The 72089-nt window shown below is 46.9% G+C and overlaps 1 protein-coding gene across 1 annotated transcript; it reads right to left on the bottom strand.

The window, feature by feature from the left end:
- Positions 1-30529: 30529 nt before the first annotated feature.
- On the bottom strand, positions 30530-40231 carry TMEM98 (transmembrane protein 98; the record flags this gene model as incomplete). Its single annotated transcript, XM_080712491.1, has 6 exons — positions 30530-30737; positions 31961-32020; positions 35542-35657; positions 37559-37592; positions 38435-38566; positions 40101-40231. 6 exons carry the CDS (start codon positions 40229-40231, stop codon positions 30530-30532), a joined length of 681 nt encoding a protein of 226 aa, XP_080568617.1.
- Positions 40232-72089: the final 31858 nt, after the last annotated feature.

Here is a 72089-nt window from a genome sequence, read left to right as displayed (position 1 = left end):
GAAAAGCTGGTAATGCTAAAATGTGAGACTGAGAATCTGACACCTTCAGAAGCTGAAGGCCTCTACAGACTCAGAGCCTCTAAAGCTCCTGAGATTCCTACCAACCAGGATAGGCTAAACACCTACAGCCTTCGGCTCTGCAACCTTAAGAACCCGAGGCCCCTAAAAACTGACGTCTCTAACAACCAGGGGCCTTTGAGAAACATGAAGCCTTTCTTAAACTGAAAATTTGAATAACCTAGGGCTTCTAACAACCCAAGACCTAAATTAAACTGCAACTCTTAGCAACTCAGGTTGCCTAGCAACCTGGGGACTCTAATTATCAGAAATTCCTAGCAACCAGGGAGCTTGCACAACCTGGAGGCCCAGTGCACATCCAAGCCCAGGCCGGGCTGCCTCTCCTTCTGGCAGAAGCTGCACACTGGATCTTGAAAGACAGTATGATCCAAGAGATACAGCCAGAATTAGAAACCACAGGCTCATGGCTAATGTTCTGCTTTTGCCACTCACTGGCTCTCTGTGGCTTAGCCCCACTGGCCATCACTTTCCTTACAGATAAAATGATAATAGCCTTTGTAATATCTATCTCATACCATGATTGTGAGCATCAAGGCAGGTTTATGGGAAAGCATTTTATCCATGTTACAAATACACGCTGCCATTCTCGACTGCATCCTCTCCTCTCGCATCTCAGGACACACCACACCATCAATTCTCCTCCTAAAGTACCTTCCCTATCTGTCCCAGTTCCATGGCTACCACCAGAGTCTCATGTCCCTTCACTTCATTGTCTGCATTGCCGTCTGTGATCTTTACAACTCAAGCTCTTGGGTCACTTTGCCTAAAGGCTTCCCCTGGCTCCTCCATTACTGCCAGGTCAAGTTCAGACTCCTTGGCATGGTACATAAATGCCTCGTTTGCAGACCCTATCTTTCCAGTCTCATCTTCCATCACTCCCCCCATCCCCATTTCCTCCTGTTACCTCTAAAGCAAATCTGGGAGGTGGACTTCTTCTGGGTATGGAAGAGGAATCCTACTTGGCTCATGGTGTTTTCAATCCTCCAAACTCCTGTATCTCCAACTGTGGAATGAGAATAATGACACATACCACTCAGAAAATCTGGTTTCTATACCATTTTCCCTGTGGCACCTTCCCCACCCCTCTCTGAGACCTGTTCTCTCCAGGCTGAGATTAGAGTCCTCATCTCAGCTCTCCTAAGGTGCTTAGGGGAGGAAAGAGGTTCCCCACCTAGCACCTGAAAGCATTTTCCCTGCAAACTTCAAGAGAAGAGCTGTGCTCCAGGTTCGTGCTTTTCAGTGGGCCTGAAAGGGCGTGGCATGCAGCAGTGGTTCCTAACTGGGGGGGTTTGGCCTCTCCACCAGATGCTTAGAGATGTCTGAGGATATTTGAGGTTATCGTGACTGGGGAGGGAGAAAGCGACTGGCATTTGGTGAGCAGGAGTCAGGAATGCTGAGTCTTAAAATGCACAGAACAGCTGCCCTCTCTAACAATTCTTTGACCAAAAGGTCAATAGAGTCGAGGTTGAGACATATAGCATAGAGCAGTCTACATCCAGTCCCCTCTCTGTTCCTACCTTCCGTGTGATGTCGGCCTGGCCGTCATGTTTCTCTAGGCCATGCTTAGAGTCTTGACCGTAAATAAGATGATTTGATTTGATGCTCCAGATGTACAACCAAATGCTATCATTTTCCCTTTGTTTCCTAGTCACCCACCTATTGATTTTATTTACAGTAGTTCAAGTCTCCATAATAAAAATATATCCCCCACCTTCATTTCCTCAATTATAAGATAGGAATGATTATTCATTCATTATTTCTACATTGGTATGAGGAGAAAGGGAAGGCTGTGTGGACCCACATGGTTTTGTCTTTAATGGGAAAGCCATAGTAATGGATCTAGCTAGAAAAAAGGTACAAGGAAACTGACTTACTGAAAAGTTTCCCCACTCAACAGCATCCCATGGCAGAGGAGCCATCGAGCCAATAGAATCACATTTTTCCAGAGCCTTCCAAAAGGCAGAAATGGATCTTGGACTTTGCAGGCAGCCTAGTGAGGTGGAAAAAACTTGGGCATGGAAATACGCATGGGTCTGCTGTTTTTTCTGATCCATACTTAGGAATATATTTCTGTAATACAGGGAAAATAACCCATTGGAAGAATCATATCAATAGCTGTAATCCCAAGCCAGGCGTGGTGGTGCACACTTGTAATTCCAGTACTTGGGAGGCTAAGACAGGAGGATCACAGGCTCAAAGCCAGCCTCGGCAATTTGTGAGACTCTCAGCAACTTAGTGAGACTCTGTTTCAAAATAAAGAATAAAATAGGGCTGGAGGTATAGCTCGGAGGTAGAATAGCCCTGGGTTCAACCTCCAGTACCCCTACACACACACACACACACACACACACACACACGAATAACTGTGGTCTCTACAGAATCAAGGTGATGGAGCTCTATGCCAAGTCTGACCTAAGGTCAAATCTTTTCTCTGACATTAGTGACCTTGTTGTCCATATGGATGGTAATATAAATCAGATAAAGCATTTAGTTAGTATTTCAGAAATGTTAGCTATTATTGTTTTTTTGTTCCAAGAGCCATATATGGGTCCCAATGTACTGCCTGCCTAGGCTCAACAGCATTCTTACTTAAGATTTCCAGGAAAATGAAATATTGTCAAACTCCATTACAGAGCCAGGTGTAGTATTGTATGCTTGTAATCCTAGTACCTGGGAGGCTTAGACAGGAGGATCACAAGTTCAAGGACAGCCTCAGCAAGTAGTGAGCATCTCATCAATCTAGTGAGACCCTGTTTCAAAATAAAAATTAAAAATAGGAGCCGGGCGTGGTGGCGCACGCTTGTAATCCCCGCGCTTGGGAGGCGGAGACAAGAGGATCGCGCAGGTTCGAAGCCAGCCACGCTGGCGTAAGAGACCCTGTTTCAAAAATATAAAATAGGTCTGGGAGTGTAGCCCGGAGGAAGAAGGGCTTCCAGGAACCCCAGTACCACCAAAAAAAAAAAAAATTAAAAATAGGGCTCAGAGAGGGTGTGGTGGCACACACTTGTAATCCCAGCATTTGGGAGATTAAGACAGGAGGATCGTGGTTCCTGGTCAGTCTCAGCTGCTTAGTGAGGCCCTTTGCAGCTCAGTGAGACCCTATTTCAAAATAAAGAATGAAGAATTAGGGCTGGCGGTGGTACTGGAGATAGAACCCATGTAGAATGCCCCTGGGTTCTATCTCCAGTACCAAAAAAAAAAAAAAAATAGGGCTGGGGGTGTATCTTGGAATTAGAATGCCCCATATTTAATCCCTAGTACCACACACACAAAAAAAATAATAATAATAATAATTACAGTTCCATGAACAATGTTTGGTAGCCTCTGCTACCTCCGACCTCTATATCATACACTCTCACACACACACACACACACACACACACACACACACACACACTTTACATATTGGACATCTGATCAAGACAGAATGTTATGATGTAAAGAGTGAGAATATGAACATGTTTTTCCAGTGCCTTCTCCTCCCTCCACCACACCCCCAAGAACACATCCATCGAGCAAGATTAAAATGAAGGCTCCTAGCCGGGCGTGGTGGCGCACGCTTGTAATCCCCGCGCTTGGGAGGCAGAGACAGGAGGATCGCGCAGGTTCGAAGCCAGCCGCGTGCGCTGGCTTAGGAGACCCTGTTTCCAAATAAAAATGTAAAAAACAGGTCTGGGAGTGTAGCCCGGAGGTAGAAGGGCTTCCAGGAACCCCAGTACCACCAAAAAAAAAAAAAAATGAAGGCTCCTGGCCATAAGTGGGAAAGGCATCACCCTACTCTTCAGCCTCCCTAAAGAAGAGATTCTTGTAAAACAGAATTTGTTCCTAAGTTAAGCAGGGACAATCTTTTATTGACTAAAGGTCAACAAGATTGTAGATAAGTTAAGCTATGCAGAGACCTAACATTCTGAAATGCCAAGTCCTGCAGCTAAAACTCTAAAATCCATCATTCAAAATACCAAGAGATGCACCCCTACGGGAATAATCAGAACCTAAGCCACTCCACTGGATAAAAATCCAAGATTGCCAGCATCCCACAAGGCACTCCCTTCCACCCAGAGGGCTGAGACTGAACTCTATTAAAAATAGCATCCATACCAGGCATGCTGGTACATACCTATAATCCTTTTGCTTGGGTGGCTGAAACTGGAAGATTCCAGGTTGGAGGCCAGCTTCAGCAATTTAGTGAGATCCTATCTCAAAGTAAAAAATAAAGAGAGCTAAGGGTGTAGCCCAGACTTAGAAATCCCCTGGGTTCAATCCCCAGTAGTGACACACTGATAAACATCTATCATACCAGAGGCTAAGGCAGAAGGATCACAAGTTCAAGGTCAGCCTGGGAAAATTAGACCCTGTCTCAAAAGTTTAAAAAATGAAAAGGGCTTAGGCTATAGCTCAGTGGTAGAGCACTCACCTAGCATGAGCGAGTCCCTGGATTTACACCCCAGTCCTACAAAACAAAACAACAATAAAACAATATACTGCAAATAGTACCAGAGTTAATGGGACTATAAGTAAGGCAGACCCATGAACTCTGGTGTGTATTCCAGCTTGTGGGAGAAGTGAGAGAGACTGGCTTGGCCAGAGGCAAATCCACCCACATGAGGAGGAGAGGCAAGCAGCAGCCATCCAGGTCTGGTCCTTACACATTCCAAACCACACATGGAAACGTGCTCTTCTCCTGGTTAATCCTAAATTCCTCTGGAGAAGGTGGCTTTAGTGCTTACCCAATTTTCTCATCAGCAAGAAGCCAATTTATACAAAGGCAAAGAAGTCATGTCAGAAGCTTTCACCTGATTATCCTATCAGAAGGATTCAATGCTTGGCCTTAAAAATGCTCCGCTTCCTCTGAGTCTAGGGCAAGGGGGTGAGAATGAGCCAGGCTAGAGCTCAGGCTGGGGTTAAGCATGGGGGGGATTCCAGCTCCGGCCTGGGTCTCCAGAGAAAGCATCCCTAAAGAGTCAAGGTGCTTAGTTCAAAAGGTGAAGCAAGCCCAGGGGTGAAAATGGCAAATGTCAGCAAAGCTGCTCTGGCTGGGATGAGGCCCAGCACAGAATATCTAAGCAGCCAGCTGCATGGAAGCCAATCCTGGGAAATCTGCCTGTATAGCAAGTGAGTAGAGAAGGAAACAGGAATCGGTCCTCATTCCTAATTCGTTACTGTCTTCTCAGCACCCAAACCAGAGACTGGTACCAAATAGGTGCTTAGGAGAGATTAGCAGAATTGAAGAAACACACGGAAAAGCCCCTGCAGACACCAAGTCCCCTGTCGTCCTCCACATCTCCTCCACCCTGGGCTCTAGGAATAAAAGAGAATGCCCCTGTCTTTCTCCTGACTTCCCAAGGTGGTTTTTATTGAATAGCTCATTTTAATTAGATCCAAAGAACAAAAGTTCAGACACTTACAAGTTGAAAAGGATGAAAACATTGTAGGAGAATGCTAATGGGGAAAACGAAAACACAGAGGTGGGGAGTGAGCTCTAGGAGCAGAGCCAGTGTGCTGGTTTGGATTTATAGTATCCTCCGAGACTTCACATAGAGTAGGCAGCCATGTTGGAGGCAGGGCTGATTGCTGAGGAGGAGTCCCTGGAGGGGCAGCCTTGGGGATTATACAAGGTTCTTCCTCCCCTTATTCTCACTCTTGCTTCTAGTTTAGGATGTGTGGAGCATAGCCCTTGCTCTCTCCCTCCCTCTGCTTCCCACCACCATTCCCTGATTTCCACAGACCCAGCCTGACATGGATGGAACCCTGAAATCTCTAGAACTGTGAGCAAATAAGTCTTCCTTCCTCTAAGCTGTGTGAAGTCAGTTGTTTTGATCACAGCAGGGAGAATGTTGACTGAAGCAGCCATGGAGGGGTAAAACTGGCTGTTGCCAGAGCAAATGGGGCTGATAGCAGGGGAGGGGCCTCTGGGGGCTTGTCTCCACCTCTGCTTCCTGGTCCCTAGCCAGACACAGGAAACTCAGACCTATCAACACAACCCTGTGACCCCACAGCAGGGGTGTCTAGGCTGTCTCCTGAGCATCGTACCTTCCTGCATGGGCTTCTCAGAGAGCCACAGGGACGATAGGCACATAAAGAGGCCACATGGGTTGGGAATCACTTGTGGCTCAGCTCTGCACAGCAAGAAAGCTGCCTGCTCTAAAGATACTGCTAAGATCATAGTGCAGTTAATAATGATAGAAAGCTGTCACCCCCCTGATGGGAGATTGATGACTGGAATGTAAGATGTTCCATAGGACATGGATCTCCCTGACTCCGGCCCCAGGCAGACAAGGAGCTGGGGGTGCAACAGTCCAGTTGGTCTGGGGGTAAACCATGGAATAACCCAACTTTGTTTTTTATCTTGTGCTCTGACTTTGCCTTCAGTCAGATGTGACCTCAGGCATGAACCTGCATCTGCCCACTTGTTGAGACCTGACCATCAGAGAAGGTTGCTCCTGGTGAAGTGTGGCTTCTGATCTCTGAATCCTGCCAAAGGGAGAACATTCTGCTCTCTCCCAGAAGAGCAAACAACATAGAGGACAGGTTATCAAACTGCATTCCATGAAGTCTGGGCCACTCTGTGGATGTCCCAGGAAAATGTGAAAGGGTAGATGGAAGCTGAGCAGGCAGGGCTCTGCCCATCACCACCCCCACTACAATCAGAGCAGTTTCACTTTCCTCCATGTTACATATTAAAATCTCGTATTAGATTTTGTTTAAAAAAAAAAAGGGTCTTGAGCTTAACAAGATCAGTGCCTGTGATAGAATTATTGGCCCCGGCTCTTCACTGCCTAGTGTTAGTTATATATCCATTCGCTTATCATGGCTTCATGGTGGACAGTGTATTTCCTGAGCCCTTGGCTTAGGGCTCATCTATGCATTGGCCAAAGGGATGTTTGCATAGCATTAACAAAATTTTGAAGTGTTTTTTGTGTCTTTGAACCTACCTACCCTCATCAGCTCCTACCTTTTACAATGAGAAAAATTTGTCGGTTAGCTACAAGTTCAAAGAAAATAAGAGGCATATGGACCCATCCCACCACTTAGAGTCAAGCTCAGTTGAGCCTGGTACAGAGATCAGCCAAACCCCAGACAACCTAAAGGTCTGTGAGCCCAAAATAAACGTGTGCTGTAAGCCATCGGAATTTCAAAGTTAATGCACATACTTTACCACGCAACAACTATTCCACCTCTATGTAATTACATAACATGGAACAGTTGGCAAACTTTTTCTGTAAAGGGCCAGATAGTAAATATTTTAGGCTTTGTGAGCTGTATGTTCTCTGTGGCAACCACTTAATTAACTCTGCTATTTTAGCATGAAAGCATAAACAACACCTAAATGATTGCCAATGGCTGTGTTTCAATAAAACTTTTTAATGGACATTGAGTTTCATGTAATTTTCACATGTCACAAAAAAGTCTTCTTATTTCTTAATCATTAATATGTAAAAATGATTCATCAGTGGATGAATGAAAAAACAAAATATGGCATACACACACACGGAGGAATATTATTCAATCTTAAAAGGAAAGAAATTTTTGACACATGTCTTAACTGGAATGAACTTTGAAAACATTATGCTAAGTGAAATAGGACAGTCACAAAAGAACAAATGCTGTGTGATTCCACTCACATGAGGTACCAGAGAAATCAAGTTCATGGAGACAGAAAATAGAATGGTGGTTGCCAGGAGCTGAGAGTAGGAGCGGGGTGTTATTGTTTAATCACTGCAGAGTTTCAGTATGGGGTGAGATGGGTGTTTGTGAAGGGTGCATAAAGTACTTAGTTCCACTAAATGACTGTACTCAATATGAATATACTCAATTCTACTAAACTGTACACTGAAAGGGGGATGAAAATAGTAAGCCTTGTGTTGTGCGTATTTTACAGCAATTTTAAAATTAGAATTCAAATTCTAAAAAAGAAAAAGTGTAAACACCATTCTTTTTTTCTTTATTCTTTTTGGTTTTTGTTTAATTTTTAATTCTTTTTTCTTTTCTTTTCTTTCTGTGTGTGTGGTACTGGAGATTGAACCCATGGGTATTCCATCTCTGAGCTTCAGCCCCAACCCTATTTTATTTTATTTTTATTTCAAAGCAGGATCTCACTAACTTGCTAAGGACCTCTCTACACTGCTGAAGCTGGCCATGAACCTGTGATCCTCCTGTCTCAGCCTCCCAAATACTGGGATTGTAGGTGTGCGCCACCATACCCAGCTTATAAAAGTGATTCTTATTTCATTACCCCTTAGGAAAACGTGCAATGTGGCCAAATTGTACTTCTGGGTAGTCATCTGTTAACAACTGCCCCAAAGAAACTCTCACGCCTGTGCCTCCAGAGGTGACCATAAGAACTCATCACAGCAGGGTCTAGATTATACAAAAGAAAAGAAGCAGTAGAAACATTCATCAACTGGAAAATGGAGAAATACATTGTGCAATATTTATACAGTGGAAAAACCAATGATAGGTGGAATATGCTATAATTTACACGTAACATTTAAAACTCTATTGAATAACACTATATTGTATTAACAGGTACATAAATATGTAGTACAAATATAAAACCATACATAGGAATGATAAACACTCTACTCCTGGTAAGAGTTATCTCTGAGGGGGAGGGAGAAAAATGGAGATGGGAGTTGCTTATACCAAGAGCTTCAATTATATCAGTAATGTTTTATTTCTTTCAATGAGATCAGATGCAAATATGACACAATGTTAAGACTTGATATGGCTTAATGGAAGGTAAATAGGTACTCATTATGTGCTTTTCTATTCTCATCTAATCTGAAACGTTTCATGATGAAAAATTAATTTAAAATGGTAAAAAGAAAGAAAGCAAAGGGAGGAATGTATTTTTGAGGGGAAAAGAAGAAACTATTCATTTCAAAGCATGCCATTAGCAGCAGGGACAGGAGGAGGGATGATCAGCCTGCCTCTCTGATCCTCCTGGTTCTCTGGCTTCTTCAGCCCACTGACTGGAGCCTGGGGGTGGACCTCATGCAGAGACCCACAGTGCAAACTGCAGGATGGCTCTGCCCACAGGTCTGTTCCTCTGAGGCTCAAGAGGCAGGACTGATAACGTCCAGACCACCTAGATCTGTGCGCCATCCTCTACTCACAACCCAGGTTTCTAGCAGTAAACCACCCACACCCATAAAGCAGAAGAAGTCATTTTAGGGCTTCAAGAAGTTTCATTGTGAGAGGTCATGGTGGTACATATCTGTAAGCCCAGTATTGAGAGACTGAGACAGGAGGATTGCAGTTGTCAGCAACTTAGTGAGATTCTACTTCAAAATTTAAAAAAAATGTGGGAGACCCACTGGGCATGGTGACAAACACTTCTAATCTCACTACTTGGGAGGCTGAGACAGGAGGATTGCTGATTCATGGTCAGCCTCAGCTACTTAGTGAGGCCCTCTACTACTTATTGAGACCTTGTTTCAAAATAAAGAATAAAAAAATAGGGCTGGGGGTGTAGCTCAGAGGTAAAATGCCCCTGGGTTCAATCCTCCATACCAAATAATAATAATAATAATAATAATAATAATAATAATAACAACAACAACAACAACAACAACAATAACAACAACAACAACAATAATAATAATAATAATAAATTTTTTAAAACTATAGCAACAAAGTGCTGGGGGGGGCATAACTCAGAAGTAAAACACCCCTAGGTTCAATCTCCAGTTTAAAAAAAGAAAGAAAGTCAGACATGGTGCACGCCTGTAATCACAGTACTTGGGAGGCTGAGACAGAAGGATGGCAGGCTCATGGACAGCCTCAGCCACTGCACCTTAGTGAAACTTTGTTTCAAAATAAAGAATAAAAAATAGGGCTGGGAGTGTAGCTTGGAGGTAAAATGCCCCTGGTACTGAAGAAAAAAGAAAAAAAAAACAAGGATTGAAAAAAAAAGAAAATCATTGTGGAAACCCCAGGTTCTCTCATCAATATCTGCAGAGATAGAAAGAAATGACCAGGCTCATTTGGGAGACCCACCATCGACTCAATAATTTACTGGATTTGGTTCTAGTCCATTTTTAATACTGTCAGTAAGGATTATGTTAGACTGCAAGCAATGGGAAATCCAAGGAACAGTGGCTTAAGCAGGACAGAAGTTTATTTCTGTGTCATGTGAAACAGATGCAGAGGGGCATAACTCAGGACGGTGTGAGAGCACCATCATACCTCGGGGGTGACGTCCCCCTGCTCCATGGTGACAGCTAGACCCCAGTTACCGCATCTGCCTTCCAAGCAGCAAGTTGGAAGCAGAGAAGAAGGAGAGCTGGCTTCCTCCCAGGTAGAGAAGATTTCCAGAAAGTGTCCCATGATTTCTCCACTGATGGCTCATTTCTCAGACATGGCCAAATGGCCACTCCTAGCTCCAGGGAAAGTTAGGAAATGTAGTCTTTCTCTGAGATACCATGAGCTCGGCTAAAAGCAAGGCTCTACTGCTGAAGAGGCAGGGAGGACAGATGAGATCGTAGGAAAGGCCACTGATAACCTAAGTGACTGTGTGGCTGCCCTGGACCAGGTGTTGTGACTTCCTCACCCCTCGGTCAATGCTTTGGACTAGGTCATTGCTAAACCCTTTCCAAAGCTGGTGTCCTTGTCTATGCTGAAGTTCTATATTTACTCATTAATGGACTTCAAGTTGGAAGAGGCAAAGTGAATTCATATTTATTGTTTACTTACAAATGATAAACACTTTAATTGGTCTCTCCTAAACTTCATGAACAACTGTAAGACCATTTTAGAGATGAGAAAAATTAAGGCTTAAAAATGCTAAGCCATTCCCAAGCCCACCAAGAAGGTATACCCAACCTCATATTGTGGTACAGTCAGGTATTGGATATAGACATTTTGGGCAATGACAGGCCATATATGTGACAGTGACCTGTATCTACTTTACTTTGTGTACGTACACATTGTGCCATTCCCACAACAACAAAATCAGGTGCTGATGAATTTCTCAGAATATACCCATGGCTAAGTAGGAATAGAGCTAGGTACCATCCTATCTCTGAGCCATTTACTAATGATGTCATTTTGGAATTTTTATTTAACCTCTCTGTGCTTCATTCTTATTTCTTCTTTTTTGCCTTTTGTTTGTTTGTACTGGGGACTGAACCCAGGGCAGAATGCCTCTGAGCTATACTCCCAGCCCTTTTTATTTTTTTATTTTGAAACAGGATCCCACAGAGTTTCTGAGGGGCTCACAAGTTGCTGAGACTAGTCTCATACCTATGATCCTCCTGTCTCAGCAACTCAAGCACTGGGATTCCAGGTATGCATGACCACACCCAATTTGTGTCTCATTTTTCTAATTTCCAATGTGGGAATCACAATGATACCTTCACTGTAGGGTTGTTGAGAAGATTAAAAAGTAAACATATCTGGCATGTAGCATTCGTGTATAAGTGTTAGCTATTATCATACTGGGCAATATTTGCTATGTACCTTGAAGCACAGGGTGGCTGAGGTATTGCAGGCAGAGAGAACAGCCCAGTCCAAAGGTGGGAGGAGGTGGCAGCTGAGCCAAGTGGTTGTTGTAAGGGGTGAGCAGGAGTCGGAGAGGCTCTGGCTCCAGTACTTCAGCAGAGCCTTGGCACACAGTCGCTCTCAGTGGGCACACACGTAATTTCAATGAGTTTCAGAAAAACCCCTAGGAATGAAAGACTGAGACACGAATCTGGGGCTCTACCTAAGAGGGAGATAACTCCCAACCACCATATACCAGGAGCATGAAAAGGGGGAGGGCAGCCTAACAACCAGAGAAAAAGATGTGAACTTGGGCCCTTGCTCCGTGCTGAGCCTTATCGGGCCATATTCCAGGCCTGTTGGGTTAATCATTCATAGATAGCTGGACTTCAGCCCTTAGCCCCACCTTCTGGGTGAAACTGTTCCCTGAGCTTTGTCCCCGAGCAAGAAAAAAAATTTTTTTTCTGTGTACTTAAGAAATGGACAAGCCTGGTGGTTATGGTAGCGCATGCCTATAATCCCAGTATTTGGGAGGCTGAAACAAGAGAATCAAAGATTCGCCACCAGCCTCAGCCACTTAGGCAGGCCCTCTGAAACTTAGTGAGACCCAAAATAAAAAATAATAAATAAAATAGGGTTGGGGGTGTAGCTCAGAGGTAGAATGCCCCTAGATTCAATCCTCATCATCAAAGAAGGGAGGAAGGAGGGGGGACCTGTCTACACAGGGTCACACCAGGGGTCCTGTCAACAGGGATGCTGCAGGCAGTGGGTAGCCTGAGGGTCCGGCCATCCTCATGAACATCAATCTCTCCCAAGGAGGAGCCACTACTCCCTCGGAGACCATGCCCAGGTCCATCCTTCATAAAACTGGACAAACCACAATTTAGGCAAGCATCTGAAAAAGGAACTTGGAATATCTAGGTTCTCGTCCCAAAGCAGCTACTGAGTCATTCTGTGACCTTGGGCAGGCGCTTCGACCTGCTTTGGTTGTGTGGGAATAATCATGTTGGTCGTTCCTCTGTTGTGAAGATTACATGAAATAATGCACATAAGGCATTTGAAACACTTCCCTTGTGAAGCAGGGACTCAGCCCATCAGAGCCCCTGCCTCTGGAGGTTTCTCTTGGATTTAGCATTCTACAGCACTGATAATGAGTCCCCTAAGGAATGGATGACTTCCTTTTTTTTTTTTTCTTTTTGTCCTAAGCATACCTTGTATTTCTGAAACTAATGAGTTTACCTTTCGATTTTTTTTCACACTGTTTATGTTTTTATGACTTTATCACACCTGTCACATGATGACAAATGTTAAGGGCTCTGAGTAGCATGCTCCCTCCCCTCCTCCAAGCGCGAAGGAGATCAAATCGATGGCACGAGACACAGGAGGATCCTGAACCAAAGGAGAAGCAAATACCAAGTCTATTCATCTCCTCTGGCACGTTCCTGCTCTCAAACCACAGTCGGTCCTAGCATTTGTGTTTGGGGGATTCAGATCAAGCTGGAGTGAAAGTAGGACCCCCTACCGCTCACCCCAAATCCAGACATTAGAACATAATACACACACACACACACACACACACACACACACACACACACACACAGAGAGAGACATGCACACACCTGCCTGCAGAGATGGGATGAAACCTACAGAGGAAGCTTGGCGACACCGACACGGATGTAAGCCTCCTTCTTCTGTGCTCCTGAGACTGAGTCTGTGAGAGCAGGGCCCGCTGAGCCTGAGAACGGGATGTCAGAGAGCTGGCTGGCCTGGCATCTGACCTTGAGCCCCAGCAACCCCGCCCTAGGAAAAGGAGGCTCAGTGATATTAGCTTCTGTCCAGCCATCCTAAACATTCCTCATCCTACAAAGAAATAGACACACCACACATGCCCTCCACCACGGGAAAGGAATTCTAGAATGGAATCTCTCTCTCTCTCTCTCTCTCTCTCTCTCTCTCTCTCTCTCTCACACACACACACACACACACACACACACACACACACCACTAATATCACCTGTGCAGGAAGCACGAGGTCAAAAGTGAGTGGATCAATCAATGGAAAATTTGACCTAAAAGCTGAAATTTCTCATCCAAATAGAATACCCAGAAATTTGCCCAAGGCATGTCCAAATCAGAAAACCATTAGAAAGAACCATTAGAAAGATATTGCAGGTCTCACCGTAGCCTACGGAACAAGAGAAGATGCTGTGGGATCTTCCTCCCAGAGTCCCTAGAAGCTGGCACCTTACAAATAGATAGAGACATGGCAGTTCACCTGCCATTTTGAAACATGAATCCAACAGGCGAATAGGCCAGGGTCGGAAGCTCATGAGCACCAACCAGGATATTCTGGTAACTTCCTGAGAGCAGCGTGTAGAGTTCCGCCTTGCACCGGCTGACTGGTCTCTTGTCACTTTGGGTTTAGGTATCAATGAGCAATGGACCGGGGATGCTTTCTCTTCACAGTTTTTTCTTTACTGCCACTTGAGTTTGGAGAGCAGTTTCCCTTCCTAGGTCTCAGTTACTTCTCCATTCTCACTGTTCTATTTTAAAACACAGGAATAATAAGCTGGGCATGGTGGTGCATACCTGTAATCCCAATACTTGAGTGCCTGAGAGAGGAGGGTCACAGGTTCTAGGCCAGCCTCAGCACCTTAGTGAGGCTCTCAGCGACCTAGCAAGATCCTGTTTCAAAACAAAAAATAAAGCCGGGCGTGGTGGCGCATGCTTGTAATCCCAGCATTCGAGAGGCTGAGACCGGAGGATCGCGGTTTGCGGACAGCCTCAGCTACTTAGTTAGGCCCTCTGCAACTCAGTGAGACCCAGTTTCAAAACAAAGAATAAAAAATAGGGCAGAGGGTATAGCTCGGAGGTCAAATGCCCCTGGGTTCCATCCCCAGACCTGCAAAAATAATAATAATAATAATAATAATAATAATAATAATAATAATAAAGGGCTTGGGTGTAGCTCAGAGGTAGAAAGTCCCTGGGTTAAACTCCCAGTGCCACAAATACTAAATACAATACTAATAATAGTAAAATACAAAACGGGAATAATAATTGCCACTCTATAGGTCTCCCAGGATGTCTTAGGGAGCCCATCAACTTCAGCAAGATGGGTTTGGGACATGTCCTCAAGGACAGAGCATGTGGGTACACAATGTCCTATTTGGGTGGGGAAAAGCAATCAGTCTAACAACAGTGACCAAGGAAAAAGGAGTTTTGTCCACCCTTTGTAAGTCAGGTGGGGCCAGGTCATTTGGAAAGACAAAAAAAAAAAAAAAAAACTTTTTTAAGGAAAAATAAAGCCAAAAGTTTTAAGGAGCAAAATAATTCCATTTGCATTAGTAAGTAAGGATGAGAAGAGAGAGAACTGTTGAAAGTGATGAGTTGAAGCAGAAACCACTGTAAAATAAAGCAAGAAGTCAGAGTGAAATGTCTGCAATAAGATTCCTGGGCCTTAGAAGGGAAAGAAAGAGCAGTGGCAGGCAGATGGTGCCACACACAGCTTACCACAGGAAAGCCAGGAGCTGCCGGGCTCCTGTGGAGCTGAAAGAGAGTACAGATAAAGGTGGTGTTCCGTGAGAAAGCGTGGCCACCCGATCAGCAAGGAAAGGCCCAGAGAAGGTGGCAGGCAGGCTGCCATAACAGAACAGAACATTATTTCAGAATTGATCAATCTATAAAACCCATAAAAAGTGCTTCCCGAGGGACTTCACGTCTGGCTACCATGTCTCTCTCAGCTGACTTAAAATCCAGCAAAGCTTGGATTGTCGCTGCAAGAGGGCACCGCCAAGCAAGCAGCACTGCTTTAGAAGGCAGGGTGGGCATCTCTGCTGAGGGGGAGCCCACCTCTGTGGCTAAAGACCCACCGCCGGCCCTTCACCCAGCAGAGGAGGCAGCGGGTGCCATGCTGGATGGCATCGAACCACTCAGCCAGCTTAAGAAAATTCACAGTGGAGCAGACAGGAAGCTGTGGGAGGCTCATTCTGCTCTGGAGGACCGTAAGCTTTGGGCCAGGAGGCAGGCCAGGGAGCAATACTGGGAAGCTGGGAAGTGATGAAGGTAAAAAACACTGGAGAAAAGGAAAGAAAGAGCCTGGGGTTTGGGGGAGCGTGCACAGAGGGGCTTGAGGCTCAGGCACCAGCCTTCAAACAATGCATGAACATGGACCAAACCAAGCATGACAGGTGGGTAGAGATGGGCCCAGGGCAAGCACAGAAGGTCAGGGGTACCTGCAGCCTGGTCATCGGTGCATGCATGGTACCTCAAAGTGTACGGAGCTACCATTTGGGGATCATCTCCTGTGGGTAAGGCAGTGGGCTAAGCAAATTACATACATTAGCTCCCTGAATACACACACACACACACACACACACACACACACACACACTAAATTGACAAGAGCACTGAAACTCAAGTGTAGCGATTTGTATAAGGCTACACAGGGTCACTAGCTTTACCTAGATGAGTGAGCGACAGAGCTGAGATTTGACTGTGTCTTTGGCTCCCAAGTCCATGCTCTGAATTGCCCCTATCCTGGGTAACCATGGCTGCCTTTCTACTTCTCAGACAAGTGAGGAGCTTCTCTTCTATTCTTCTCCAGCCCCAATCTGCCTTCAGATTGTTTCCACCTCTGCCTCATCCATTAACCCAGTAAGTGGTTCTCATCTCTGGATGCACATTAGAATCTCTTTTGAAAAAATAACAATGGCTTGGAACCATTTAAGACCATTTAATCAGACTCTGCAGGGCTAGGACTCTGGCATTTGGATATTTTAAGCTGCTCAGAGAATGATTCAAGTGTGCCACCATAAGATGCACGGAGCAGGCGCCAAGCACATCAAGGTCAAAGAGCAAGTCAGGAGTCTTCGAATCCCCAGAGCCCAGCATAGAGTCTGATTCAAAGTAGGTGCTTGACACGTGTTTAATAAGATGAATACAGATAGCAGAAGATAAAGATCAAGAATACAGGAAAAGGAAATCAGAGAAGTATTATGCAGATAGGGGGTGGGGAGGGATGATCTGAGACTGAGAAGTAGAAGAGAATCTTTAAGATGCCAGGGGCAAAGGGAGAATACGGATGAGGCTGCGTGAGCGTGAGGTTGTCTTGCATAACAAATCTCTAGTTAAAGGTAATGGGAAGTTTCAATGCAGAATAAACAGCACCTGCGGCAGAGAGGAATGAGGTGAAGAGGAGCTTCTGAATGTGCTGGAACAATGGGCTTCGGGGGCCAGACCCTTCAGTATTGGAGAGAGAAGATGAAGAAGGCAGATGCTTGAAAGGAAGGAAAATAACAGAGGCATGATTTTGAGAATAACTGAAGCATGTGAAAGAATACAGCCAGGACGATAAAACTCAGGATTTAAAAAATAAAACAGGGAAACAAGAGAAGGCAAGCTTGCGATTAAGACTGGAGTGAATCCTTAAGCCATCCATATGCATGTTCGCTCAGAATGCTATTGTTTTAGCAGTGAAAACATTATAGGTAAATAAAGTATGCAAATTCATTTCATATTAAAAAATCCTGTGATGAACAACTGAGATAATCATTGTGAAAATTCTCTGGAAAAAAAATTACAAACTGTTCTGGAAGTGCAAGGTAGCATGATTATCATTCTAAGGTGTGAGCATCCAGTAGGTGTTGGTGCCTGTACTAAGAAAATTGGCTCCCTGTGCATCCATCATCGGTCAGGTAAACAAAGGGCCGAAGTCTCCTTCATTCAGTTTCAGGCAGCTTTCAAGAGGAGGCACTATAATCTGGTGTGATAACATACCCTGTAATCCCAGTACGTGGGAGGCTGAGACAGGAGGATCAAAGGTTCAAAGCCAACCTCAGCAATTTAGCAAGGCTCTCAGCAACCTAGCGAGACCCTGTTTCCAAATAAAAAATAGAATAGGGCTGGGGGTATAGCTCAGAAGTAAAATGCCCCTGGTTCAACCCCCAGCACATTCCCCCTACACACACACATACACACATATACACACACGTAGGATCTGCAGGTCTGGTCGTGGAGGAGAGCATCCCTGGTTTATACACCAGATAGCCTAAAGGCCATCTCAAGTTACAAGAATTAGGTCTGAGTTTCTGACTATGGTACATAGGTCCAAAAGAGGCAGAGAAATAAAATAAAGGAAGCAGAATCAAAAAGGAAGATGTATCTAACATTTAGTGAATGTCTACTGTATGCCAGGCACTGGGCATATGGTATCTCATTTAACCATGAGGATAACCATGCAGAGCTGTGAAATGGCCTGAAATCCCACTCCATTTTGGAGTTCTTTATGGCCCTCTGCTCTCCTCACTCCATACTTTCCCCAGCATCTCCTCCATGGTACCAGTAATGACCCATAAAATGTCTTCAACCCAGTCTTCCTTGCTCTTCAACCTTATCTCTAATTTAACTCAAACTTTCCAGATTTAAAAATAGATGTCTTTAGCCTTTTGCCCAAATCTGGTCTCTTCTGGTGGCTCCTCTACCAGGGATCCCCATCCCCAAGATGTCACACACATGTAGATATATAAACCTACAATCTAGTAAATCTTTCTTAATATGCCATTGTCTTAAATCATTATCCAGTAACTAATTCACCCCAAGTCCTACTTATTTTACTTTCCAAATGACTCCCAAAAGTACCCACTCCCTTCACTTTTTATCTTCCTGCTCCTGCCTAGATCCAGCCACCATCTCTTACCTAGACTGCTGCCATATCCCCGGGGCTCTCTTACCGACTCTGGCCCCTCCAACTGGTTCCCCAAATATGTCTTAATCTATTTGGGCTGCTATAGCAAAACACCTTACACTGGGTCGTTTTCAGTCACATGACTTCAGTTCCCACAGTCGTGGAGGCTGGGAAGTTCAAGACCAAGGCACAGCAGGTTTTGGTCTGGTGAGGGCCCACTCATCATCAATGGCACTTTCTACTTCTGTCTTCACTTAGCAAAAGGGGCGAATAGGCTCCCTCAAGCCGCTTTTAAAAGGGCACTAGTCCCATTCATGAGGGTGGAGCCCTAATGATCTACTTCCCAAAGGACTCAGCACTTACACTATCATATTAGGGATTAGGTTTCAATATATGAATGGGTGACACCACCATTCAGACCATAGCAAGGTAGAAACCTTAAATGACTCTTCTCAGCCGAGCATGGTGGCACACACTTGTAATCCCAGCATTCGGGAGGCGGAGACAGGAGGATCACGGTTCGCAGCCAGCCTCACCTACTTAGTGAGGCCCTCTGCAACTTAGTGAGACCCTGTTTCGAAATAAAGAATAAAAAAAATAGGGCAGGGGGTGTAGCTTGGAGGTCAAATGGCCCTGGGTTCCATCCCCAGGGCCGCAAAAAAAAAAAAAAAGCTCTTCTCAAAATATAGATCTGATTGTGTCTCTACCTCCAATGTGCTCCAACCCCACCAGCTTTGAATAAACCATTTGAATGATTTGAATGGACTCACTCAGCTCTTCAGTTAAAGACCAAAGTTCTTTGCATGGCCTACAAGGTCCGGGGTGATTTTACCTTTGGCCTCCCCCCTCCTGGCCTTCCTTTCTGTCGACTCTTCACTCACTCTGGCCGGCCTCCCCTCCCATCCTCCTGTCCTCCTGCCTAAGGATCTTGGTACGTGCTTCCACCATCTTCTCCTGGCCCCCGTGTTTCCATCCCCCCTCTGAACTCCTACTTAGCCCCAGATAGTATATCAAAGAGGCCTTTTAGTGAACGCCTTTCCTGATATCTGAATAAACCCATCTCTCACACAATCTTTTATAAGATTCCATCACTTAAAATACTTTTAAAACTTTTAAGTCTACATGTATTTAAGCAACTTTTAAGTTTACATATATTTAAGCAACCAACCATTCCTGTAACGTCAGTCTTCCCTCGGGAGACTACTATAATCCTATTAGGATAGAAATTGTGTGTTGTTTCCAGTGCCCCCAGCACTTAGACGATGCTTATTCCTCCATCATCTCCCTGAAGACATGTGGCTTCCTCTATGTAGGACTCCCGTCTACCCTGCCTCCCTAGCGCCTGCCAGTCCCTCAAGACTCTCCCTGTCTCTCCTCACCTCTTGTGTCCAACTCTTTCATGCCTAACTATTCCCTCCTGTAGCCTTGGGCTGGGTTTGGGGTAAAAACAGAATTGGTTTCTTCTCTCCTGTTGGTTTTATTTTTTTCCCTGCCACTACTCCTAACCTGTGAATATTTTTAAGCATCTACCCGTGGCACTCTACTGCTTCACACATTTCAATGATATTTATTTGATCTCTGAATGAGAAAGGATTTTCTAAACATAAAAGCAATGGAAGAAATCACTGAGGAAAAGACAAATCAATACGTTGGACTACACCAAACTTAAACTTCTGGATGTCAGAAACCATTCTAAATAAAACTAAAAGGCAAATGACAGGGCTGGAGGAAACATATGAAATAAATATGACCAAAGGTTCTTATCCTTAATATATAAGAGCTCATATAAGCCGGACATGCTGGCACACACCTGCAATCTCACAGCTTGGGAAGCTAAGACAGGACCATCACAGGTTCAAGAACAGCCCTTATCAACTTTGCAAGACTCCCAACAACCTAGTGAAACCCTGTTTCAAAGTAAAAAATAAAATAAGACTGAAGATCCAGGGGTGATGGTGCACTCTTGTAATCCCAGCATTTGGGAAGTTGAGACAGGAGGATCACGGTTCACAGACAGCCTCAACTACTTAGTGAGGCCCTTTGCAACTCAATGGGACCTTGTTTCAAAAATAAAGAATAAAAATTAGGGCCAGGGGTGTAGCTCGGAGGTAGAATGCCCCTGGGTCCCATCCCCAGTACCAAAACAAAAAACTGAGGGTATAGCTCAGAGGTACAGCACCCCTGGGTTCAATCCCTAGATCACTAAATAAATAACTCACACAAACAGATAAGAAAAATAGTAAAATCCCAGTAGAAAATGAGCAAAGGGTCTGAATATTTACAAGTAGCTTAATAAACACATGAAAAAAATGTTTAACCAGTATTCAGAGAAATGCAAATTAGCACAACACTAAGCCATTTTTCAGCTGGATGGTAATATGCAATGATCCTTTGCTAGTTTCCTAGGAAAAAGCAAGACGCACTTTTTTTGACTTTCAGTAGTTTTCTATCACCTAGAAGAAAAAATTCAATGACCTCACAAGGCCAACAAGACTCTCCAGGGCCTTGTCCTGTGGCTTTTCTGTCCTGGTTCATCTGACACCTGCAGAATTCAACCAGCTACCATATCCTGAACACAGTGTGGACTGGCACATCTGTCCTGACCGTCCTTGGATGCTCCGTTCACCCCCACCCTACTTTCCCCCACCCCACCCAGTCTTCTTCTCCTAACACCTGCCAGTTCTTCCTTGATACTTTTGCGACAACCCCACTTCAGGACACTCTCATGAGCTGGGTTCAGAGCCCCCGATGTGTGTCCTTGTTACACACAAGTTCCCTTACTTAGCACTTACCAGGAAATACCGAAAATGACTTTTGAAGGCTTTCTTTCCGCCTTAGGTTATATGCTCCCCAAGAGAGACGTTAAATTTTTATTCATTCCTGTATCCCTGGGTCTAGTCCAGTAGAGATGCTTGACAGATGACTTTTTGAACTAATCAATCACATAATAAATTAATGAATCTACCTTGCACCATAAATTTTTGCCGCCGTTCTGGTAAATGCATGTTTTACTTAAAACGGTTAAAATTAAGTCATTTTGGGTAGATAAAAAATACCTCACCCATGCCCCAGTTCTCATTTCAGTGTCTGTATTCTATCATCCTGTGGGTTGTAACCAATTATGGGCCATGAAATTAATTCATGGGTCACGACTACCATCTCTTTAATGAAAAAATGTTAGGAGAAGAAGAGACTGGACTGAGTCTCTATCTGCTTTTTTTCCCATTACGTTCATTTCCCCATCCATGTACCCAGGTGGAAGGGAGTAGAGGTTAAAAATACAAGTCAGGGATGGCGACCGAGAAAAGCGGGGCTTAAGAGTCCCGCTAACAACCAATCTCCATTACCACAAAAAGAGCGCCTTTCATAGCCAGAAAACACCATCACCAGAAAAACAAAAAAAACCACCAGGCTCCAGAGAAAAAGCGGACTGAGAACAGAGCTCAGGGCCACAGAGGAGACACACGAGCCCGAGGACGCGGCAGCAGCGCCATACTGCCGGCAGCAGTAGCGCCATACTGCCGTCGGCAGCGGCGAACTCAACAGACGGCTACAGCAAGCCGAGGTGAGCCGCTGTGGAACAGCCAGGCGGGATCTTTCGGCGCAGACAGCATTTAAAGCTCCCAGTGGCTGAGCTCAGCACACGCTGCAGGGATTCAGAGTGGAAATCAAAACCAGAGAAGAAAAAATACGCCAGCCTCATGGCCGAGGGCGTGGCAGAGGCGCCATATTGCCACCGGCGGCGGCAGCAGCAGTGAATTCACCGAGTCCAGTACAGCTACATCTGCGTACTCAAGAACAGTGAGTCAAATTGCGGGCCACAGAGGAGAAATCGCAGTATTGGGCCTCCTGGGACTTGACCCAGTGAGGGAGTGGTGGTGGCAGAGATATCACACGATAGGAGAACGTGCAACCTGGCACCCCCCATAGTTTAAAGCAGCCTCTATCGACTCCCTGGGTCGGAGACTCTGAGATACAACCCAGTAAAGGAGTAGTGGAGTCTGAGATAATACAGACTCGAGATCCAGAGCACCTTAAGTGAAGCCATAGTGACCCAAGGGAAGAACCCAGAGAAGGCACAAACCTCCGAAATCATGGGAAAGAGGAATAACACTGGAGTAATGAATGTGCACAACCCCACAACATCAGAACCTGATAAAACAGAAAATCAGAGATTTCTAGAAGATCAAATCAGGAAAATAACTGTAGAAATAATAGAGGTGCTTCGAAAAGAACTCAGAGAGAGCCAAAAAGAGATAAAGGATGCAATTAATGAAGTAAAGGCCTCAATTCAAAGCACAAACAACCGATTAGACCACATGGAGAACAGAATCTCGCTCTTAGAAGATGAGCAATCCAAAAATGAATGCATAGTTTCTAATCTAGAAAAAAATATCCAACAGCAGGAATCTGACATTGAAGAAATATGGGCCCATCTTAAGAGAGCTAACCTAAGAATAATTGGAATAGAGGAGGAAAAAGAAAGTGATACCAAAGGGATCAACAATCTCTTCAAGGAAGTAATAGCAGAAAATTTTCCAAATATAGAGCAAGAGGTTGATACACAGATCCAGGAAACTTATAGAACTCCCTTTAGACAGGATCGGAGAAGAGGATCCCCACGCCATATAATTGTCAAAATGACCAATGTGGAAGCCAAGCAGAGAATCTTAAAGGCAACAAAAACAAAGGGCCAACTGACATTCAGAGGCAAACCAATTAGAATCACTCCAGACTTCCCAAACCAAGTCATGAGAGCCAGAAGGGCTTGGAGTAACATATTCCAAACTCTGAAAGAAAACAACTTCCAGCCAAAAATTTCCTATCCAGCAAAACTTTCTATCAAATTAGATGGAGAAATAAGAAGCTTCCATGACAAACAGAAACTGAAGGAATTTATGTCTTCAAAACCAGCGCTAGAGAAAATACTCAAAGAGATTAACTACAAAGAAGAAATAGGTAACACTCACCAGAACCAGAGAAACAAGAGTTTCCATCCAACAGACAACTAAGATTGGTTATCTGTGGAGATTCATTATTTATGTTAGTCTTTTACCTAGCTCTAAGTTGTATTGTTTGCCTTTATTGTTGTTAATTTTTAGGATTTCTAGTTGGAATATTAATATACCTTCAGATATAGCATTTGGAAATATTTTATCCAATTCTATTAGTAACTTTTAACTCTGTTTACATTGTCTTTGGATATACAATATTTTCTTTTATTTTTTAGGGAGTTTGTATATTCTTCTGTTGCCTGTGCCATTGAAATCATATCCAAGAAATCACTGCCAATTTCAATGTTGTGAGGTTTTATGACCCAGATTTTCTCCTAAAAGTTTATAGTCTTAAGATTTATATTTAGGTCTTTTATCTATTTTGAGTTAATACTTGTATATGGGATTAGGTAAAGATCCAATTTTATTCTTTTCCATGTAATTATTATTTTTCAACAATATTTAGTTAAAAGATTATTATTTCCACCACCAAATGTTCGTGGAAACCTTGTCAAAAATAACTTGACAATATAGGGAAGAATTTAGCTCTAGGCTTGTATTTAACTCCAATGGTCTATATATCTTCCTTTAGAACAGTACTACACTGTTTCAATTATTGTAGCTTTATATGGTTTGAAATCAGAAAATATATATCTGCTAGCTTTGTTCTTTTTCAAGATCGTTTTGGGTATCTAGAATTCATATCCATATTAGGATAGATTTTTTTCTGAAAAATAAATATATAAATATATGATAGTTTCACCTAAAAAAACAGAAAAAAATATGCTCTAGTAAGAAAGAAAGCAAAAAGAAATATTGAAATGCTATCTTTAAATCATCAAACACTTGGTATCAGACAAATGAAACTGTTATGTGAGATTATCATTTTTAATTTTGGATAAATTGCTATAATACTAGATGTCAACCACTAAGCCAAGCATGGGAAGGAGGGATGGGGAGAGAATGGGGTGGGGATCGGGTGGGGGCTGACTGGGCGATGTGTGCATGTATGTCTACAAAAGTTTGTATCCCACTATGATGTATGAATACAGTGCACCAATAAAATAAAAAAATAAAAAATAAAAATAAATAAATTTAAAAAAAGTATAAAATAGGTCTTGGAGTGTAGCCTGGAGGTAGAAGGTCTTCCAGGAACCCCATTACCACCTCCCCCCTAAAAAAAAGAAAGTACAATAATAAAATGTGGGGAATAGGTAGCATGGTATTAGAATAGGGCCAAAATTATGTGAGATGAATTCTAGCTGCCACTTTAATTTTAAACTGAATATAAATGTATTATATTAAGATCAAAAAAAAAAAAATACAAGTCAGGAGCCAGGCGAGGTGGAGCATGTCTGTAATCCCAATACTTGGAAAGCTGAGACAGAAGGTTCACAAGTTTGAGGTCAGTATCTGCAACAGACTGAGACTCTCAGCAGCTTAGCGAGACTGTTTCAAGATAAAAAAATAAGTCAGGCATGGTGGTGCACCCTGTAATCTCAGTACTCGGGAGGCTGAGACAGGAGGATCACAGGTTCAAGGACAGCCTTACCATTTAGTGAGATTCTCATCAACCTAGTGAGACTCTGTTTCAAAATAAAAATAAAATAAGGCTGGAGGTATAGCTCAGAGGTAAAATACCCCTGGGTTCAATCCCTAGTAAAACACACACACACACACACACACACACACACACACACACACGGGGTTCTGGGGGTATAGATCAGAGATGGAATGCCCCTGGGTTCAATACCCAAGACAAATAAATAAATAAATAAATAAATAAATAAGCCAGGAACATGAAGCTCCTGCTTTGATTTTTATTCATTGTGAGGCTCTAGGAAAATTACTGGTCTCTTTACAGGTATCCTTACCTATAAAATAGGGATAATAAAAATACAGAGAAACTGGGCTAGGGGTGTAGCTAAGTGATGCAGGGCTTACCTGGTACGTGTAAGGTTCTCAGTTTGATCCCCAGCACTGGGGTTGGGGGGCACAGGCAGAAACAGGAAGGACCAGTTTTGTTTCAACTTGTCAGAATTGTTCCTTAGCATTTCTGGTAGGGAGACCCTGAGGACCATCAGAAGCAGAGAGCGTGCCACGTTGCTGCACCAGCATTTTCTGCTCTGATGCCCAGCTCCCTTTTCCTCGGCTCCTAACAAATTGCCCACCATGTCTTTATATTATGATTCAGTTTTGAGCCTCTCAGAGCTGGGGGGAAAACTGCTCGGTAGCATCAGGCAAATTTATAGATCCTGGAGCTCAGGGGTGGAGGCTCTGGAGGAAATTATTGTCTTTCTAAAGGGCACATCCAACTGAGTCATTCCTCTGATTAAAGTCTTTCTATTACTAGACAGGGTTGAATGAGGTCCGTGTGTGTGTGTGTGTGTGTGTGTGTGTGTGTGTGTGTGTGTGTGTGTGTGTTTAGAGTACTGAGGACTAAACCCAGGAGCATTCTACCTATGAGTTATACCCACTCCCAACCCCCTTTTCTGTTGTTGTTATTGTTCATTTGTCTGTCATTGTTGTTTTGAAATAGGGTGTTGCTAGTTTGCTGAGATTCTTGCTGAATTGCTGAGGCTGGCCTTGAACCTGTGATCCTCCTGTCTCAACCTCCCAACAGACATGTGACACCAAGCCCAGATTCCAGGTGGGTTCTTAACTTATGCTCCTGAAAAGAATTCCCAGCCAGGCGTGGTGGTGCACGCTTGTAATCCCAGCATTTGAGAGGCTGAGACAAGAGGACTACGATTCACAGTCTCTGCTACTTAGTGAGGCCCTTTTGCAACTCAGTGAGACCCTGTTTCAAAATAAAAAATAAAAGATAGGGCTGGAGGTATAGCTCGGAGGTCAAATGCCCCTGGGTTCCATCCCCAGTACTGAAAAAAAAAAAAAAAGTAAAGAAAAGACAAGAAAGAATAACCAGACATGTTAAATCAAAGCACAAGCAGAGTTATTTAAGGACAACAAAGGTATACACACCCCAAAGGCAGGGTGCAGGCACCCCTCTTCTCTCAGAGAAGAGAATATAAGTGACATGCCCAGGACTGAACTCTCTGATTACATATATGATTTGCCTGAAAAGAACTATGAATGTTTTCAGGCAAGTTTTTTTTTTTTTTTTAATTAAGTCCTTCCAGCCATGGTGGCACACACCTGTAATCCCAGTAACTGGGGAGGCTGAGACAGGAGGATCACAAGCTCAAGGCTAGCCTGAGCAACTTAGAGAGACCTCATCTCAAAATAAGAGATAAAAGCTGAAGGTGTAGCTGCATGGTAGAGTGTGTCCCTGGGTTCAATCCCCAGAGCTGCAAGAAAAACAAAGGAAAAAGAAAATCAAAATCCATGTTAATTATTTGGTGTTTGGGGTTCAAGATGTTTCTTTTTGGTTAAGCAATCTATCCATAAACCAGAGGTGGGTATGTTGTGTAAGTCTTTGAATCTGGTGGCATTTGAACAGATCATGTTTCTGTTCTAGTTGATCTGGTACAAGCATATGCAGAGGTTTTGATCATCTAACTAAAGAGACACCATGGTCTGGATCTCCATCTACAAAGGATCTCTTTTTACTTTCCCCCAAGAGCCCACTATCTCATTTCTATGCTCTCTATTACGCTCAGGATAAAGCTCCAGCTCCCTAATGTGACCTGCAAGATTCACTGGGATTTTAGGCACGCACCCCCACAGCTGATTGGGTTGAGCCTTTTGACCATATCCCCCACATCTAGCATACCTCCTCCAGGGGAAGGTTGGTGGATGCATTAATAGGAATGAGGCCAGGAGGCAATGGATGGAAATTCTTCATCAGACACTGTCCCCAAATTTCCAAGGTCATAATTGAACTTGAAGCCGGTGGATTACAAGCTTTTTCTAAGAATGATGCTCACAAGAGCACAGTCTCAGGAAGGAAACTCTGGAGACAGGGAGGGCAGGGAGAACCCCGCAGGAAGCCAGATGCCAGGAACACTTGAGCGTTCACAAGCTGGATGAGTCTCCCTGAACGGTCTGTTCTCGGGAGGAATGTGAATTTGCACAACCAACCCCCTGAATGCTGATAAGAGAGGGGGGGGGGCTAGAATGACTTCCTGGCATGCACATGCTTGGGGTGGGGCAGGGCTGAGGCCGGGCTACTCTCCCTACCACGGTGATTTTAGATTTTTTTGGCCACTCAGTTCCAGGACCCATGGACAGCAGCCCCTACTTGGGCAAAGCCAGGGTAACGAGGCAATACCACCTGAGTCAGCTGCACCAGGTCACGGGGACTAGTGGGGACAGAACCAGGTGCACAGTTGAGCATTTGGTATACCCACTTTCATCTGACCAATATACCAACCCAGTGAGACAGTAACCCTCATTCCCTTGATGAGAAAGCTAAGAACCAAGAGTTTAAGAAGTGTGTTCAAGCTCACATAGACCTTGCCAGGTATGATGGCATGCACCTGTAATCCCAATTACTGAGAAGATGAGGCAGGACAGCAAGCTAGAGGTCAACCTGGGAACTTACCAAAACTCTGGCTCAAAGTAGAAAAGATGGGGATGTAGCTCAGTGGTGGAGCATTTGCCTAACATACGCAAGGCCCTGGGTTCAATTCCTAACACTAAAAAAAAAGACTAAGCCCAAATTTTGACCAAAATTATCTTGCTGTCTTCACATTAAACTCCTATCCCTAAGTAATTCCTTCTTCATTAGATTTCAAGTCTAATGATCCTACCCCAAGATAGGAGGGTGTAAGACTAGAAGAAAGTGTCTACCACCATGGACTGGTGAACCAGGGACTTGGGATAGATCCATCCCCTGGCAAATCGCACCTGGCAGACAGTCCTGGGATCCCTTGTGTTCACCCTCCAGCCCCTCCTGAGAGAGGAGGTAACTTCACCCAAATCCCCAAGGGCCTGGAGTGGGATCACCTCCTACCCCAAGGACCAGACTTCCATCTCCACCACCGGCCCCAACACCAACTATCTCCAGAGACGTCTTACTCATCCAGAAAGAAAAACTACATCACCAAAGAAAAAGTACAGGGCAGCAGAATCAGAAATCCCACCGAATAGCAAGCACTTCAGGTCTTCAGCGACCTCTTCTCATAGCAGACAGAGCAGCATCTAGGAGTCCAGAAATCAGGTGGGCCAGGGCTGGCAGGGCTCAGAGGTGAGCAATGGTGGGCACCACCTCAGAGATGCTGGGAAACCTCTCCGACCCCTAGCCCACACACCTGGGAAAGGCAACGGAGATGCCAGTCTAGAGCCGCCCCACCAGTCCAGGGCTCGGGTCCAGGTTAAAATGCAGGAACTTTTACAACTGCGGGAGCCACCGCGACCTCAGGGTGACTCCATTTCCAGGTCAATGATGAAAGCAGGTTTTAAAAAGGAGGGAAAAAAAAAAAGACAAAAGCAGGACCGTGGATGCCTACCTATTTGTGGAGACCTCAAAGAGGAAAGTCAGAGTGACTTTGTGAAGGCCGCCCATTTATAGCTTTCCAGCAGGCCATGTATCCAGGGCTGATGGGAGTTTTTCCTGGAATCACCCTGCAGCCCAAGAGAGCTAAGCTGCAGCTTCCCTCCCCCGACCTGCTCCCCCAGGTGGGGTTTGATGTACGTGGTTCTGGTTAGAAGTGTTCTATTTTCTTGGAGAGAGTGAAATACACCAGTGAACAAAAAGCCCAATCTTGAGCCGGGCGTGGTGGCACATGCTTGTAATCCCAGTACTTGGGAGGTTGAGATAGGAGGATCTAGGTTCAAGGTCAGCCTCAGCTACTTAGGGAGGCCCTCTGCAACTTAGTGAGACCCTGTTTCAAAATAAAGAATAAAAAATAGGGCTTGGGGTGTAGCTCGGAGATAAAATGCTTCTGGGTTCCACCCCCAGTACTACAAAAAAAAAAAAAAAAAGCCCAATCTTGGATTTGAGAATGTGGGTTCTTGGTTCCTCCATATCAGGATGAAGGATTTGTTGAGTTAGGATAACAGATAACAGCTCCAAACATGCTTAACGACATAGGATATGAATCTATGAATCGGCTCCCATGCCAGGTCCGTCTTCAAGAACCTGGGGAGAAGCAAGCACTTTGAGTATGCTTATGATGGAGATCGTGCGGTCTGGTTCTTCTGCATTATGCAATTGCGATTCTGCGTTCCACTAAGGTCTTGAGTCACAAAAGCTCCTCTCATTTTTCTTTTCTTTTTTTTGGTGGTACTGGGAGTGGAACCCAGAGGCTTTCTACCTCCGGGCTATACTCCTGGACCTTTTTTAAAATAGTTTATTTGGAAACAGGGTCTCACTAAGTTACTGAGAGCCTCACTCAGTAGCTGAGGCTGGCTTCCAACCTGCGTGATCCTCCTGTCTTCGCCTCCCAAGCGCGGGGATTACAAGCGTGCGCCACCACGCCCGGCTCCCCTCCTCTTTCAATATCTGCAAGACAGATACCAGGAGAAAGGGAACTCGCCCTTCACGGATGTCACTGCTCACGTGCAAACTACTTTACGCATCTTCTTCGCTTCGCTTGTCTCAGCTCTGAGCCCTTAACGATCTCCTCTGGAGACACCTACACAAGGCACCTGCAGGATTCCTAGGCGCTCTCCTCCCACCCTCAGTTCTCGTGCACAGCCCACCACGCAAACCACCCAGACGGACTGGACTCAAGGACCACACGCTTGAGGAAAACTTAAGTATAAATTTACTCTTAGTGGTAGTGAGGTAAAATTGCAAGTGAAAGGATACAAAAGAAAGAAGCAACTTCTAAGTGCTCAGCTTCAAACTCAAACCTAGAAAGGGAAGAGGGGGGTGCAGATGCCTCAGGGACCAGGCAGGTGAAGCAAATCAACACGACGGGCCAGGTGAGAGAGGATAAGCCCACGCCCAAGGCACCCTCTGCCGAGTTCTAAGTGATTGTCTGTTTTGAGCATGCACATTAGGATCGCCACACCTTCTGATTGTTCCAGAGAAGTCAGAAATGCTGCTTTGAATGTGAAACCTCTTGATTCTTAGAGGGTGGCTCAATTTTCTTGAGAATGCCAGGTGAGCTCAATGGAGCAGACAGCCCACCAGCTTTCCACGCTCCACTGTGCCGGCCGTGAGTGGCATCTCCCTAACCGTGGAATTACACTGCCACTCTCCAGCCACCATATGCATTGCAACAGAGGCATTCACAGACAGGGCTCCCCTGTTTTCCTTTACAAATACACAGGCTCCTGAGTGCTGGGGAACAACTAACTCTATGGGGGCAGCGGAAGGCTCGCTGGGCCACCCAGGGACGGCAGCGGACTGGCCCTTGTGACCACCTGCCGGCCGATAGGATTATATAGCCGACTGCTCCTGCAGGAAGCCGTCAGGGCCAGGAAGGCTTTTAGCAGGCTCAGAAGCCAGGGCTGCCTCTCGAAGGACTTCCAGGTGCTCCTCAGCAGCTGACAGTGACTGGTCAATCCAATCCAGGCCCCCGGTCAGATGGCAGGCATTCCTGGTCACTAGCACCAGATGACTGACGGACAAGAGCAGGGCAGTTGTCCTAGAAAACAAAACAAAAAACACAGGATCAGGTTCCCTAGGAAACAAGGGACTTTGCACCAAAGTCCCAAAATGGATGCACTCCAGGCTAGGGCTCCCCACACAGGAGACCCTTCCATGCGCGTTTGATGGGGATCCATCCTCAAGTAGATCTGGGAATGGCTAGGTTAAACCAGGTTAACTGAAGCCTGTCTCCAAGCCCCTGGTGTAGCTGATAAAGCTCCCAGGAGAAACAACGCTACGCTGTGTCTCACAAACTTATTTCAGAGTGCAGATGCCACTTTCTGGAGCTCGCCTTTTAACGTCTCCCAGAAGAGGATTCTGTGAAATGGTTCGGAATTGAATGAGCGACTGAACACATCACCCACCGCTGCCCACTTAAAGACAGGGTAGAAATACCCTCAACCTTGAACATCCTTTATTGATTATAAATCAATAAGGCCCAGGGCCAGCTTATCCAACTCTTAAAAAAATTAATTGAAAATCAAACTGAGGAGGACATTGTTGGGATTTTTTTTTCCATCATTAAAAGATTCACTGTAAAACACCTTTTATAGAGTGGACACCTGACGCACTTGGGAATAGATTCCAGATGACTAAGCCATGGACAGCTCTGGGCGGAAGGAAGCAGGAGTGGGGCAGAGCAAAGCTAGGTGAAGCACCGCGACCACTGCCCCACCAGCAACCACCACGCACTGGTCCGTCAATCAGTCTTATAAATCAAAGGGGGAAAGAACACACATTTTTAAATGTGCTTGCATCTGAGATAGGAGCAGAACGGTGTCATAAGACAAAGCAGAGCCTGTGTATTAGGGGAGGGTCAGGAGAGCAGGCTCTGGGAGCGTCCAGGGCCACGTGAGCTCGCTGTGGCTCACAGGTCCCTTCCGGCCTCACTGCTGGGTTCCCCGTGGCCCCACAGGGCAGCACCCACACCTAGGCGTGTCTGCTTCTGGGTCCAAAGAGCAGAGAGAGTGTTGGGGAAATGAAGGGAGGGAAAAACAGCTGGATGTTTAATCAGGAAAATGACTGACCTCTACCACACGGTCAGGCTCAGCTCACTCGCTGGCAGACCATTCACAGTAAAAGGAATGTGCCCAGTGCTGGGGCGGCCTTAGGGGCCCCACAAAATGGGCCTTTCTAAACAACCCCATTGGCCAGCCTCACAGACTGGATAGAATGGCGACCCTCTAGAGATAGAAGATGAGCGGGCACCCTCCCCCTCACCGTGCATCCAGGAGCTTGGGGTCCAACGGAGGGTACATCGACTTCACCACATCGTCCACTCTGGGGGAGGCAAGAGTGACAACTTTCACTGTTTCACTTTATTTCCTTTTCTCCTTCCTTCCTTTCTACCTTTCTCCCAATCCTTCTCTTTGGGTATTCAAACCCTGGTCTTCAGTGGTTCTTTCTCTACTGCTTCTATCTTCTCAAATGGCATATGCTTGTAATCCCAGTACTTGGGAGGCTAAGACAGGAGGACTGTGGTTCGAGGCCAACCTCAGCTACTTAGTGAGGCCTTCTGCAACTTAGTGTGACCCTGTTTCAAAATAAATAATAAAAAATAGGGCCGGTGTGTGGCTCGGAGGTAGAATGCCCCTGGGTTCCATATCCCCAGTACTATACACACAAAAAAAAATTGCAGAGTTTCATAGAAAACAACTTCAGGTTCAGTTTAGATAATATTTTGTTTTCTGGTTTTGTTTTGGTTCCAGTGGTTTAAATACACAGGGTCATACATACAGAGTGATGTTCAAAATTACTACTAAATTAAAATAGCAATTGTTACCAATATATAAAACTTAAGAGATCCCAGTTGTATAAAAATAAATAAATAAAAGCAATAAAATATGGGGCGGGGACAGAATCTGGAGGGTACTCACTATTTAACAGCGATTATCTCCTGAAATTGGGAGGGAGTAGAATGAGGGAAACTCTACCTTCCAGATAGCCTATTTCTGCAGCCTTTTAACTTTTACAAGCATTTAGTACCTTTGTGTTTGGGCTAACGGCAGTTACAGCGAACACTAAAAAATGTCACAAGCTTCATTTCAGTTCAAACCCTTCCATTGTGCTCCTTTTCCCACACGGTATAGTCCAAGGCTAATTTTTTTCTTTTAATCAAGTTCAGAAAGGAAGAATGTATTTTGATTTGTGGGATACAAGGTGCTGCTGCTCCAAATCTTCACTCCCAGACCACTTGATAGTCAGGAAAGAAAAATAAAGACGTATTGTTTGGTTTCTAAAAGCACTTGGAAAAAAAAAGATGCCCTCTTCCTCACTCGGGGGCAAGAGCTGGTGGGGAAGTGCGGCTGTCCTCGGAGCCATCTCAGCCAGCCTCTGCCTTTGTAGTGCCCACAGCAGAAGCCGCTCTCCTTGAAATAACTCACCCTCCATACACTCTATGGAACAAATGCATCAGGAAAGACAATGGGGATGAAAGCGGGGACGAAGCCGGCCAGGAGAGGTGTAAAGGCAGAAAGACAAAGCAAGACCATGGGTTGAGTTCTGGCAGGAAACATCACAGAAGCGATCCAGGCGCTCCGCGGGACTGCCAGAGCAGCCCGCCTCCGACAACGCCGCGGCCTCTCCCTGCACACTGCTAGCCCCTCAGCCTCAGGATGCTCTCTCCATGTCCTTTCCCTCTTGGTCCCTCCTGAAATGCTCTGATAACCTCTATCACGGGGATTGTCCAGCCCCTGGGTGGCTCCTGCAGGTAGCAAAACTTATGATAAAGAATCTCTAAAAGCAACGAGTGGCCAGCAGGAAGGCCCGAGCCTGGGTGAGGGTTTTAAGACGAGAGCAGCTAGAGGCTGACTCAGAGCTACATCTGCCAGGAGCAATTCCAAGGAAAGCCGACTTCTGTTCGGGGCTGAGTTTCTCTGTCCTGCCTTCTCTACTCACTGAGCTCCTGGACAGGGATAAAATACAGCAAGCCATGGCCCCCTCAGAAGCTGTTGCTCATTTTTATTTGATTGATTGATTGATTGATTGTGTGTGTGTGTGTGTGTGTTACTGAGGACTGAGCCCAGGGCATTCTAACTCTGATATACACCCCAGCCCTATTTTTTTTTTTTTTTGAAACAGGGTCTCGTTAGGTTGATGAGAATCTCACCATTTGCTGAGACTGTCCTTGAACCTGCAATCTTCCTGTCTCTGCCTCCCAAGCACAGGGATTACAAGTGTGAGCCACCATGCCCAGCTCTTTTTTTTTTCCTTGATAAGTTCTTGCTGTCCTTAAACTTTTAGACAGGCTGGGGGCTTTATTGTTTGTTTGTTTTTGGTTTTTGGTTTTGTTTTTTGGTACTGGGGATTGAACCTAGAGTATTCTGACCTATACCCCTAGCATTTAAAATTTTTTATAATGTGCTTCTATTGATGCATTATAGTCTCACATCACAATGTAAACCATGCCGACAGTAACGTACATGCACACGGCACTTGGTGCCTACCTCCCGACATTTTTTATTTTGAAACAGGGTCTCACTAAGTTGCTGAGGCTGGCCTCAAACCTCTGATCATTCTGTCTCAGCCTCCCAAGTACTAAGATTACAGGCTTGCTGGAACCACCACCACCACCACCACCACACCAGGCTGGCCTTGAACTTTTGATCCTCCTGCTTCTGCCTCTTAAGTAGCTGGGATTACAGATGTGCAACACCACATCCAGTCTTCATTTGTTTAATCTTCAGACCAGGAAAGGGCTGGTTCCTGGTGATTTACCCAAGACCATAGCAACAAGAAAAGCAAGGCCCCTGGAACTCAAGGAATGGCCAGGTGGCTGACAGACAGAAAAAACATCCTGGACTTGCATCATTTCTGGGCTCAGGCAGATCCACATACCAGCCACCAGGTGGCAGCACACACGTAGTACAGCCCTTGGCCCTAAGAAAAGTGCTCTCTTTCTTCACAAAATAGAGCCCACAGGAGGGGGTGTAGTTGTTGACTGCAGTCCCGCTGCTTACCTCCCACATGGGATTTTGCAGACTGCCTGGAATTTGGGAGGGCTGAATGCTGTGTGGTTTCACCTCCTACCCAGGCCTGAAGGCTGCTGGCTGGGCTATGCAGTGAGGGCAGCCCCCGCGGCAAGGAAAGGGTTTCCAAACCAGTGCCCAGTACAGGCTGGAGAGAGGGGTGTGGGCGCCTGTGGAAAATGTGCTTGCTGGCTACAGCGGGGCCTGGCGAGCTGGGGTAGCAGGGAGCAGGCAGCAGAGGTGGTATATGACAGGACAACCACCGGGCAGCTGCAAAACAGACTTCAGCTCACGCTGGAACTGATCAAAGGCTGGAGAGGGCCATCCTGGGAGATGATCTAAGCTTGGAAGTCCCCATATCTACACCCTCCTGGCAGGACTGCAGGCTTGAGGCCAACCACAGCAACTTAGTGCGAGGACCTCAGCAACTTGGCAAGTCCCTGTCTCAAACTAAAAAAATAAAATAGGACTCGGGATGGAGCTCAGAGGTAGAAGGCCCTGAGTTCCATCCCCACAACAACAACAAAATCCTACTGGCTGTTCAGTAAATATCTGGGATGCAGATAACTGAAAATGCCTACCTACTGCTTCTTTTTTTTTTAATTACTTTTATTGGTGCATTATAATTATACCTCATAATGAGGTTCAGAGTGGCACAAACGTGCATGCACTTGGTATGTTTCCCTCCGGATCCCACTCTCCCACTCCCTGTGTGTTGGTGAGACTGGGAGTGGTACCTCCATGTAAGGACAGAGCATTATTTGAACTGTTCCCTGGCTGGCCCCGCGGCTTCTCCCAGGCAGGGTGGGGACCGCGAGGCCACTGACCGCTCACCTGGGGCTGATCCGCTTGGCCACCACAATGATGTCGCTCACACTGGCAGAAGTCTTCATCTTGGCCCCAGAGCCCATCGTCATGGCAACAAGTTTTTCTGTCAGCGTATGACAAATCTAATGCAGAGCAGAAAGGGGAACGGCAATGAGGAGCGGCCTGGCTCCCCGAGGACCCCCCTACCTTGGGTGCCGCCACCACACTGCGGGTCCCTGCCCTGATGGCCGAGTGGGACGTGAAAACCACCCAGACGTGAGAGGAAACAGACAGGGAAGAAGGAAAAGCCAAGAACAAGGGTGGCGGGGAAGGAGGGCCTCAGACCAAGGGCAGCACGTCAGCTCAGAAGCCCAAGCTGAAATAATCCGTCTAAGAAAAATCATGTGCTCTAACTTCACCTTCTTGCTTGGGGGGAAAAATACCTACTTTTTCTTTCTATTCCTTCACTTCATGGTTTAGCCTTCCAGAAGGATAATATCTCCAGCACAGCCCTGAAGAAACAGGGCCAAAGGGCAACTGTTTCCTTTAAGCATATTTTCAATAATGGCACTTAATTCAACCATCTTTGAGGGTGAAATGTTATTAGCGTGTTTGTCGAGATGCTGAAAAGACCTTAGAAAAAACCATGACACACGTCCTATTGCACCATCTGCCAAGTGCTAGCCACCCCAAGCCTGGTCCCCTTTGGATGCCTCCCCCATGTTAGAACTAGAGAAGCTCCATGAACTGCCTTCTCCTTAGGGCTGGGAAACTGAAGCCCAAAGGGCCACAGGAGAGGGGCCCAGTCCTCTCTCCCAGGCTCCCTTCACTGCTCTCACCAAGAGCAGGTGGGATCCCAAGAGGAGGGTTAGGAGCCCTTTCTTCTGATCCGAGGTCCCCAGGGTGGGCCACGGAGCACAACCTGATAAGACTCCTTCAGGCTGACTCATCTCCCAACAGGTGCCACGTGTGCCCTCCCCCGTAGGCGAGGGCAGGGACGAAGCCCAGTCCCAGAACACATCCCAAGCCTATGGCTTTATGGCTGTAGTCATTATAGCTAGCCGGCCATAGCTATAACTACATCCACACCTATAGCCATATTTATACTCCCAAAGAGCTTCCTGAAATTCATTAATAAGCCCAGACTCCAAGGAAACCCTTTCCTACTGGGCTTTCTTCGTCCCAAGAGAGATAGCCAAAGAAGAAATAGGATAAAGGATTTTTTTAATATCTTTTACTGAATGACACTGGAGAGAAGACCAAGTTATCTCTTTTGAAATCTTGAATAATTATGCGACAAAGAGATAAGGCTCCTGAAGAAAAGAAAGTCATATTTGCAATTGGCCAAATACTTGAGTGTTCTTATTTATTCTATTAGGTAGGATGGCCTCAGACAAAAATTGGAAAATTGAATGCAATTTTCCAATGAAGTCAAGCACTCAGAGAAAAAAGTCTGGGTTTGGGGATGCAGCTCAGTAGTAGAACACTTCCCTAGTGAGGCCATGGGTTCCAACATCACAAGAAAACAAAATAAAATAGAGAGGAAGAGAGGGAGGAAGGGAGGCAGGCAGGCAGGCTTCTAGCTTGAAGTACTCGTGGTTTTTTTTTTTTTTTTTTAACACTGATTGTCCCACTTAACTGACTACTGTCACAGCCAAAGATAGCTAGTGAAGACTTTCTGGTAATTAAAGTCTAAACACAGAATTGAAAGCACCGCACAGGCCGGAGCTCTCTGTTAATGAAAGAAAGTGCTCAACAATTAGCCAAAAATCCTGTTTCCCCTACGAGGTCTCGGATGCTTTCCCCTCAGTTGGTGAAAGTCGTATGGCTGTCTGTGCTAAAGGGACCAGATGAAACAAAACCTAAGAAGGGCCTGGAGAATCCTAAAGCAGAATAGACCAAACAGGCAGGAGCAACGCACAGTGTCAGGCTGAAGAAAGGCCCCTGCGAGTGCTAGGTGCACTTCCTAAGGCTGCTTTCGACTCTGTCTACACCTGGGTGCTTGGTGACTGCCCTGGATCTCACAGGGAATTCAGAGTATTACCTTCAAGATGGCAATGCAGTGGGACATGAGGCCCCTGGGGAGATAAGAAGAGGGTGTCAATGCACAAGCCCAGGACCCGCCTCTTCCCCATCTCCACACCCCACCCCTCGCCTCCAGCTACCACCTACCAAGTAGTGCTTTTTCTATGTCCGCCCTTCTGACAGATGTTCCCTCTGCTCAGTGTGCCACCTTTTAGTCTTAGCCTGTGAACCTATCCTTCAAACCCAAATCAAAAGGCACTCCTTTGCAGCCTCCTTCAAGAGAGCCACCTCCACCTCCTGACCCCAGGCAAAGCTAGACGCTGCCTCCTCTCTGTGCCGCTGCATGGTGCCTGGGGATCGCCTCCAGCATCTACAATACTGTGTTCAGCACAATTCTGTCTCCCCTCGTTGTACTCAGTAGGGCCTGGCCCAGTGCCCTGCACACGATACCCCAAAGCATATGCCCAGGGAATGGCTGACTCCATGGATAAGGGAAAGAAGTGGCACGCACTTCTAGAACTGCAGAGGTTCCTGTTGGATCGGGAGCTCGCTGGGGGCTGCTGAGGACGAAGGCTACATCCCTAGAACCTGGCTGTCAAACTCAAGGATAACCCAAGCACACTGGGGCAGCTTTATAACAGGCTTTGCCACACATCTAAAGGCCTGAGTGTTCAGGTCTACAAAATGAAAGAAGGGGCCAAGGACAACCCTGCCATGTCCTATTCTGATTCCCCTCATGCTGACAGCAAGGGAAATGTAGCCAGTGACAGAATGCCCCTGGGTGCCCAGTGCAGTGCTCTGGCAAAGGAAGTCAGCAAAGAGCACCCCGGAGCCCCTCTGCCATCCCTAGGGGTAGGGGCAGGTACAGGAAAGCAAATGGTCCCCAGGGCCTTACGAGGCATCTTCAATCCAGTCTTCATTCTCCAGAATGGCCTCGATGTGGGGGTTGGTGATGACAACATCGTCCAGCTCTAACTCAGAGGGCTCAGACTGGGTCTCCATGGCGCCAATGAGGTCCACAATGGGCCTGGAAGGAAAGGCCCCATTAGGATTTCATGATGGTGATGCTGCCTGCCCTCTCCTCTCTGAGGCCCACTGCTAGAGTCTGGATCTTAAATGTCCCCCAAAAGCCCATGTGTTAAAGGTCTGGTGCCCAGGGTGGCACTACTGGGAGGTGGTGGAACCTTTAAGAGGTGGGGCCTAGCGGGAGGTCCTTAGGTCCCTGGGGGCATGCCCCTGAAGGGGATTGTGGGACTTCAGCCTCTTCCTTTTTCTCTGTGGCTCCCTGGCCATGAAGTGAGCAGTATGCCTACCACACCCTCCCACCAATTCCATCTGGCACCCCACTAGAGATTTAAAAGCAATGAGTCTACCAGATTATGGACCAAGACCTCTATACTTAGGAGCCAAAATAAACCTTTTCTCTTTATAAACTTACTATTTCAGGTATTTTATTATAGTGATAAGCTGACTAATATGCCACACATACTCCCAGCAGGATAAAGGAAGTCAAAAAGTTAGAGACCATTTCGCTGGATCCAAGCCTACTCCTAGCGGGACCACAGTTGAGAGCAGGGCTTGTGGCTAAACAGAAGTCAAGGTGTCAGACCAAGGGCACCAAAACACAAGTGGAACAGAATGAGATGAGCTACTGAGAGAAAAAACAGTACAGCCATAACCATATGGTTGCAGCCATGTATTAGGGCTATTCCTTCAGGATAAAATAATATCCTTTCATCATTTATTTTTCTCTTCAAGCCTACATTGTATGGAGAGGTTGAAGTTCCTACTAGCCAAACCCACCTGTACCCTACAAGGTCTGCAGAATCACTCTCAGAGACCACCTTGGTCCATCCCTACCCCTCATCGTTTCCCAGTTATCCTGGAGAAGGAGAAGAAAAGCACCTCCTTTATAGCAGGGTTCTTCAAAACCTGAGAAGCCACAGCATTCTTTATGATAGCAGAGCTTTCCTAAGTCTTATAAATGGGTTCTTACAATCATCAACCACCTAACAGAGATGCTGAAAGAATTAAGACAGGAGGGTAACAGAAATTAAGGACTAGTTGTATAGTTCCTCAAGGACCTAGCAACTAAAATATCCCAATACTGAGAATAGGATCTTGCTTACAAAATCCATTTCATGAAGAAATCTGCTATGCAAAGAGAGAATTGAGCCTATGCTGGGATTTCATGATCCAGAGAGTCTGTTACTTAGATGTGTGACTGAGTGTGGTCATGCGACTTCTGTTCCCAGGGGCTCAGTTGCAAAGGGATTTGGCCTGTCCCACTGCTAAGTGAGGTGGCTGGCTTTGAATAGACGGCTTTGCCTCTATGCTGGGTGAACACGTTCAGTGACTTTTTCAGTGGCTCAGTGAACACAGAAAAAGGTGGCTCGGGATTTAGGGGCTTAAGCTCTGATGTCTTTATTGGGAAAGACAGCCTGCAGGTAGCATTTCAAAGGAAAGAGTGGGCTAGGGTGGCCCAGCATCAAGCTACCTCAGCTCCTCCCTTGCCTCTGTGAGAACCCATCTCTCCTGCTTCCCCTCCACAGCCCACTCACTTGGAATCGTAGCACTGCAGCAGGTCTCGGGGCCGGCAGTAGCGCTGCCGGCAAACCACCACTAAGGCTGCGAACGAAGCCAGGAAGATGGTGGCTAGCACGCTGATAGCAACAATCACCACGATCTCCATGCTTTCCGGTGGCTCCTGATTCGGTCCCACTCACATCCTCCACGCAGGCTGAAGCTTGAGAGAATACAGGCTCAGAGCAGACCTGGTAAGAAAGACACAAAACAGAGATGGGTGGCTGGATCTCACCTGTTGGAAATAAGGTGGGGCTAGGTTTCCCTAAGTCACCTGCAGACTCTTGAGGGCCTGAAGAGAATCGAGGTGTAGCCAGGTGTGGTGTTGGACTCCTAAGAAGCTAAGACAAGAGGACCCCAGGTTCAAGGACAGCCTCAGCGAGTAGTGAGATTCTCACCAACCTAGTGAGACCCTATTTCAAAAATAAAATAGGACTGGGAGCTGGGTGTGGTGGCACACGCTTGTAATCCCATTACCTGGGAGGCCGAGACAGGAGGATCGCAGGTTTGTGGCTAGCCTCAGCTACTTAGTGAGGCCCTCCACAACTTAGTGAGACTCTGCTTCAAAATTAAGAATAAAAAGTAGGGTTAGTGTTGTCACTCAAAAGTAGAATGACGCTGAGCTTAATCCTCAATACCACACACACACCAAAAAAAAAAAAATCAAAGCGGGCTTGGTGGTGCACACTTGTAATCCCAGCGCTTGGGAGGCTGAGACAGGAGGATCGCACAGGTTTGAAGCCAGCCTCAGCTATTTAGTGAGGCTCTCAGCAACTTAGTGAGACCCTGTTTCCAAATAAAGTATAAAATAGGTCTGGGAGTATAGCCCGGAGGTAGAAAAGCCCCTGGTTCCACCCTCAGAACCACAAAATTAAATAAATAAAGAATCAAGGTGCCCACTAAACGCCCACTAAAGGGGATAGGTGGGACTATATTTGCTCAGCATCTTCTCTGTGCCTGGCACTTGGTGTGATTAACTCAACAACAGTCCTATAAGGTAGGTATTACATCTCCCTATTATTTTATTTTATTTATTGGTACCAGGGGTTAAACTCGGGAGCATTCTACCGCCAAGCTACATCCTCAACCCCCTTTTAGTTTTTTTGTTTTGAAACATGGTCTCACTAAGTATATCTGATCCGTCATTTGCTGAAGTGTCACTACGCAGTGCAGGATTGTATTTTTAAACTCAGATGCTATCTCAGGGAAGTGTCCTCTACAGTGTTGATTTTTCTTTTTCTTTTCTTTTTTTTTTCTTTTATCTGAGTAAGATAAAAGAAAAATTTAAACCTCTCCAGGCTTAAATTACTCCAGAAATTACTCCATCTGCAAAAAGGGGCGCTCTGACTTGGGAGTCTCTGACCCCAGGATGGTACATCTCTTTGGTTTGCACCTAAGCCTATGCTCCATGTCTTAGGGATCCAAATGCTTTTTGTTGTAATAGATACATTATCTATGACACATCAAGTATTGGGTTAGAGTCTGAAGATTGGCGACTAAAAAAAAAAAAAAGAAGAAGACACATCCCAGTCTTAAGTTGCTGATAAGAAAGGTACACAAGTAGGAAACCCATTCAGACTTCACATGCTAGCTACGTGCTGAAGTACTGGGGGGGAAAGAACTGCATTTGCAAAGCTCTTTCTGGGAAAGCCTTTTTCAGAGCGATGGTGATACCCGAGCTGGGTCTTAAAGAATGAGCAGAGGTTTGCCAGGGGGCGAGGCGGGACTTAGCTGTCCTAGGTGCCAAGGAGGCCTCCTAGGAGGAGATGTCTCTACCGCCGCTTTGTCTCTGATGGTTTAGGGAAAGGAATGAGGGAGGGGTCAATCTCGGGCTCTGTGCAGTTTTTCCAGATGTGCAGCCCTGCGTTCTGTATGGTTGACTCCGCTGGCCCTCGGTCCTTGCTCGGTGGGGCCTCCTCTCTGGCTCCCCTCCCCCTCCCCTCCCCCAGCCCCCAGGCCGCCGAGCCCCGCCGGGCTTCCTCCTCCCCGCGTGGCCTGGGTGTTTCTCCGCGCGCCTAGCGTTGCTTTCTCGGACTTTTCATCTGACTTATCTCTGGGATTGGTTCGGGCCGGCGTTTCTTGGTGCGCTTTCCTTTCCCTGTGAGTTTTCTGAGTTTCGGAGAGTTTTCCTCTTTTTCTCTCCGGGTGTTTTACCCTTCCCTTCTCCCTTCTCTACTCGGTTCCGAGCCCACCAGAATGAAAGAGACCCCAGGCAGGGCCACTCCTCCCCGCGCCCTCCGCCCAGCGCCCACCGAGGCCGGGAGGGGGCCGCCGGCCCGAGCCCCGAGCCCGCGCAGCCCCAACTCTCTCGCCAACTTGAGCCCGGGGACAAAGGGTTTTGCCGCCTCCTCCCCCGCCGCGCCCCGCCGCCCGCCGCCGCTCACCACCTCTCCTCTCCTCTCCTCTCCTCTCCTCCGCGCTCCCGCCGCCTGGTCCTCGCTGCCCGGCGGCCGCAGCGGGGCATGCCGGGACGGCGGGCGGCGGCGGGACCCAGATGCCCGCCCCGCGGCCGGCGCATCCAAATCCCCGCTGCCAGGCGCCGCCGTCCCCGCCAGGCCCCCAGGCGGCCGGGGGTTGGGGCGGCGGGAGCCGGGGCAGCTGGGAGGCAGCCACCAGCGACCTCCTCTCGCCCCCGAGGAGGCTGGGGCGCTGCCGCCCGCGCCCACCCCTCCAAGCCATCCATGGGGGTCGGGGAGCGCCCCTCGGTTTCCACGGTGCAGTCACTGAGCGAGGCGGCTCGCCGCGAACGGAGGCCACTCGCCAGATGTGGGCGACTCGTTATACTTCTTTGGCCTCAGTTACTTCCCCTGCTCAATGGGGCAGGCTCGGGAGCATCCTCAGAGCTGGTATATAAGGGTCAAATAGCAAAAAGCATGCAGGGTCCTGAAGAGTGCCTGGCCCAGGGAAATAGGAAATCTCCGACCCTGCGCCTGGTAACACACTTACCCCATCCCATTGAGAAGGAAGACTAGCCCCATTGGCTAACAGTCACCCTTGGCCATCCTTCAGGCATAATGCCCTCGCGGTGCTGCAGGCTGCCTTTAGGGGATGGTAGCAGGATGGAGGCCCCCTCAGGGCAGGAAGCAGACTGATAGAGGAGGGACTTCAGTGTCCAGGGTATCAGGATCACTGCCCAGAAGGGGATATGGGCTCTAGGTGATCCCATCCTTTACCCTCCTAAGGAAGAACCAGAGTAAGAGCAGGTGGACTAAAGCATGCACAGGGCTAGGACAGATGCAAATCAGGTTCCAGGCAAACTGGGGAGCAGCTTCTGCAAACTGGTGCTCTCTGGGCCACATCCAGTCCACACAGGTGTTCCTTTTTTTTTTTTTTTTTTTTTTTTTTGGTGGTACTGGAGGTGGAACCCAGAGGCTTTCTACCTCCGGGCTATAATCCCAGACCTATTTTATACTTTATTTGGAAACAGGGTCTCACTAAGTTGCTGAGAGCCTCACTAAGTAGCTGAAGCTGGCTTTGAACCTGTACAATCCTACTGTCTCAGCCTCCCAAGCTCTGGGATTACAAGTGTGCACCACCACGCCCAGCATGGCTGGCGGTCTTTAAAACTCAAATTAGTTGTCAATGTTTTTTAAAATCAAGAAACCAAGAATTGCACTTTTTTTTTTTTTTTTTTTTGCAGTACTGGGGATGGAACCCAGGGATATTGTACCTCTGAGCAACACACCCAGCCCTATATTTTAGTCTTTATTTTTGAAACAGTCTCACTGAGTTGCAAAGGGCCACGCTAAGTAGCTGAGGCTGTTGTTTGTGAACAGCAATCTTCCAGTCTCAGCCTCCCGAATGCTGAGATTACAAGTGTGCGCCACCACACCCAGCTAAGAATTCCACTTTTAATTCTGGACTTTCTGCTTCTTTGAAAATTTCATAAGAGCTCTCAAAAGGCAGCACATATTTCCCTGGAATAGGAGAGGGGCCACTGCTGCCCCCGGGCTTGCTTGTAGCCATCCTCATTGCCCACATAACACATGCACATAGGTTCATACATATGGTCCTATGAGCAGACGAGTTTCCCAACATTGGCACTCAGGTAAGAAAAGACTGAGGGATGATTCAATCGCCCTCTGCAGCTACGGAGCATTACCATCCATGTTGAGGAAATGTGCCTTTAGAAAAGCAGCAGACTTTGGAAAAGGTGATTTGGACAGTGAGTGTCTCCATTTCTAGGAGATTCTCAGAGAAGAGCTGTTTCTGCCTTTTAAAAAATTAAAAAGGCTAGATGTAGCTCAGAGTTAGAATACACCCAGTTTTGATCCTCAGTACCACAAAAAAAAAAGTAATAAGATATGAAGCTAAATCGCATGCTCGTTCATGGCCTCTTCCAGGTCTAGGCATCTATGGTTGTACAAAGAGATGTAAAAGGAAGTGTTATAAACTTGAGTTTAGAACACAAGTGGAAAAGAACATGTAACACTGAAAAAACAAACTATAGAAATAAGTGACCAATAACCCAGCTGCTGCCTGGAGCTAACAGTATTCATGCCCCAACAAGCACCCACTACCCAGCTGCTGGGAGGACTGAGTTGTGGTAAGGCATCAGGTGCCACTCCTAGCCACCTGTCTCCCATTGTTACAGCAACTCCTGCCATCCCAGTGCCCCTTGAAGTCAGTCTGGGTGGATCTGAAATCAATGTTCTTACTTGCAAGCGCCAGAAACTGTCACACATGGAAGGGGGACTGGTATAAAAGTGTAGGAGTGCCCAAAGAGTCAGCCTGGGATGGAAGACAGGCTCCAGGGGCTGAATACCTCTGTCCTCAAATGATTCTGGCCCTCTCTTCAACTTTATCCTTCATTCCACCTTCCAAGGACCTTCCTTCTTCCACGGTGCCAGGTGAGGCACAAGCAGTATCCCACCTTCTGATTTGGCTGCAGCCCAGGGGGGTTACTCCAAAATGAATAAGAGAAATAGTTGTCAGACCGCTTTCTAAAATTCACTCCCAGACCTATTTTATACTTTTTTAATTTTTGGAAACAGGGTCTCTTAAGCCAGTGTGGCTGGCTTCAGACCTGCGCGATCCTCCTGTCTCCACCTCCCAAGCGCGGGGATTACAAGCGTGCGCCACCACGCCCGGCTCCGCTTTCCAAAATTCAAATGCCCCTACATATGGTCTCTCATCTCTAAGTCTAAACACCAAACCCTGGACTAAGGTTCCCAAAATCTGTAGCTGAGCCCAGTGATTGCAGAGGAGAAACCAGCAGATTGGAAAGGGTGCTGCAGTGGTGTGGAAGAAAGGGCTTGGTTCCTGGCCAGCGGGCAGGAGCTTGTGCTCCACCCAGGCAAGGAGTGGCCATGTCCTGGGCACCACCTACATATGCACTAGACGCTACTTAGGCATCGGGCACACCTTGTCTTTTGATCCCCTGCCTCACCAACCCTGAGAAGTCAGTGTGACTGTTTTTGCAAGGGGCCAGTAGGCTGGGAGGGGTAAAGCAGCTCCCCCAGCTCTGTCAGCTCTCCGTAGCAAGCTAAGGAAAGGGACTTGACATTCCCTGCACCAAAGCCAGGACCACCAAGCCAGGAAACGGATAGATCTTCCAACGACCTGGGAATATGATCAGGGCAGGATGTCTTGGCCTCAGCTGCAACAGACAGAGGCACTCAGTGCCAACTCCATACACGCCCCACCTTCCAAAGTGCACTTACTGTGATCCTGGGTGTGAGCCAGGTACTGTACTTTGTGCGGGAAGTACACCTTGCTAGCCTTACCTTGATATCATTTTGCTTGGCTTTTTCTTTCTGATATCAGTGCACTGCTGTCTCTGTGTCATGAGTGGCTCCTGGGTCATTCTTTTTGCAGCTCCCAGTACTGTCTAATGTGCTTGTAATACATAAGTGATGACAGCCAGTGCCATTTGCTGACTGGACACCAAGTACCATAGATACACCATGCCTGTGCACTCAGAGCAGCTGGGTCCCTCCTGTGAGATACTCAGAGGCATGGGTAGAAAAGGAATGTCACAGACAGATGTCGATCTCTTACCTTCCCCACCACCCCGAATCCACATCTCTGGGAAGTAGCCCCCTCCTTCTATTCAGACGGGACCAGTTGGGTGCAACACCCCATCCTGTCCCAGTGCAAAAGCATCTTACGTTGTCTATGATGCACACTAAACTCTCAGCAGAGCGGCACCCTTCAAGCCCTCCAGCAAGGTGGTGAGAACAGATGCCTGGATCAGAAAGCCTGATTGGAAGCCTTCATCCCATTTACTATCTGCGGTCTAAGACTGGTCCCTCATTTGTAGAATGGGAATGGTAAAGCCCAAGGCCTACATGTGTTTTGTTTGTTTATTTGTTTGTTTGTTTGTTTGTTTGTTTTGCAATACTAAGAATGGAACCCAGGGACCATCTACCACTAAGCTGCAGCCCCCAGTCTTTTTTTATTTCTTATTTTGAAACAGGGCCTCATTAAGTTAAAAAGGCTGGCCTTGAACTTGTAATCCTTCTGTCTCAATCTCCCAGGTATTATAGGCATGCACCACCACACCCTGCTGCCCACAGGGTGTTTTGAGATAATACTTTTAGGGTTTCTCACATAGAAAGTGGAATGATGCTTGCTAGGGGCGGGGGATAGGGAAATGGGAGTTATTGTTTAATGAGTAAGTTTCAGTGGGGAAAAAAAAAAGTGCCAGAGGTGGTTTGTGGTAATGCTTACACCGTGACTTGAATGTCTTCCTGCCAATGAACTGCATACTTAAACATGGTTTAAATGAGTCAGGCATGGTGGCACATGCCTATAATCCCAGTACTTGGGAGGATGAGACGAGAGAATCACAGGTTCAAGACCAGCTTCAACAACTTAGACTCTCAACAACCTAGTGAGACCCTGTTTCAAAATAAAAAATAAAATAAAATAGGGCTGGAGGTGTAGCTTGGAGGTAGAGTGCCCCTGGGTTCAATCCCCGGTACCACAAAAAAAGAAAAAGTGTATTTACTTTATTTTTATCTTATTTATTGTTATTTTTTTATTATTATTTATTATTATTATTATTATTTATTGTTATTTATTTATTTATTGGTGGTACTGGGGTTCCTGGATGACCTTATACCTCCAGGCTACACTCTCAGACCTATTTTTATATTTTTATTTCGTAACACTGTCTCTTAAGCCAGTGAGGCTGGCTTCGAACCTACGTGATCCTCCTTTCTCTGCCTCCCAAGTGCGGGGATTACAAGCTTACAAGCATGCGCCAACACGCCCAGCGAAAAAGTGTATTTATGTATATTTTTTCACAACTAAAAGGAAGTGCTCTTTACAGGATGACATGGGAAATGGAACCTCCTGGCTACTCCTCAAACGTGCAAAGCTCCCACATCTCAGGGAAGCAGCCCCTCCTTCAGGGCTTGGCTGTGCCCTTCACTCAAGGGCCTCCCCCTGTCAGGTCCCTGGAGGAGCCCTCCTGTGGCCCCTCCCATCATTCATGCCTGAGGGGCCTGATGCGGATGTTAGGGGCACTTAGCACTACCTGACACTGCACTAAATAGCCAGTTATTGTTTCTCTGTGAGGGCAGGGACTTGACTGCTTGCTCTCTGCTGACCTCCAGTATCCAGAACAGGGCTTGGCACTGAGTAGGTGCTCTGTAAGCCTTGTGCAGGGGACAAAAATAAAACTGCCACCAGCCCTTGTCATTCTGCAGTGGGGGTAAGGGTCTGGAGACCCACACCCAGACCAGGAAGCCCCCTGGTGTGTGGCAGCGCCAGGAAGCTAGAGGGTTAAGCACTGTGAAACCCTCAGAGAGGGGAAGCCACCGGCATTGGAAAGAGAAGGAGAGTTGGCATGAATTAAAGGGTCACAGTTTAAATCCCCAATTTGATGCTGAGTCCATGGACCCTTTGACGGACTGGTGTGAGTGGTTTTCCAAGGACATTGATGCCAGCCAGGGAAGGGTTTGTGTACACACAGATAGGCCTTCTCCAAGCTGTGGGCGGGGACAGAGACCTTATGGGAGTGAGAACCAGCAAACATTCATAACTAGGGCTGGCAGAAGTGAGGAGGCAGGACCAGGAAGCAGGGTGAGGGGAAAGTCCAGAGAATTGAGAGCTAGCAGGGCAGGCTGAGCCAGGATCCCACTGGACATTCAAGTCAAGTTTGCATTTCCTCTCAGTTAAGGTCGCTAGACCAAAGGGCATAGAGACCCTCAGCCCCAAGATCATTAGGGTGTGTGCACCAGGGCCACAGAGGGCAGGGGGATTATACTATTGGCAAAGACATTTCAAATCTTCAAAAACTTTTACCAAAAGCACTCTACAGGCAGGGTACACAGCCTTCCTCTTGCCCATTCCAGTATTGAGGGGGGCAGGAGAGTGGGGGAGGGGGGCTGAGGATCAAACCCAGGAGCATACTAACTTCAAGCTACACCCCCAGCCCCCCTTCTTTTATTTATTTATTTTTTTAATTAATTTATTTTTTAAATTGGTGCATTGTAGTCATATATCAATCACATTGGAGTACAAGACTTGAGAGGATATACAAGCACACATCATCCAATTAGCCCTCCTCCAGCCCCCATCCCCTCCCCTCCCCCTCCCTCCATCCCACACTTCTTTGATGATTTACTTTGATACATTTGTTTATGTACCTCCTGCATTTTAAAAAGGCTCCGTCCTCCAGTATTACATACCCTCTGATTGGTCACATTAGTTGCTTCACTATAGGGCCCTTTCTATAGCTCAACCTCTTCCTGTTGCCCTTTTCCTCCTAGTTATTGCTGATTAAGAGAAGTGTCTGATTTATATTTTCTGCAATATTTCTCTGTGCATGCTGTGTTGCAAGTACCAATCCCACTCTTGATGGTCCCAGTAGTGGCCTGGCTACTCAGTGGACTGATCCAGACCTCGCTGGCTCAAGCAGCGGCCTTGCCTCATGGGAGGCCCCAGTTCTGGTCTCGCTGGCCCCTGAACCGGTCTAACCCCTAAGCTGGCTTTGGTCCCGACCTTGTAGGCCACAGGAGTGAACTTGCCTCACGCCAGGCTCCGATGCTGGCCATTGGCCCCTGCACCGGTCTAACCCCGTGGCAGGATTCCAATCCCGGCCTCGGAGGCCCCAGCACCGGCCTAGCCTCACGGCAGGCTCCAATGCCGGCCTCGTTGGCCCCAGCACCGGCCTAACCCCTCGGCAGGTTCCGTTCCCGGGTTAGGAGGCCCCAGCACTGGCCATGTCTCACGGCAGGCTCCGATGCTGGCCTTGCCTCACGGCAGGCTCCGCTGCCGGCCTCGTTGGCCACAGCACCGGCCTAACCCCTCAGCAGGCTCTTATCCTGGCCTCGGAGGCCCCAGTACCAGCCTTGCCTCACGGCAGGCTCCGATGCCGGCCTCGCTGGCCCCAGCACCAGCCTAACCCCTCGGCAGGCTCTTATCCTGGCCTCGGAGGCCCCAGTACCGGCCTTGCCTCACGGCAGGCTCCGATGCCGGCCTCACTGGCCCCAGCAGCGGCCTAACCCCTCGGCAGGCTCCGATCCCGGCCTCAGAGGCCCCAGTACCGGCCTTGCCTCAAGGCAGGCTCCGATGCCGGCTTCGCTGGCCCCAGCACTGGCCTAACCCCTTGGCAGGCTCCGATCCCAGATTTGGAGGCCCCAGCACTGGTCATGCATCAAGGCAGGCTCCGATGCCGGCCTCGCTGGCCCCAGCACCGGCCTAACCCCCCGGCAGGCTCCGATCCCGGCCTCGGAGGCCCCAGCACTGGTCATGCCTCAAGGCAGGCTCCGATGCCGGCCTCGCTGGCCCCAGCACCGGCCTAACCCCTCGGCAGGCTCTTATCCTGGCCTCGGAGGCCCCAGTACCGGCCTTGCCTCACGGCAGGCTCCGATGCCGGCCTCGCTGGCCCCAGCACCGGCCTAACCCCTTGGCAAGCTCCGATCCCGGCCTCGGTGGCCCCAGCACTGGTCATGCCTCAAGGCAGGCTCCGATGCCGGCCTCGCTGGCCCCAGCACCGGCCTAACCCCTCAGCAGGCTCTTATCCTGGCCTCGGAGGCCCCAGTACCGGCCTTGCCTCACGGCAGGCTCCGATGCCGGCCTCGCTGGCCCCAGCACCAGCCTAACCCCTCGGCAGGCTCTTATCCTGGCCTCGAGGCCCCAGTACCGGCCTTGCCTCAAGGCAGGCTCCGATGCCGGCTTCGCTGGCCCCAGCACCAGCCTAAGCCCTCGGCAGGCTCCGATCCTGGCTTCGGAGGCCCCAGCACTGGTCATGACTCAAGGCAGGCTCCGATGCCGGCCTCACCGGCCCCAGCACCGGCCTAACCCCTCGGCAGGCTCTTATCCTGGCCTCGGAGGCCCAAGTACCGGCCTTGCCTCATGGCAGGCTCTGATGCCAGCCTCGCTGGCCCCAGCACCGGCCTAACCCCTCAGCAGGCTCCAGTCCCGTCCTCGGGGGCCCCAACACTGGCCTTGCCTCACGGCAGGCTCCGATGCCGGCCTCGCTGACCCCAGAACTGGCCTAACCCCTCAGCAAGTTCCGGACCCGACCTCGGAGGTCCTAGCACAAGCCTTGCATCATGGCAGGCTCCAATGCCGGCCTCGCTGGCCCCAGCATCGGTCTAACCCCTCTGCAGGTTCCAATCCCGGCCACGGAGGCCTCAGTAGTGGCCTTGCCTCACAGCAAGCTCCGATGTCGGCCACTGGCCCCGGCGCCCGCCTAACCCCTCAGCAGGTTCCGATCACTGTCTCTGTGGTTATTATTTCAAAGGTTCCAGTTGTAATGAATCAGATCTCTGCCTCCCCCGAATATTGGCCACTGGCATTGCCACTGCCTCCACCATTTCAAATCCTTCCCAGGCTCTTTTTCCACTCTGAATGTTGTCCAGTGTTCCTAAGCATGCGTGATGGTAGCATTCGACATTTGGTGTAATTTCTCCAAAAAAATAAAGTTGGTAAGATCCGGTTTCTGCTTCTCCTGAATACAAGTCTCCACCACCATCACGGAGAACTCTTTCAACACCGCGTTTCTCCTTGGTCTCCGCTAAACTCTCTCCTTATATGTGATGTCTGAGATTCTTAACAATATAGAGAAATAGCAGTCCTCTTTCACGGCGAATTTTTCCATAAGTTCCAGTGCATTTAGATAAGTTTTGTCTGCATCTCCAGTGTCCTGGCATCCATAACGGCTTTCTTACCACCTCTCCGATATTTTTCTTTATCTTTTTCTGTTCTGGGCCCGGTTTCTCCAGGGGTCTGGCGTGCTACTCGCAGTTCGGCCCGGGGCCCAGAGTCCCGCGACCCGGGGCCCAGAGTCCCGCGACCCGGGGCCCAGAGTCCCGCGACCCGGGACCCAGCTGGCGTGCCCCGCGCGCGACCCCTGCCCAGAACCCAGCATCTTACTGGGCCTGGTTTCTCCAGGGGTCTGGCGTGCTACTCGCAGTTCGGCCCGGGGCCCAGAGTCCCGCGACCCGGGGCCCAGAGTCCCGCGACCCGGGACCCAGCTGGCGTGCCCCGCGCGCGACCCCTGCCCAGAACCCAGCATCTTACTGGGCCTGGTTTCTCCAGGGGTCTGGCGTGCTACTCGCAGTTCGGCCCGGGGCCCAGAGTCCCGCGACCCGGGGCCCAGAGTCCCGCGACCCGGGACCCAGCTGGCGTGCCCAGCGCGCGACCCCTGCCCAGAACCCAGCATCTTACTGGGCCTGGTTTCTCCAGGGGTCTGGCGTGCTACTCGCAGTTCTGCCTGGGGCCCAGAGTCCCGCGACCCGGGCCCCATCTGGCGTGCCCCGCCCGCGACCCCCGCCCAGAACCCAGCGTCTTACTGGGCCTGGTTTCTCCAGGGGTCTGGCGTGCTACGCGCAGTTCGGCCCTGGGCCCAGGGTCCCACTACCCGGGCCCCGGCTTTTGTGCGCCGCGCGCGACCCCTGCCCAGAACCCAGCGTCTTACTGGGTCTGGTTTCTCCAGGGGTGTGGCGTGCTACTCGCAGTTCTGCCTGGGGCCCAGAGTCCCGCGACCCGGGCCCCATCTGGCGTGCCCAGCCCGCGACCCCCGCCCAGAACCCAGCGTCTTACTGGGTCCGGTTTCTCCAGGGGTCTGGCGTGCTACTCGCAGTTCGGCCCTGGGCCCAGGGTCCCACGACCCGGGCCCCAGCTTTTGTGCGCCGCGCGCGACCCCTGCCCAGAACCCAGCGTCTTACTGGGCCTGGTTTCTCCAGGGGTGTGGCGTGCTACTCGCAGTTCGGCCTGGGGCCCAGAGTCCCGCGACCCGGGCCCCATCTGGCGTGCCCAGCCCGCGACCCCCGCCCAGAACCCAGCGTCTTACTGGGCCTGGTTTCTCCAGGGGTCTGGCGTGCTACGCGCAGTTCGGCCTGGGGCCCAGAGTCCCGCGACCCGGGCCCCATCTGGCGTGCCCAGCCCGCGACCCCCGCCCAGAACCCAGCGTCTTACTGGGTCCGGTTTCTCCAGGGGTCTGGCCGCCCCCCTTCTTTTAAACACAGTCTCCCTAGGTTGCTGAGAGTCTCTCTAAGTTGCTGAGGCTGGTCTTGAACCTGCAATTCTGTCTCAGCCTCCCAAGTATTGGCATTACAGCCATGCATCACCATGCCCCGTCCTTTCTAGTATTTTACCACATTCCTCTTTAGAGCAAATGAAAATCTCTCTTACTTTAAATATTTAGGGAGTAGCCAGGTGAGGTGGCACATGCACGCTTATAATCCCAGTTTTTGGGAGGCTGAGACAGGAGAGTCACAGGTTTGCGGTCAGCCTCAGCTATTTACTTAGTGAGGACCTCTGCAATTAATGAGACCCTGTTTCAAAATAAAAAATAAAAAATAGGGCTGGGGCTGTAGCTTTGAGGTAGAATGCCCCTGGGCTCAATTCCCAGTACCAAATACCAAATATATATTGTGTAATATATTATATATAACATATAATATATTTATTATAAATATATTCAGGGAGCAATGGGAGGATCGATGTGCATTATAAGGAGAAATGCCTCCTCGTGTTTTATTCAATGCAGATGAAGTTGGCTTAAGGATGGCTTTAGTGCTATAAGTAAAGCCATTTGCATCTCTAGCTTTAAAATGGACCTGAGTATCTCCCGCCTTCAATGTTTTGGCATGATCATATTCATTGTATCGCTGCCATCTTTGAGATTTCACGTATGTGTCAGGTACTGTGCCAGGCACTTTACCTGGATTACATGAGTCTTACAATAAGTCCTTAAAATAGACATTATTCTCCCTGACTTGACATGTGAGGACAGCAGGACTCGGAGAAGTTACATTTCTACAGCTAGTGAGTGGTAAAGCTGGGACTGGAACTTGAATTGTTTGAGAAGCCGTGCTACGCGATGCCACCCAGCATCTAGCTCAGTGCCTGGCCAGGCTATTAGCCCACGGACTTAGTTGTGGGTGACTCAAGTGAGTGGCTTTGCAAGATGCCATTCACTGCGTGTCTCCTTTCTTCCAGGTGTCTCACGGATGGGACCTCGCCTCCTTGGCTCAGGGGCTCGGGTGGGGAAGGAGGTTCTTCATTCACTTGGGGGACACTGAGTATCTGGGCAGGCAGCCAGTGACTTGCCTGAGGTGCTGCAGCTGGTGACCAGCAGAACTGGGATGGGCAGCCACATCTGTCTGTCTGTCTGTCTGTCTGTCTGTCTGTGTCTGACTCCAACCCCCTGCTTCCCCTGTGGCCTCCTCCTCCTCCTTATTATCTCAGCCTTGGGAAGGACATCTTGCCTCTAGTAGACCTCATCCCTATGGAGCCTTTTCTCTCTTCTCAAAGCCTAGGGAATATGCCTGGGTATAAATACCTAGTGACAATGCCTCAAATATTTAATAATAATAATATCAGACCAGTCAAAGGTGCTGCGCTGGGGAGAAGCCAGCCTGTTTTGGTCCTTTTTATATTTCCCATGGGAAAAACGGCCTCTGACTAAGAGACACCCAGCTCCTTGGCCTGGAAGTCCAGCCCAGGACCTATGAGGGGCAACAGCAGCCCATGATGAAGAGAAACCTGTGATTCCCTCTGGCCTGGGCCAGATCCCAGTACTTGTCAAGCAGAACCAGGGCCACCAGAACCCTTTTGGAATCCAGAGGATGGTGAGGTCTTAGGAGGTGGTACTCAGCAACTGAGTCAGCTGTCATGGAAATTTCCCAGGACCACTGTGGGTTACAAGAGGCTGGTGCCACCCCCAGCATCATCGTCTAAACCTTCACGCCAGGCTAGACCATGTTCTCCCCCCACCCCCGTCCCCCACCACACCACCTTTTCCTTTGCTTAGATTTCTCTACCCTTGATTTCCTTTGTTGGCTCCTCTATTATCTGGTTATAAATCTTAGAATTTTTTTTTTTTTTGGTCTTGCTTCTATCCTGGATTAATTTCTCTTTTTCTTGTTACCTCAATTTCCTGGGTAATCTCAGTCTTTGCTGCTGATCTATATATATCTCCTTTTTATGTGGCTGCCTTGCAGATTTGTATCTTTGGCTGGGTACTATCTATTTGACATCTCCTCTTGCACCTTTCATGGGTATTTAAAAATTAACATGTCTAGAATGGAGTTTTCCACTTCTCTCTTCCTACCCCAAACACCTATTGTGTTAGCTTTGCGCTGCTGTGACCAAAATATCTGACAAGAACAACTTAGAAGAGAAAGGTTTCTGTTTCTGTGTGTAGTGGCGCATGTTTATAATCCTAGTACTTGAGAGGCTGAGACAGGAGGATCACAGGTTCAAGGCCAGACTCAACTACATAGTGAGCCCCTTCTCAACTTAGTGGGACCCTGTTTCAAAATAAAGAATAAAAAATAGGCCTTACCGCGATAGGAACCTGCTGTGAGGCAAGGCCGGTGCTGGGGCCTCAGAGGCCAGGATCGGAGCATGCTGAGGGGTGAGGCTGGTGCCAGGGCCAGTGAGGTCGGGATCGTAGCCTGCCGAGGGGGGAGGCCAGTGCCTGGGCAAACGAGGCCGGGATCGGAGCCTGCCATGAGGCAAGGCCGGTGCTGGAGCCAGCAAGGCTAGGATCAGTGCCTGCTGTGCTGTGAGGCTGTAGCTGGAGCCAGAGAGTCTGGGATCAGAGTCTGCTGGGTGGCCAGGCCAGTGCCAGGGCCTTCAAGAATGGGATCGGAACTTACAATGCGGCATACACAGAGAAATATCACAGAAAATAAAAAATCAGATGCTTTCCCTAATATGCAAAAACTAGGAAGAAATGGGTAATAGGAGGAAATCTAATTGAAGAAAGTACTTAATCTCAGTACTTGGAAAACTGAGACAGGAAGACTGCAGGTTCAAGGCTAGCCTCAGCAATTTAGTGAGGCCCTCCACAACTTAGTGAGAACTTGTTTCAAAATAAAAGAATAAACTAGGGCTGGGGGTGTATCTCAGAGTTAGAATGCCTCTGGGTTCTATCCCCACTACCACATACACACCCAAAATTAATATAATTAGATAAGGCTTGGGCTATAGCTCGGAAACAGAACCTCCTCTGGGAGTTCAATTGCCAGTGCCACAAAAACAAAAACAAAACTAAAAACAAGAATGAAAAGGATTATTTCTCTCTTTGAGTATAATACTCATGACATTGGTTATCTATGTAACACTTATACATATAACAGTATTATGTAGTCAATATCAAATGTATAAGTTGGTCCTAAAATAGGATTCCTCCTGGAAAACGAGACCCCACTACTAAGGGATGAACATCTTTCAGGGGAAATAAGACAGCCACATTAGCTGTTATGAGGATAATAGCCATACCATAGTCTTCAAGGCTATGGGAATGAGATAACACACCAGCAGTGGGGGGACTGGGAAGGCCAGTCAGCTTCTGAGACTCTGTGGCCAGCAGATAGGCCTGCTCAAGTCAGATAAAGCAGAGTCTGCTCTATTTTGAAAATAATTATATTAGAGACTTCCCCAGATGATAAGAACAAATTCCAGGTGGTAAGAGGCATATTAGTGTGTAGAATAGTCACTAAAGTAACCTGCACAGCAGCATCATAAAAGGCGCGACCCCTGGAGGGAGACTTAAAATGGTAACAAGACATTTGACACATGAAATAACATGGTTAAAGAAAAGCACAGGCACTGAAGTCCCACCTCTACCTGCGATGACATCAAGAGGCCAAGTTCCAGCAGACCTGTAGTCCCAGGCACCTGGGATTTCTGTCCCTCATGTGCTATCTATCTCCCTCTGGCTTGACCTTGTGTGTGGTGCTAGAGAGTGAACCCAGGAACATTCTACCACTGGGCTACATACTCAGCCAGCCCTTTCCTTTTTTCTTTTTTTTTTTGTTTTAAAACAGGGCCTCACTAAGTTGTCCAGGTTGACCTTGAACCTGCCATCCTCCTTTCTCAGCCTCTCATGCACTAGGATTATAGGCCTGAGCTACAATGCCCAGCTAAGTGTGCTAATCTTGTACCTCAAAGTTTTATACCCAACTAAGATACAGAATGTTCTCATCACAAACTTAGTTTTAAGACCATTGTTGCTGCTGTGTCAAAAAATAGACTAAGGGAGGCCTAGGCAGGGTTATGAGTTAGAGGCCAGCCTCAGCTACTTAGGGAGACCCTGTCCAAAATAAAATAAAGGCTGGGCATGGTGGCGCACGCTTGTAATCCCTGCGCTTGGGAGGCGGAGACAGGAGGATTGCGCAGGTTCTAAGCCAGCCTCGCTAGTTTAAGAGACCCTGTTTCCAAATAAAAATATAAAAATAGGTCTGTGAATGTAGCCTGGAGGTAGAAGGGTTTCCAGGAGCCCCAGTACCACCAAAAAAATAAAATAAAATAAAATGAAATAAAATAAAATAAAATAAAATAAAAAGTGCTGGGGATATAGTTCAGTGGTAGTGGGCTCCTGAGTTCAATTCCCATTCCGGTGGGGGTGAGGAGAGACAGACATTGAAGAGAGGGTGGACAACAGAAGATGGGTTAGAAATGTTTTGCATCAACTGGGTGTGGTGGCACATGCTTGTAATCCCAGCATTCGGGAGGCTGAGACAGGAGGATTGCAGATTCTTGGCTAGCCTCAGCTACTTAGTGAGGCCCTCCGCAACTTAGTGAGACCCTGTTTCAAAATAAAGAATAAAAAATTTAAAAATAGAGCTAGGGGTGGAGCTCATAGGAAGAATGTCCCTGGGTTCAATCCTCAGTACCACAAAAATAAAAAAAAATAAAAAGGAAAAAGAAATGTTTCACATCAGTTGAGTAGAGAGGTGATGGTGAACCAGGTGATGTGGGCTAGCAGTGAGGAGGGAGAGAGGTGAGACACTTGAATTCTGAAGACAGAAACACGCAGTCTTGCCTATAGAATGGATGTGAGGAGGGAAGGAAGAAGCCATTCCTGGTGTGGAACTTGAGCAGAGTGGTCCACAGTCATGCTCTTTACAGAGATGGAGCCGGCCACATGAAGGGCAGGTGTTACAGTTTGGATGTCCCCAAGTCTCATGCAGCAAACTCAGAGGTGAAGTAATTGAAATAATTGAATCTAACTTGTATCAGTGGATTAATGCATTAGCAAATTAATAATTTGGATGAATTTACTGGGTGGTAACTACAGGCAGGTATTACATGGCTGGAGGAGTTGGGTCACTGGAGTCATGGTCTTGAGAATCTCTCTCTCTCTCTCTCTCTCTCTCTCTCTCTCTCTCCCCCCCCCTCCCTCTCCCTCTCCCTCTCCCTCTCCCTCTCCCTCCCTCCTTCCCTCCCTCCTTCCCTCCCTCCCTTCCTTTCTCTGCTTTCAGGCTGCCATAAACTGAGCAGCCTTCCTCCACTTCCGCACAGGAAGTGAAACCACCACAGGCAAGCATCTTATACACATGCAAGGTATGTATGTGTGTGTCTGTGTCTGTTTACCCACAATGAATGTGGGAGACCAGCCACCCAGGCTCCAGAGACCAGGTGCACAGCCCTGAAACATCTGACGCAGTAGGTGCTTCTCAGACACCTGTCCTGAGCCCAGGCCCCTGACAGCCAATGCGTTTCACAAGTGCAGTCACTTCCAACAACAGGGCCATTCAGAGCAACTTCATTTATTCAAAAGCTCTTGTGAGAGGGTTTCTGTTCAACTGCTCCAAGGATTACCCTGCAGGTCACAGCTCTTCTGTGACTGTAGAAAGACACAAAGTCTAAAGGCCTCCAGACCTAACCTATTCCAGTTGCCAATTATCCACAGAACCTAGCACACCCATGACCCAAGAGGGCTCACTGAAGCACTGTGGATCTTGGCGGCAAATAGCACAGGGGTGAGACAGAGAAGACAAGGCTTCCCATAGCGAACAATTCACAGCCTAACCCAACACCCAGAGCTCATGGCTGCTGTGGGCCCATGGACATGGAGAAGGACACAAAACACCTAAAGGGACAGTGATGGGAATGTGATCAGAGAAACTGGGCCATTGTAACTATCAGGTCTCTTGGTAAAAGAAAGAGAGAAGGAAGAGAATGTGTAGCTACTGCAAAAAAGATAAGCCTTGTTTTGATGATAGGATCGACTCTGCTTTGTCCTCTGTTTTTCATAATCAAAGCAGTGAACACAGAACCACAGGATCAACAGCCCTTTACCATAGAGACCTCATGGTTTTGGTCCAAGTTACCACAGCAGACCCAGCATGCACACTGACATTCAATACATTTACCAAGATTCAATGCATTTAGCCAAGACCTGGTTTTACCCTCACAGTGCTCCAGAGGCCGACCCCAGGCACCGACTCAAGCCTTTGGACATAGGAGGAAGCAGAGAGGCCTACCAGGCCCTCGTGATTAAACACAGACCAAGGACAACCTCAAAAACTCAGCAAAACCCTCAACAACTTAGTGAGGCCCTTTTTTGAAATAAAAATTTAAAAAAGGCTGTGAGGGCAGCTTGGAGGTAGAATGCCCCTGGGTTCTATCCCCAGTACCCCCCCAAAAAAAGATAGGCCAAATAAAGACTAATTATTAGAGGAAAATCACCCAGGGGAGTGGTTAATGCAAGTACTAAGTGGTCAGTCCCACCAGCCTGATGCAGGCTGGACAGCAGCAGTTCTCACCTGAGGACCATTTTCCTCCAGGGGACATTCAGCAGTGTCTGTGGACATTTTCCAGTTGTCATAACTGGGAGGAAAGATGCTACGGATATCTACCAGGTAGAGGGCAAAAGTGTTGTTAGATATTCTATAATGTGCAGAACTATCCCCTACCCTCAAGTGTTATCTGGACCCTGAATGTCAACCTGCTATGGTGAAGAGAGCCTGCCGTGTATATCCTACACCTCTTGCCTCTGCCATCTTGTCTTAATCTTCTCCCTTCAGCAGCATATTCCAAATTCCACATCCCATATTCCAAATGGTATAATGACACCCATAAAACACAACTTCCTTGTCTCAAAGAAGTAAAATTCAAAGTCAAGCTTTAGCACATCTTTCATAGAACCTCCTTACATCTCTTGTCCTTCCCCATTGCTTTTGTTTTTGTTATTTTGTTTTGTTTTATTGTGGTGCTGAAGATTGAACCCGGAAGCATTCTACCTCTGAGCTATTCCCTCAGCTCTTTTTCTATTTTTTTGTTTTAAAACAGGTTCTCACTATAGGCCACTGAGAGTCTTGCTAAGTCCGGGAGACTGTCCTTGAACCTGCGATCCTCCTGTCTCAGCCGCCCAAGTCCTCTCCATTGTTTGAAGGGGAAGATTCTCCTGATTTTGTTTCTACAATGTATGTCATGGGTGGGCAAGAAGTTGGAACAAAAATGCCTACTCGCCTTAGGAACATTCTAAATGCAGAGCCCTGCCTGATGAAAACCTGATGTGTGTAATTCTTCAGAGTTACAGCACACACACAGTGGTGAAAATCCTCTCCACAAGAAAAAGAGAGGACATTTAAGAATTAGTTAACAGCTGGGCATGGTGGCACACACCTGGAATCCCAGTACTTGGGAGGCTGAGACAGGAAGATCTCAGGTCTGAGGCCAGTGTGCACTAACTTAGCAAGATTCCATTTCAAAATAAAAAATAAAAAGGACCAGGGGGTGCATCTCAGAAGTAGAATGCCCTTGGGTTCAATTCCCAGTGCCACTAAAAGAAAAAAAAAGAATCAGCTTACAGATTGCATGTTGGCAGATGCAAGAGAGAGGCACCAAGAGCTCAGGTGTTCAAGGATGCTGCCAACAGAAAGAGAGCCAAGTGGGCGAAGATCACTGTCAGCTGATCCAACTCAGACTGTTTTCACTTGACTTTTCAGAACCCAATGTGTGAAGAAGGACTCAGGGATCAGAACAAGTGGAAGTCAGGAACACATCCAGCGCCACTAATGTGATACCTCCCTTGGCCACGCTCAGCTTCCACAGAGACATCCAGCTTGCTTGCTTTAGGGTTTTCTCTCTCATGTAATTAAAATAGCCAACATTCGGCTGTTTGGGTGATGTGTGCATTTAAGTCTGCACAATTTTTTTTATTTGTTTCATTATGATGTATAAATACAATGCACCAATAAAATAAAATAAAAAAATTTTAAAGCCAACTTTCTTTCCCCCCCCCCTCATCTTTTCAAAAACTAAGTTGGGGCAGGCCATGGCAGCACACGGTTGTAATCCCAGCATTTGGGAGGTTGAGACAGGAGGATGGAGGTTTGAGGCCAGCCTCAGCTACTTAGTGAGACCTTTGCAACTCAGTGAGACCCTGTTTCAAAAATAAAAAACAAAGCCAGTCGTGGTGGCTCACGCTTGTAATCCCCGCGCTTGGGAGGCAGAGACAGGAGGATCGTGCAGGTTCAAAGCCAGCCACTAGCTCTGGCTTAGGAGACCCTGTTTCCAAAAAAATATATAAAAATAGGTCTGGGAGTGTAGCCCGGAGGTAACCCCAGTACCACCAAAAAAGAAAGAAAGAAAGAAAGAGAGAGAGAAAGAAAGAAAAGAAGAAAGAACTAGGGTTGGGGGTGCCTCCCGGAGGTAGAATGCCACTGGGTTCCATTCCTGGGTTCCATTTTGGTACCACTAAAAAAAAAAAAAAAATACAAAACTGAGTTGGCCCATTCATACTCTGGCGGAGACACAAACTTCAGTGTTCTTGGCAGGGAGTCTTAGATCACTGAAGTACATATGGAGGCTCAATCCCACAGCATTATCGCAGACCACGGATCACAGGACCCGTATTTACACCCCAAAGAGGTTTTCCAGAAAGGGCTTGAGGGCCCTCTGTCCTAATAGCATTAACGATTGCATCTGCAGAAGAGGAGGCCTCAGGATCCTGAAGAGATCCTAGGGGAGATTTAAAGAAGGCTTTGCTCTTGGCACATTCCTGAAATAACTATGGATCTCGAAACTCAAAATCTCAAATTTTTTCTTCTGTTCCATCCCAGGTGGCCGAGAGGCCATTCTGATGCAGTGACCCTCAACTGAGCAGGCAGGTTCATCTCAGGAGTTATTCTGTTCCTGTGCCTAACCACAGGTGTTTTATTACGGTGGTTCTTAGCTACTAAGATTTCAACTCAAAAGGTCAGCAAGGGAGACCTGAACATTCCATTTTTCTAAAGCATCCCAGGGCATCTAATGTCCATCCCGATTGGGATTCATTGATCTATAAGACCTTCCTACACGTGACTTGGGATTGAATGGAGGGAGCAGACATTCACAGATGTTACTCTTTTGCCTCTGTGTTTCTATTTTCATTGAGAGAGAAAGCATCTTCAGAGAGGCGTGCACATGCCTGGGTATGGAGTGGCAGTTAGTGACTCAGGAGGCCCAGAGTGAATGGAAAAGCCAGGACGTCACTATACCTTCAAGACTGAACTGTAGATAGAGAAGCAATAAATTCCCTGCAGTTAGCATATCAGCCCAGCTACGAGGAAGTGACCAGTTTGACATAAACCAACAGATAAGAGGACAGAAGGAAAGAGACTGTCAAAAGAAAAGAAGAACCGGACCAGAACAGGCTTTCCCCTAACCCTGGTTATAAGCCACATCAAAGCCACAGTGCATGGGCCTGGTGGATAATAATAATACTGACAGTGCCCAGGAGCCGAATTATGCACCAGGATCCATGCTAAGTGTTTAACATACTTTGTCTCAATTATCAAAGCAATCCCTGGAAGTAAGATATGAGTATTACTCTCACTTTACAGAGGAGGAAACAGGCCAGGGTCACACACTGCACATAAGTAGCAGAGTCAGCCCCAGGACCTTTGTTTTTAGCCCACGATCTATTACTGCCTTCAGAATCTCAACTCTAGAACTCACAATCCTAGTACAGTTGACTGTCCACATCCACAGGTTACATATTCACAGATTCCAGCAATCACGGAAACACTCGGTGCGGGGGGATTGTACTGAAAATGTAGAAATGTAGACCTGTTTCCTATTTACATATTTTAAGTATTATAAGTAGGAAATATTTACAACTATTTACATATTGTTTGTATTGTATTGGGGATTGTAAGTAATCTAGAGAGGATTTAAGGTATACAGAAAGATATGCTGGGTGACATGCAAGTACTATACTATTTTGTATAAGGAACTTGAGCATGTGTGCATTTAGTATTCATACCAACTGCCCTCAGGTATCAAGGGACACTAAAGGTACATGTGCGCTCTATGTAGTGGCCAAATGTACTTATTTATTGATGGAGAGCTTCAAGTATAACTTATCTACAGTGAAGATTCAGCTCTTCTGAATTATTCCTTTGGTGCTCTTTGCAAAGTTTTCCTTAAATTTTTTTTGTTTGTTTTTTGTTATTTTTTTGTACTGGGGATAGAACCCAGGGGCATTCTGCCTCCGAACTACATCCCAGCCCTATTTTTTTTTTATTCTTTATTTTGAAACAGGATCTCAATGAGTTGAAAAGGCCTCACTAAGTAGCTAAGGCTGTCCTCAAACCATGATCCTCCTGTCCCAGCCTCCCAAATGCTAGGATTACAAGCCCTGCAGAGTTTTGAATTGAAAGGAAAAAAACAAAAACAAAAACCCCAAGAGGCACTCAAGTTAACAAAATCTAATCTGAACACTTCTGTGAAAGGAAAAAGGGGAGCCACACCGCTCCCCTTTCTGCCCAACTCAGGTCAGCAGCATCTTCTCTCATTATCTCTGTCACAAAATGCAATCATGGTCCAGAGTACGTGTTACATAAGGTGAATCTGAAGTTTTCATGCAAAGAAGATATAATTGAAGTTCTCCACGTGGAATGGAGAAACAGGAAGGGTCAGGCCAGGAGGAATTAAACCAGTGGCATGTAACCAGAAGATGCCGGAGACCAGCTGGGGAGGGAAGATGAATAGGTGTGACGGACGTTGCATTGAGGGTCTAGCACAGAAAGCCCGGCCAGATGGCATTCAAAAATGTTCGGTAAATTTTGATTTCTTCTTAAATGCAAGATCCATGGCTCTGCATGGAAATGGTAATAAATTACCAATAAAAATCACTAAACTCATGCAAGGGAAAATCACAGGGTGATCAAAAGACTCACAGGCACCAATTTTACATCGCAGCCTGCTGAAAAGGACATGCAATAAATAATTATCTTTGACTAATTTTCATACTCTGAAGATAAAAGAAGCCATTACACTAATAGCAACGGGAGCCACAAGTGCTCACTGTCTGCCATGAATTATACGAAGCACCTTATCGATGTCACTTCATTGCAGGGTTTTATCATTCAGAAATGGGTTTTATCACCTGTGTATTAAAAATGAGGAAACTGCTGGGCATGGTCATTTTGGTACTTGGAAGATCGAAATAGGAAAATTGCAGCTTTGAGGTCAGTCTCCCAACTTAGCAAGACCCTCAGCAACTGAGGGAGACCCTGTCTCAAAATAAAAAGGACTGACAATAAAGTGCCTTTGGGTTCAATTCCCAGTACCACCCCTTAGTGAGATCCTGTTTCAAAGTAAAAAATAAAATGGGGCCAGGGTGCAGCTCACAAGTAGAATGCCTCTCTGGGTTCAATACTCTCCATAAAAGGAGGAAACTGAGACTTATGCAGATCGGACTAATTTGCCCAAGATCATACAACGGGTAAGAGGCAGAACCAAGACTTGAACTCCGGGGTATCTGACTCAAAATTCCCATCAACATTTCTCCCTGGTAGGCCTTGGTCACCTGCAGCTGAATCGCCTGGGTTGCTTTCAAAATCCAGGTCTGTAAGCCTCATCTTATGCCTCCAGTGCAGGTACATAATGTTTGGATAGTGCTGTGCCATCACTCCCTCCCGAGGGCGGAGAGGATGCTACTCTCAACCAAATCTGATTCTGTAGAGAAGAGCTTATTGGAGACTGGGAAAAAGGTGACAGTGACATTTTTAGGAGACCAACAAAGTCAGACTGAGACACTGAGAAGGTGACCTCTTCAAGATCAGTGAAGACAGAGCTAGGATTCTATAGGTAGAAACTCTAAAAGGAAGGTCGACCTAAGAAAAGCAGGCAATGCCTCTTACCTGGCCCTGACCTTGGCTCCCCAACTTGGTTACAGTTCACTGCACCCTGGTATTATCTTGGTAGAATATCAAACCCAAAGGCCAAACCAAACTCATAAATAGGGATCAATGAGTAACAGGATCAGAAGATGAACTGGGCGTAGTGGCACATACCTATAATCTTAATACTTGGGAGGCTGAGACCAGAGGATGTCAGGTCTGAGGCTAGCCTCAGAAATTTAATAAGGCCCTCTGAAACTTAGTGAGATCCTGTTTCAAAATAAAAAATAAAAGAGGATTGGTGGTGTAGCTCACAGGCAAAACACCCCTGGGTTCAATCCCTAGTACCACAAAACAAAACAACAAAAAGATCAGAAGACGGACAGTGGGGAGTCGGTTGGCATGGGGACAAGGAGTGAGTCTGGGAAGTGTTCAGGTCTAAGCCTGAAAGAGTACTGAGTCCTGTTTTTATGTGGAAACATCTGCTGGGCATATGGGGAGCCTGCGTCAAATGGCCCAGGTAGATCCAGACATGGTAGTGTATTATAGAAAAGATTCAGGCACTGGGTGGCGTGTTGGGTTACATGACCTCCAAAGTCTCCCAGGTTTCGTTGATTCTACTTTTAAATAATTGAAACTTTTCCCTTGTATCATTTCTTTAGGGTTTAGGTTGTCAGAATTTGGATATAAGTATGGCTTGCATTATTTTTTTTACTAGTAGATAATCTAAAGAATTCATCCCGTTGATTGGGAAAAGTCACAGGGTCACACACTGTGTGTGTGTGTGTGTGTGTGTGTGTGTGTGTGTGTGTGTGTGTTGGTGCTGAAGATTGAACCCAGGGGCATTCTACCTCCAAGATATACCCCCAGTACTATTTTATTTTTCATTTGGAAACAGAGTCTCTCTAGGTCACTGAAAGTTTCACTACATTGCTGAAGCTGGCTTCAAACCTGCAATCCTCCTTGTCACAGACGCCTAAGGACTGGGATTACAGTCCTGGGCCACCACACCCTCCACACTGTGTTCTTTATAATATCACTTTATTTCACAGATGGGGACATGAGTATTGCCTGCAGATCACTAGTTGAGAAACAGAAATTCCAGGCAGGAGAAGAGGGGTCAGGAGGAGCAGGTTAGAGGTCCACTTAAACACAATGCTGCACTCTTCCGGAAAGGGCAGTTCTCTAGGTACTCTGATGATATAGACAAAACAATAGAGTCAGACTCGTTGTTGCTGTTGTTGCTGTTGTTGTTGTTGTTGTTGTTGTTGTTGTTGTTGTTGTGACATTGGAGATTGAACCCAGTGGCATTCTACCTCCAAGCTACACTCCCAGTCCAATTTTTTATTCTTTATTTTTGAAACCGGGTTTCATTAAGTTGCAGAGGGCCTCCCTAAGTAGCTGGAGCAGGCTGAAAACCTAGATCTTCCTATCTCAGCCTCAAGTACTGGGATTACAAGCGTGTGCCACCACACCCCGCTCAGACTCAGTTTTTATAACTATATTCACAACAGAGATCACTTCTTTTTTTTTTTATTCTTTTTTTATTCTTTTTTTTTTTTTTTTTGGTGGTACTGGGGTTCCTGGAAGCCCTTCTATCTCCGGGCTACACTCCCAGACCTATTTTTACATTTTTATTTGGAAACAGGTTCTCCTAAGCCAGCGCGCGCGGCTGGCTTCCAACCTGCGTGATCCTCCTGTCTCTGCCTCCCAAGCGCGGGGATTACAAGCGTGCGCCACCACGCCCAGCCACAACAGAGATCACTTCTGATACCAAACATCTGCGAGTTTTCCCCTTTCACCAAGCAAGCAAGCGATTTCGCCATGCTTACCAGCTGGGCGTCCCCTAATTTAGCTTTGACACAATCTGCCTAGTGATAGCAGTGGATCCCACAGGTTGAAGGCTCACTCCCCAAGACCGCCCCGACTTCACATGCCAGTTGCAAGCCCCAGGATGTTTAACCTGCGCTTCTAACTGACTGGTATAAATCAGAGTGCCTACAACCCCCTCCTGGGGTTCAACAAAGTTGCTAGAGTGGCTCGCAGGACTCAGGGAGGGAAACATTCATTCCCGCCGGACTATTATAAAAGACATTACAAAGGACAGATGAAGATATATGTAGGGCAAGACATGTGAGAAGGGTGCAGAGCTGCCGCGCCCTCGCTGGGTGCTGATCTCCAGGAACTGCCATGTATTTAATACTTGGAAGATCTCCAAACCCTGTCCATTCGGGTCTTTATGGAGATATCACTACATCACACATGGAGTGTGGACACCACGTAGGTGGTTGGACACAGAGGCTCTGCTCTAATGCTAACAGACTAGGGGGTGCAACCCAGCAAAGCCTGTCTGCTCAGATCCTCCTTGGTCTCTCCGCGCTGCGCCCCTTCCTCCCAGGCATAGAGCACGACCACTGCTGAAGTGGAGGTGTGAGGATCTACTCTCAGACAAGGAGTGTTGGATATTTCTTCATGGCCAGCTCCAAAATAGAAAGGCAAGGGGAAGATAAGAGTTTCTATGACTTGCCTTAGGGAAGAAAACTCGAGTTTCTATGACCTGCCTTGAGGAGGGAGTGTATAAGCCAGCCAGGTACGAGGCTGTCACAATCACCAAAGACGAACTGCTCGCTATTTGTCAAGTAGACGGAAGACTGGAATTGGAGTGGAGTTCTTTCCACCTCAAAAATATCTTTCTTCTAAACTGTACTCAGAACTTTTAAGAGAAGAGAGGGACGAAGAAAAGGAAGACATTGACCCGCCATTTAGGAATGGGGTAGAAACAGAGGTATTAGGGCTCCCCAAAGAAGATTTAGGGTGCTGATCCCTCTATCTTCTTCTTATCTTCTGTATTTTACCTTCTCTCTCTCTCTCTCTCTCTCTCTCTCTCTCTCTCTCTCTCCTCGCTCTCATAGTAGGGATTGATCCTAGGGGTATTCTACCTCTAAGTTATACCCCTTGCCCTATATTATTTATTTATTTATTTATTTATGGTGATGCCGAGTATTGAATCCAGGGGCATTCTACCTCTAAACTACAAACCCAGCCCTGCTTTCTTTTTCATTTGGAAACAGGGTCTCATTAAGTTTCTGAGGCTGCTTTCAAACCTGCAATCCTCCTGTCTCCGCCTTCCAAGTACTGGGATTACAGGTGTGCGCCACCACGTCTATGTGCAATCTCTTAATCGAATATTCATGTTGGGTAGTGGAAACTATCCATGACTCAAATCAGAAATTTTAGGTCTGATTTCAGCTCTAACATTAGCTCACTCTAACCTAGGCAAAGTCAACTGCCCTTCCTGGAACTCAGTTCCCCCTCTGAAGAGAAAGGAGGGTGCTTGACTAAATGGCCACAAAGATTCCTTAGAATCTTGTTCCACAAAGCACTGCCTGCCGTCCAGAAGCCTTGGCATCACTTGGCAGCCTGTTAGAAATACAGAATACCAGGCCCCACACCTAGGGATCCAGTCATGCATCTTGACAAGACCTCTGGGTGATTCTTGTAAAGGATCACCAGCTCTCAGCTTTTAGGGTTCATCATCCTTTGTTGAAAATTTGTAGACTTTTTCTCTTGAGACAAATGTATTAAGCACCCCTCCCCAAACGGTTCGCACATAGGCCGCCCGCTTCCTCTCCTCCCTAGAAGCAGTCTCTTTTTGTGTATATGTGTACTGGGAACTGAGCCCCAGGGTGATCTACCTTGGAAACACACCCTCAGCTCTTTTTATTTTTATTCTGAGGCAGGGGCTGGCCTCGATTTTGCAATTCTCCTGCCTCAGCTTCCCACATAGCTGGAATTACAGGTGTGCTCCACAGCAGCTGGCTCAACAAGTAACCTTTTTTATGGAATTCGAAGCTTGAAACATCTACCTTAAAATGCCATCACTTCATCATATACTTATGATCACTTCATAATCATAATTATAAAATACCTTTTTGGCTGTCCAGTTTGAGATTTAATGATTGCCTGGTGTGGGGATCACAGACACGCCTTGTGGCCCTTAAAATGTAATAATACAGCTATGCAAATCCATTCACTCATTAACTTGCTAAATAGTTCACCAGCCCAATTCAAGAAATACCTATTGAGCACCAGGCATGCACAGCTTAAGGAGCACAGCCCTGTCCCAGGGTGTTTAAGAATATGCCTGGCCAGCCGCCCCCAACCCAGTGTGCTAAGCAGTTCTGTAGTTAGGAAAGAGGATGCCTTCTTTTCAGTAGAATCGCTACAGTCAGAACTTATCTTTGCAAGCAGGAGGCCAGTCCAGACTGGCTCTATCTTCCCTGATTTTCCCTGTGGCTTTTTTTTGTGCCTTCTCTGCTCACCTAGGGCAACTAATTATTGGGACAGTCCCTGTTTATTGGCTCGCAGGATACTGATGGTGACAATTTGCTTAAATTCTTCTCCATCTCCCAATGATCAGGACTTGTGGTGTGGTCTTTCCCTTAGCTCCAGGGTTCTTAACCAGGGGCCAATAGAAAGGTCATTTCGAGAGATGAGAGGGAAGAGACAGTTTATGTGCAAATTCTTTGGGGTGTGTGCTCAATCTGTTTGTCTTAGGAAAGTCCAAAGGATGATGAAACCAGGTCTAGTGTCTTAGTAGTCTGTCTGCTGTCTGAGAGCCTTATAACGGCAGATTCTTCTCTTCCATCTCCTTCCCCTCTGTAGCTGACATCTCCCAACTTCCCTGAGCTTAGTCTGATTACTTAAAAAGAACTCTGTCTGGGGTATCACAGTTGTTGCAAAGCACCAAGGAAAGACCCAGGCTGCAACTCAATACAGTCACAGTTAAAGCACAGCTAAAGCACAAACACAGAGGGGAAGAAAAATCCCTAGAAATCAGAACTAAGTCTTAGCAATTAGCTGACTGGTCTTCTGTCTTTAATAGTTAGAGGTAAGATAATGCTTTTTTTCTTTTCTTCTTCTTCTTCTTCTTCTTCTTCTTCTTCTTCTTCTTCTTCTTCTTCTTCTTCTTCTTCTCCTCCTCCTCCTCCTCCTCCTCCTCCTCCTCCTCTTCCTCCTCCTCCTTTTTCTTTGTTACTGGGGAATCTAATCCAGGGGCATTCTACCTCTAAGCTATACTCCCAGCCCTTTTTCTTTTTTTAATTTGAAACAGGGTCTCAAGTTGCTGAGGGTTTCACCAGGTTACTCTTTACTGGTCTCAAATCTCTGATCCTCCTGACTCAGCCTCTCAAGTACTGGGATTACATGTCTGTACAACTACATGCAGCAAAATAATGAATTTTTAAAGTAAGTCTCTGGACTTCAGGTGCATAAAGCAATGACCCCAGCCATGAAAACTCCCTTTCCTTTGCCCTACGAGATGTCCACAGAGTATCAGGAGAGTGGCTGGGGGCGAGAGAAAAGGTTTACAGGTAAACAAAAGTCATGAATGGCGTCAGACAGGGTCTATTTTTACTTAAAAAATGTAGAGTTCATAAAGCACAGAAATTATATATGGTACTTTTTTTTGTTTTGTTAATGGGGATTGAACCCAGGTTGTACCTTCGAGCTACAACCTCGAACCCTTTTAATTTTTTTATTTTGAAACATGGTCTCACTGAGTTGATTAGGGTCTGACTAAGTTGCTGAGGCTGACCTCAAACCTCCTATCCTCCACTCTTAGTCTCTCAAATACTGGGATTACAGGCACCTGCCACTGTATTTGGGTTATATGCTACCTTGATGTATCATTTGTAGTTAAAATCCAGCCATAATTAAAACAGCAGGGTATTGGCACAAACAGGCACACAGACCAATAAAACAGAATAGAAGATACAGAAACTAACCCATACACTTATAGTCAACTGATCTTCAACAAAGGGTCCAAGCACATATGCTGGAGAAAAGACAGCCTTTTCAATAAATGGTGCTGGAAAAACTGGCTATTACCTCTCACTCTGTACAGAAATCAACTTGAGATGGATTAAAGACCTGGAAATTAGACCAGAGTCTATGAAGCTGTTAGAAAAAGGGATAGGTTCAATACTCCAACATATAGGCACAGGAAGAAACTTCCTCAGCAAGACCCCCAAAGCTCAAGAAATTAAAACAAGAATTAATAAGTGGGATGGCATCAAACTAAAAAGTTTCTGCTCATCAAAGGAAATCACCAAGAGTCTAAAGAGGAAGCCTCTAGAACGGGAGATCTTTACCAGCTATATCTCTGACAGAGGTCTAATAACTAGAACATGCAAAAAAACTTAAAAAACTTTACACTAGAAAAACAAATAACCCAGTAAAGAAATGGGCAACTGAATTAAGTAGACATTTCACAAAAGAGGAGATAAAAGTGGCCAACACATGAAAAAATATTCAACATCACTAGCAATCAGGGAGATGCAAATCAAAGCTACACTGAGATTCCATCTAACCCCAATCAGAATGTCAATCATAAAAAAGTCAAATAACAATAAATGTTGGTGAAGCAGTGGGGAAATAGGCACTCTTCTACACTGTTGGTGGGATTGCAAACTAGTCCAGCCACTATGGAGATTGGTGTGGGAAGTCCTTAAAAAACTGGGAATGGATCCACCATTACTGGGTATATTTCCAAAGGGGTTAAACCCAGAGAACTACAGTAACATATGCATGCCCATGTTCATAGCAGCACAATTCACAATAGCCAAACTATGGAACCAACCTAGGTGTCCATCAACAGATGAGTGGATTACAAAATTATGGGAAATACACACAATGGAATTTTACTCAGCAATAAAGAAAAATAAAATGACATCATTTGCAAGCAAATGGAAGGATCTGGAGAACATTATGTTAAGTGAAATTAGCCAATCGCAGAGAGTGAAGAGTCATATTTTTCTTTAATATGTGCAGGATGGGGAGTAATTGGGATACAAGAGAGACTCCCGATGATGAGGAGAAACCTCAGGGGATCCAGGGAGGAGACATAAGGGTAGGGGTGGAGGAAGACTTAGGTTCATTAACAGAAATGCTACCATAGACTATGTGTATACATGTGAATATACACCAATATCAATCTGGGTACTCCGTATGGAGAGGTAGGGAAATGGGGAGGGGCTCACCAAGAGCCTGTGTGTATATGTCAGTGTCAACATGATTTACATTCTGATGTGAGACTATAATGCACCAATAAAAGCACAAAAAAATCCAGCCACAGCCACTAAAAAGGGATAAGTATGTTTTGAAAACTTTCTAAGACAGAGAGTCTGAAATCATTTCTGTGTGGCTCTGAGTACATTACAAAATTACTTTGCAATGCAGATTTGCCCTGCCACTTCTGTAATACCTGGAGCTTATAAAATAAATGTCTAAAATGCCCTTTGAATATGCCATGTGACTATGCTCTCGCTGGCCTTCCTGCTTCTGTCTGGGTAGACTCACGCTGAAAAAATTGACAAAGCCGTGGCAAAGGGAGGTGGTGGTGGTGGTGGGGAGCGCCACCCAGGAGCACCGTGGGAAAGTCAGATGTGAGCACACATTGGAAATGCAACATTCAGAACGGGTTTTCATTGACAGCTTGGAGCAGACCCACCACAGCGGCTGGCCATACGGAAGGGTTTTGGGGAAAGGCATCGTGGTCAATGTGAGCATACAGTGTGCAGCTCTGCCCAGGGGAGAAGGAAACAGCCCTGAGATTCCCCAGACAGGAGATGGGTGAGGTAAATGCTGCGGACGATGTCT

Source organism: Muscardinus avellanarius (genome assembly GCF_963383645.1).
Source record: "Muscardinus avellanarius genome assembly, chromosome: 16".
NCBI lineage: Eukaryota > Metazoa > Chordata > Mammalia > Rodentia > Gliridae > Muscardinus > Muscardinus avellanarius.
This window is presented reverse-complemented; position numbering and strand designations above follow the sequence as displayed.